The sequence below is a fragment of the Microtus pennsylvanicus genome, chromosome 2 (genome assembly GCF_037038515.1).
Source record: "Microtus pennsylvanicus isolate mMicPen1 chromosome 2, mMicPen1.hap1, whole genome shotgun sequence".
Taxonomy (NCBI): domain Eukaryota; kingdom Metazoa; phylum Chordata; class Mammalia; order Rodentia; family Cricetidae; genus Microtus; species Microtus pennsylvanicus.
In genome coordinates, this window is record NC_134580.1 from 67,058,098 (window position 1) to 67,130,186 (window position 72,089).

At 41.2% G+C, this 72,089-nt stretch overlaps 1 protein-coding gene and 1 long non-coding RNA gene across 13 annotated transcripts; both read right to left on the reverse strand.

Annotated features, from left to right (window-relative positions):
• Window positions 1-15,113: 15,113 nt before the first annotated feature.
• Window positions 15,114-45,243, reverse strand: LOC142843614 (uncharacterized). 12 transcript variants are annotated; one of them, XM_075961244.1, is made up of 11 exons: window positions 45,128-45,243; window positions 43,050-43,175; window positions 40,952-41,077; window positions 38,851-38,967; window positions 37,905-38,030; window positions 36,221-36,289; window positions 32,358-32,536; window positions 27,574-27,727; window positions 18,038-18,123; window positions 15,464-15,569; window positions 15,114-15,241 (listed from the first exon to the last, which is right to left on the reverse strand). In XM_075961244.1, the coding sequence occupies exons 1-11, from the start codon at window positions 45,230-45,232 to the stop codon at window positions 15,194-15,196; spliced, it is 1,242 nt and encodes a 413-aa protein (XP_075817359.1). In that variant the 5' UTR covers window positions 45,233-45,243; the 3' UTR covers window positions 15,114-15,193. The 12 variants fall into 12 exon arrangements, with proteins under 12 accessions (XP_075817359.1, XP_075817358.1, XP_075817357.1 ...); XM_075961243.1 differs by having other exon boundaries at window positions 36,221-36,325; XM_075961242.1 differs by having other exon boundaries at window positions 36,221-36,343.
• Window positions 45,244-47,328: 2,085 nt separating this feature from the next.
• Window positions 47,329-49,516, reverse strand: LOC142843616 (uncharacterized). The gene is made up of 2 exons (XR_012909668.1): window positions 49,399-49,516; window positions 47,329-47,437 (listed from the first exon to the last, which is right to left on the reverse strand). It is a non-coding gene; the product is annotated as an uncharacterized LOC142843616 (long non-coding RNA).
• Window positions 49,517-72,089: the final 22,573 nt, after the last annotated feature.

The window sequence follows — 72,089 nt, forward strand, 5'->3', positions numbered from 1 at the left end:
TTTTAATGTCTAGTTTTTTGAGTTCTTTATATATTTTGGAGATCAGACCTTTGTCTGATGCAGGGTTGGTGAAGATCTTCCCCCCTTCAGTAGGTTGCCTTTTTGTCTTAATGACAGTGTCCTTTGCATTACAGAAGCTTCTCAGTTTCAGGAGGTCCCATTTATTCATTGTTGTTTTTATTGTCAGTTTAAATCTTGATAGTACAATAATTTGGTCACATGCTTTTCTAGATTCATTTGTGCTTTTGTTGCTGAGGCTTCTGACCCTCAAATAAATTTCAGGAACATAAAAGAAATGCAGCCTGGTTTCTGAAATGGAAGGGATCCTACTCTATTGCAAAAAAATTCTCAGAATCAATGAATCAGATTATGTATACAAACATATATGTTTTCTTTTTAAAAAATATTTATTTATTTGTTATGTATACAATATTCTGTCTGTGTATATGTCTGCAGGCCAGAAGAGGGCACCAGACCTCATTACCCATGGTTGTGAGCCCCCATGTGGTTGCTGGGAATTGAACTCAGGACCTTTGGAAGAGCAGGCAATGCTCTTAACCACTGAGCCATCTCTTCAGCCCAACATATATGTTTTTACATCATATGTACATGTATATACACACACTTTTATTAGCTGAGGTGTTTACAGAATGGAAGTTTGGAAGATATAAGACAAAAGCTAATGAAGGAGGGTCATCTGTCTATCTGTTGCTTTCTTTGGTTAATTAATAAAGAAACTGCTTGGCCTGATAGGTCAGAACATAGGTGGGTGGAGTAACCAGAACTGGATCCTGGGTAGAAGGCAGTGAGGCAGACGTGATGGAGCTCCAGCCCAAGATGGATGTAGGTTAGAATCTTCCCGGTAAGCCACCACTTTGTGGTGCTACACACATTAATAGAAATGGGTTAAGCAAGATATGAGAGTTAGCCAAGAAGAGGCTAGATATAATAGGACAGGCAGTGTTTAAATGAATACAGGTCATGTGTTGTTATTTCAGGTGTTAAGCTAGTTGTGTGGGAGCCAGGCAGGATGAAAAGCAGGCCTGCCAGCAGCTCTGTCTACAAAAAGCCTTTATGAATCCTCTTGGTGCACTTTTAAATTGATGCATATGAAGTGTCCTTCCCCATCTCTTTTTATTAATCTTGGTTGGAATTTTATTTTGTTAGATATTAGAATAGCTACACTAGCTTGGTTCTTGGGGCTGTTTTCATTTCTTTTTTTTTATTGAAAAAAGGAAAAAAAAACAAGTTTCCACCTCCTCCCAGCCTCCCATTTCCCTCCCCCTCCTCCCACCCTTCTCCACCTCCCCCCACTCCTTTCCCCCTTCCTCTCCAGTCCAAAGAGCAGTCAGGGTTCCCTGCCCTGTGGTAAGTCCTAGGTCCTCCTCCCTCCATCCATATCTAGGAAGGTGAACATCCAAACTGGCTAGGCTCCCACCAAGCCAGCACATTACGAAGGATCAAAACCCCGTGCCGTTGTCCTTGGCGTCTCATCAGCCCTCATTGTTTGCCATGTTCAGAGAGTCCAGTTTTATCCCATGCTTTTTCAGTCACTGTCCAGCTGGCCTTGGTGAGCTCCCAATAGATCAGCTCCACTGTCTCAGTGGGTGGGTGCACCCCTCGTGGTCCCAACTTCTTTGCTCATGTTCTCCCTCGTTCTGCTCCTCATTGGGACCTTGGGAGCTCAGTCCAGTGCTCCAGTGTGGGTCTCTGTCTCTATCTCCATCCATCTCCAGATGAAGGTTCTATGATGATATGCAAGATATTCGTCAGTATTGCTATAGGATAGGATCATTTCAGGTCCCCTATCCTCAGCTACCCAAGGAACTAACTGGGGACCACGGCTTGGGCACCTGGGAGCCACTCTAGGTTCTAGTCTCTTGCCAACCCTAAGGTGGCTCCCTTAACTAAGAATTGTGCTTCTGTGCTCCCCTATTCAACCTTTCTTTATCCCAATCCTCCTTTTTCCCCAAGTTTCCCCCATCCTCCCCTACTCCCTTTCCTCTCCCCATCTCCCCTTACCCCTATCCCACCCCACCCCCAAGATCTCAATTTTCTCCCCGGCAACTTTGTCTATTTCCCATAGACAAGAGGATAAATATATGTTTTTCCTTTGGTTCACCTTCTTACTTAGCTTCTTTAGGATCACCAATTGCAGACTCCGTATCCCTTTATCTATGGCTAGAAACCAATTATGAGTGAGTACATCCCATATTCATATTTTTGGGTCTAGGTTACCTCACTCAGGATAGTGTTTTCTATTTCCATCCATTTGCATGCAAAATTCGAGAAGTCATTGTTTTTTACCGCAGCGTAGTACTCTAATGTGTAGATATTCCACAGTTTCTTCATCCATTCTTCCATTGAAGGGCATCTAGGTTGTTTCCAGGTTCTGGCTATTACAAATAATACTTCTATGAACATAGTTGAACAAATGCGTTTGTCATATGGTAGGGCATCTCTTGGGTATATTCCCAAGAGTGGTATTGCTGGGTCCAGGGGTAGGTTGATCCTGAATTTCCTGAGAAACCGAAACACTGATTTCCAAAGTGGTTGCACAAGATTGCATTCCCACCAGCAATGGATGAGGGTATCCCTTCCTCCACAGCCTCTCCAGCAAAGGCTATCATTGGAGTTTTTTATTTTAGCCATTCTGACAGGTGTAAGATGATATCTCAAAGTTGTTTTGATTTGCATTTCCCTGATCGCTAAGGAGGTTGAGCATGACCTTAAGTATCTTTTGGCCATTTGAACTTCCTCTGCTGAGAATTCTCTGTTCAATTCAGTGCCCCATTTTTTAATTGGGTTAATTAGCATTTTAAAGTCTGGTTTCCTGAGTTCTCTATATATTTTGGAGATCAGACCTTTGTCTGTTGTGGGGTTGGTGAAGATCTTCTCCGAGTCAGTAGGTTGCCTTTTTGTCTTGGTGACAGTGTCCTTTGCTTTACAGAAGCTTCTCAGTTTTAGTAGGTCCCATTTATTCAATGTTGCCCTTAATGTCTGTGCTGTTGGGGTTACACATAAAAAGCGATCTCCTGTGCCCATCTGATGTAGGGTATTTCCCACTTTCTCTTCTATCAGGTTCAGTGTTATCGGGCTGATATTGAGGTCTTTAATCCATTTGGACTTGAGTTTTGTGCACGGTGATAGATATGGGTCTATTTTCATTCTTCTACAGGTTGACATCCAGTTATGCCAGCACCATTTGCTGAAGATGCATTCTTTCTTCCATTGTATACTTTTAGCTCCTTTATCGAAAATGAGGTGTTCATAGGTTTGTGGGATAAAATCCGGGTCTTCTATACGATTCCATTGGTCGACTTCTCTGTTTTTATGCCAGTACCACCCTGTTTTCATTACTGTAGCTCTGTAATAGAGTTTGAAGCCAGGGATGGTAATGCCTCCAGAAGATCCTTTATTGTATAGGATTGTTTTGGCTATCCTGGTTTTTTTGTTTTTCCATATAAAGTTGATTATTGTCCTCTCAAGATCTGTGAAGAATTTTGATGGGATCTTGATGGGGATTGCATTGAATCTATAAATTGCCTTTGGTAGAATTGCCATTTTTACTATGTTGATCCTCCCAATCCAAGAGCAAGGGATGTCCATCCATTTTTTGATATCCTCTTCAATTTCTTTCTTCAATGCCTTAAAGTTCTTGTCAAATAGATCTTTCACTTCCTTGGTTAGATTTACCCCAAGATATTTTATGCTGTTTGTGGCTATTGTGAATGGAGAAGCTTCTCTAATTTCCCTCTCTGCTTCCATATCCTTTGTGTATAAGAGGGCGACTGATTTTTTTGAAGTTGATCTTGTATCCTGCCACATTACTAAAGCTGTTTATCAGCTGTAAAAGTTCTTTGGTGGAGTTTTTGGGGTCGCTTATGTACACTATCATATCATCTGCAAATAAAGAAAGTTTAACTTCCTCCTTTCCAATTCGAATCCCCTTGATCCCATTATGTTGCTATTGCTAGAACTTCAAGCACTATATTGAAGAGGTATGGCGAGAGTGGACAGCCTTGTCGTGTTCCTGAGTTAAGTGGGATGGCTTTGAGTTTCTCTCCGTTTGAGTTTCTCTCCATTTGAGTTTCTCTCCATTTGAGTTTCTCTCAAATTGATGTTAGCTGTCGGCTTGCTGTATATAGCTTTTATTATATTTAGGTATACCCTTGTATCCCTAATCTCTCCAATACTTTTATCATAAAGGGATGTTGAATTTTGTCAAATGCTTTTTCAGCATCTAATGAGATGATCATATGGTTTTTTTCATTCAGTTTATTTATATGATAAATTACATTGATAGATTTTCGTATGTTGAACCAGCCCTGCATCTCAGGAATGAAGCCTACTTGATCATAATGGATAATTTTTCTAATGTGTTCTTGGATTCAGTTTGCCAGTATTTTGTTGAGGATTTTTGCGTCGATATTCATGAGTGAGATTGGTCTATAATTCTCTTTCTTAGTTGAGTCTTTGTGCGTTTTTGGTATCAGAGTAACTGTAGCTTCATAAAAGGAATTTGGTAATGACCCTTCTGTTTCTATATTGTGAAATACATTGAGGAGTATAGGTATTAGGTCTTCTTGGAAGTTCTGGTAGAATTCCGCATTGAAACCATCTGGCCCTGGGCTTTTTTTGGTAGGGAGGTTTTTGATAACAGCTTCTAATTCTTCGCGACTAACAGGTCTGTTTAGATTGTTCACCTGGTCCTGGTTTAATTTTGATAAATGGTATTTATCTTAAAAAGTGTCCATTTCTTTTACATTTTCCAGTTTTGTGGCATACAGGCTTTTGTAGTAAGATCTAATGATTCTCTGAATTTCCTCTGTTTGTGGTTATGTCCCTCTTTTCATTTCTGATCTTATTAATTTGCAAATTTTCTCTCTGCGTTTGACTAGTTTGGTTAGGGGTTTGTCAATCTTGTTGATTTTCTCCAGGAACCAGCTTTTTGATTCATTGATTCTTTGGATTGTTTTCTGTGTTTCTATTTTGTTGATTTCAGCCCTCAGTTTGATTATTTCCAGTCTTCTACTCCTCCTAGGTGAGTCTGCTTCTTTTTTTTCTAGAGCTTTCAGGTGGGCTGTTAAGTCTCCAATGTGAGCTTTCTCTGTTTTCTTTAAGTGGGCACTTAGTGCGATGAACTTTCCTCTTAGGACTGATTTCATAGTGTCCCATAAGTTTGAGTATGTTGCTTCTTTATTTTCATTGAATTCCAGGAAGACTTTAATTTCTTTCTTTATTTCTTCCTTAATCCAGGTATGGTTCAGTAGTTGACTGTTCTGTTTCCATGACTTTGTAGGCTTTCTGGGGGTAGCATTGTTGTTGAATTCTAACTTTAATCCATGGTGATCTGATAAGACACAGGTGGTTACTAATATTTTTTTGTAACTGTGGAAGTTTGCTTTGCTACCGACTATGTGGTCGATTTTCGAGAAGGTTCCATGAGCTGCAGAGAAGAAGGTATATTCTTTCCTCTTTGGGTGGAATGTTCTATAGATGTCTGTTAAGTCCATTTGCTTCATTACCTCCATTAATTCTCTAATTTCTCTGTTAGGTTTCTGTCTGATTGACCTGTCCATTGGTGAGAGAGGAGTGTTGAAGTCTCCTACTATTAGTGTGTGCAGTTTGATGGCTGCCTTGAATTTTAGCAGTGTTTCTTTTACGTACGTGGGTGCTTTTTATTAGGGGCATAGATATTCAGGATTGAGACTTCTTCCTGATGAATCGTTCCTGTTATGAGTATAAAATGTCCCTTTCCATCTCTTCTGATTGATTTAAGTTTGAAGTCAACTTTGTTAGAAATTAGTATGGCCACACCTGCTTGTTTCTTAGGTCCATTTGCTTGATAAGCCTTTTCCCAGCCCTTTACTCTGAGTAGGTGCCTGTCTTTGTGGTTGAGGTGTGTTTCTTGTAGACAGCAGAATGTTGGATCCTGTTTTCGTATCCAATCTCTTAGCCTGTGCCTTTTTATAGGTGAGTTGAGCCCATTGACATTAAGTGATATTAATGACCAGTGGTTATTAACTCCAGTCACTTTTTTAGTAGTAGGGTTTGTGTGTTTCCCTTCTTTGAGTTGCGCTGGTGAAGGGTCTCTAGATGTCTGAGTTATTGTGGTCATTGTTGGACTCCTTGGTTAGTGATTTTCCTTCTATTATTTTCTGTAAGGCTGGATTTGTGGCTACGTATTGTTTAAATTTGTTTTTATCCTGGAAAATTTTGTTTTCTCCATTGATAGTGAACGAAAGCTTGGCTGGATATAGTAGTCTGGGCTTGCATCCATGGTCTCTTAGTTTTTGAAGTACATCTATCCAGGACCTTCTGGCTTTCATGGTTTCCATAGAGAAGTCAGGTGTAAGTCTGATAGGTTTACCTTTATAAGTAAGTTGGCCTTTTTCCTTTGCGGCTCTTAATATTCTTACTTTATTCTGTATATTTTGTGTTTTGATTATTATATGGCGAGGGGATGTTTTTTTTTTTTTTTGATCCAGCCTATTTGGTGTTCTGTATGCTTCTTGAACCTTCATAGGTACATCCTTCTTCAGGTTGGGAAAGTTTTCTTCTATAATTTTATTAAGTATATTTTCTGGACCGTTGAGCTGCACTTCTCCTTCTTCTACTCCAATTATTCTTAGTTTGGTCTTTTTATTGTGTCCCATATTTCCTGAATGTTTTGTGATGAGAGTTTGTTGGAATTGCTGTTTTCTTTGATCAGTGCGTTTATTTTCTCTATGTTATCCTCAGAATCTGAGAGTCTTTCTTCTGTCTCTCGTATTCTGCTGGTTATGCTCGTTTCTGTAGTCTCTATTCGTTTACCTAGATTTTCCATGTCCAGCCGGCCCTCTGTTTGTGTTTTCTTCTTTGCCTTCATTTCAGTTTTCAAGTCATGAACTGTTTCCATTATCTGCTTGATTGTCTTTCCTTGGTTTCCTAGGGTATCATTCACTGATTTACTCAATTCCTCGAACTTTCTGTTATACTTCTCATACATTTCTATAAGGGCGTTTTTTTATATGCTGTTTAAGGGTGTCAATCCCTGTCATGAAGTCAGTTTTTTCTACTTCTTCTTGATTAAGGTGATCATGTCCTCCTTTTGCGAGGTTGCTGGCTTCTGGTGGTTTTGTGTTGTTTTTCAGATTGTTGGGTGAATTCCTGCCTTGGTGTCACCCCATCTCTTCCTCCCAATACTCTCCTATGGATCTTCTTTTACAGGATCAGGTCTTCTTGCCCACTGATGTACCTTTCCAGTGATGTCACTCCCCAGTGATGTTTCTCCTGGTGTCCAGATCGGATCTCCTTGCTGCTTCGTTAGCTCGCAAACAAAGGGCCCACCCTGCTTGCTGCAGGCAGGCTATGGGGACAAAGGAGCTACCGCCCTCCCCTTTCCCCTAAGCTTCGGGTTTGGTTCCAGTGCCCAAGCAGGCTGAGCTGGGAGGCGCTCTGCAGCCAAAGAGGGGAGGGAAGGAGGGAGACGGGGGGGGGGGGGGATCTGGATGTAAGCTGGGTGGGATAGGAAGAGAGAGGAGGTATTGGGCAGTATAGCCCCTGTAGGATGACCAGGAAGGGTAGGCGGGCTGTTCCCGGGTGCCGCAGCACTCACTCACCACAATGGTGTTTCACTCGGTCGAGAAGGAAAATCTTAAACTGAATATATTGTATGAAGAAGATTTTCATATACTTAAAAAGGATAGAATCATAATACATTGTGTATATTTTGGAATATGCTTTTGAAACTTAGAATGTTACTGCAGGATCATTGTTATCAAGTCATGTTGTGATGATTTATGGAAGATTATGAGTTTTCAGGGTATCTTCTACCAGTATTAAATACAGATTTTTTTTTCTACTATCTTAGCACATTCTAGTGGTTTGTAGAAGCTTTTGAAAGCAAGTGTGTAGGACACAGAGAGCAACGGCTTTAGAGGAGTCTGTGGGAGGAGACTGATGTTCTTTTTTTTTCAAAAGATTTATTTATTATGTATTCAGTATTCTGCCTGCATGTATCCCTGCAGGCCAGAAGAGGGCACTAAATCTCATTACAGATGGTTGTGAACACATGTGGTTGCTGGAATTGAACTCAGGACCTTTGGAAGAGCAGGCAAAGCTCTTAACCACTGAGCCATCTCTCCAGCCCCGAGACTGATGTTCTTACCCTGCTTTGTTGCTGTGTGCACAATCTATTGTGAAGCATTTATGACTTTAAAGGCAGTGTTATGAATTAATGTGCTCTTCTTGAAACTAAAATTCATGCTTGGACAAATGTATCATGAGTTATTGTTCTCTTATTTTTATAATCCGAGTTTAAACTATTTTAATTATTTCTTTTTTAAAAAAATATTTATTTATTTATTTTTTATGTATACAATATTCTGTGTGTGTGTATGTCTGCAGGCCAGAAGAGGGCACTAGACCTCATTCCAGATGGTTGTGAGCCACCATGTGGTTGCCAGGGATTGAACTCAGGACCTTTGGAAGAGCAGGCAATGCTCTTAACCACTGAGCCATCTCTCCAGTCCTTAATTATTTCTTTACACCTGATTTTAGGACTAATTTTTCAGTAGTTATGCAGTTTTGTTTTGTCAAACAGGTATTCATTGGATGTTTAAATCTTGACAGAAACTTGTGGATGTATAGTTATATAAGGCAATGTTCCTTCCCTGGAAAATTTTCTATTATTTAGAGCAATAAAGTAAGAAACAGAGTTCCAGTGTTAGTAGTTTAGCGTGGCAGAGAAGCATATACAAAAAGTCAAGAGACCACAGAGTGGAAGACAGCAGAACACACCTGTGTATCACATTACCTGAGGGACTTGCAAAAATACAGAGAAAACATTTAACATTTTTCAAGAAAATAAAATGTTCAATATATGAGAGTTTTAATTTCCAGAGACAAAAGGTATGAGTTAGCTTAAACAATCCTGAAAACTAAATGACAAACTCTCAAGTAGATCACAGAACTTATCAACCACAGGAAACTACAAAGGAAAACAGAATAAGAGAGTAGGAAGGGATATGACATTGAAGATGGGAGACTTTTGTGCAGTTTCCTCCTCCTAGCATTTTCAAATGGTTAAAATTCTACTTCTAATTCATATCCATCTCAGATTCTTTTATAAACAGTTAATTTCATTTTTAGATATGATATGGATAATTTAAAAACAAAAGAATATCTAAAGTTCCGTGGATTTATATTTATTTTTTGATTTTCTCCTATCAGTTATAGGTTATGTTTGTACTAATTTTATTTTTGAACAGCAACTAGAAAAAATACTGGTAAAGAATTTTGAAAAATAGAAAGTTTTAAAGTGTGGTGTAAAGTGAGAAAGAAAATGAGAAATCATGAAAAGGATTTTTAAGCTATTTGGGCATGTTGGTACACAGCTTAGTTGACTGAGGCAGGAGGATTGCCAGGAGGCCAACCTGGAATACACAAAAGGACATTGTATCAAAAGAACAACTAAACATTTAGTTTATTGAGTCCAGAAAATTTGAGGCTACAAAGTCATTTTCTTTTATTTGTGTATGTATTTATTTGAAAAGGACACAATCATTTAAATTTCCCACAATAATAATTAAAAATAGAGATTTTCCAAACAAATTGAGAAGTTTCAAATATGAAGTATTTCAATTGAGTGTGTGAGTAAGCTTGCAATATTTCTAGACTGAAAAAGAAATAAACATGGAGGATGGTTTACATGAGCACTGCTCAGTGAAGATATTGAACTTGATGACTCTGTATTAGGAACGTCAATACCAAACACCTTGTCCATCATTAAGGACTGAATGTCTTGGAATATGTATTCCTTGGTTCATACTTTTGTATAGGCCAAGGAAAAGCATTAATTACTACACTAGGCAAAGACATGGGATGGTCTTTCTCATCCTGGATATTTCAATAGTTATGAGTGTAAAGAATGTGTTTATGAAACAGCACTTTCAAGTAGGGCTAATGTGTAAGTGAAGACAATTCCAAACACCAGTCTTAGGAGTTTTCTCTGTGGGTAAGTATGGATTCCAAGTAAATGAACATCTTGTCCTTGTGTACAATCTAGAAACTTTTTTAATGTTTGTATTTCATACCTATATTTATTCATTGAAAAGATTCTTCTCTCATACAACACATCCCAACTACAATCTTCTGCCTCCACTCCTCATACCTCTCCCTACCTCCCCTCTCACCTAGAGCCACTCCCTCTCTGTTTCCTCTTCAGAAAGAATAGGTCTCTAAGAGATGAGAGATGACAGCCCAAATCGGACAAAGCAAAATACAATAGGACAAGGCAAAAGCCCTCAGATGAGGCAGGACAAGGCAACTCAACAGAAGGAAAAGCACTGAAGGAGCAGGTAAGAAGAGCCAGAGACCCCCACTCCTGTTAGGTGTCTCACAGAACACGGAGCTGACAGTCATGACATATGCAGAGGACCTCCTGCAGACACATGCAGGCCCAGTGCCTACTGTTTCAGTCTCTATGAGCTCATGTGAGCCCCGCATAATTGATTCAGTGAGCCATGTTCTCCTGGTGTATTCCATCCCCTTTAACTCCTACAGTTTTTACTCCCCCTCTTTGTTGGAGGTCCCCGATCTCTGAGGGGAGGGAGCAGACAGAGACCTCCAATTTACACATTCTCTCCACATAATGTCTGGCTGTGGATCTCTTCACCCACTCACATCTGCTGCCAGAGATGACTGGACAAGACACTGATCTATGACTATAGCAGAATATTATTAGGAATCACTTCATTGATCTTTTTTCCAATTGTGTTTGCTTCTATCCCAAGTCTTTGGGTTATCCAGGCCATCCAGGCACTGTAGGGAATGAGGCTCCCTCTTGTTGCATGGACCTCAAGTTAAACAGGTCTAGACATATTTATATAACTTTCCCTGTACTAAAAATTTAGCTGTTGGCACTGTTGTCTTTTAATTCTAATCTTCCTAATTTATCATATATGATATCTTCTGGTATTTTTGCTGTACTTATATCTCACTCTTCTCTAATTATGAGTTATCATTTTAGGCTAAATTCACTTTCGGTAAATTTTTAGTTCTTACTAGATGAAGGGCATTGCAAATAAAAAAGATAGTCAAATTCACAACTGATAAATTGAGAATGTCTTCAAAGAGTTTTAGAACGTAAAACCCAAAAATACCGTAATAATAATTGTTATCTTATACACATTCAAAAGAATCAAAAAAGAGAATGGATTTATGAAATTTATCACTGTGCAATGAATATATGCAAAATACTTATATATAACATACCTGAAATTATTGTATTTTTATTGTTCTAATTTTATGGTTTCTGAAGGATAGCTCTGAAAATCACTGCTTATCATTCCTCATAAAATATCCATTATTTTGCTACAGGAAACTGCTTTCTTTTTCTCTTTCTAATTGCACAAATGCTGTTCAATTTTCTTAGTTCTTTTAAAGATTTTTTCTTTATTCTTATTTATTTCTACTTTTTCTCCAAATCTTTAATTCTATAATCTTTTATTTTCTAATCCTCTATCACTTTATAATTCTGGTCAGTCTCTTTGCATACCTTCTTTGGCTATATAATAACATTTTAATGTGGTCTTTTGTAGGCTCATACTTTTATATGCTGTGGCAGCCAGGCTCTAAAGCCATAGGCCCCACTTGAGGTAGTCAGGTAGCCTTCCAGACAAGCTGCCCCTGCCCTAACAAAGGGTTAGGATGTTGTTTTGCTCCTTGCTTTGCAATTTGGAGGATGCCTGATAGAGATGCTGAGTCAAGCCTACATGCCAGCTAGCATAGAGAGCACACAGGGAGTTGTGGACATGACTAAAATCCATTCACCTGGATACCTAGGAAACAGAATGCTAATATATTTCCCACTCAGTTTATGTTTTGGAATAAAAAGCTGTTTGGAAAATAAATGAGAGGAATTCTTCAGGATGTGAACTCGGGAATTCATGGGGGATCACTGAGAATCTCCTTCCCAACAAAACCATGTGAGTTGTGTCTTTATTTCTGCACCTCCACGCCAGTCCAGAGAGAGATAGTTTATATTGGAGTCTGGTTCAGAGAAATAATTGAAGGTCCGGGCTAGCATCAGTCTCTGACATAATGGCACCCAATGTGGGGCTGATCTGCAAAATCCAAAAAAAAAAAAAAAAAAAACAAGGAATAAGCGACCAGATGTGAGGAACCAATGAGAAAAAAGTTGGTGGATATGTGAATATTGAGCACTCAAAAATAGAGATCAGAATTTAAAAAAGTGTAGACAAACGGGACAAAATTTAGATCTGGAGCAAAAATTTGTAAATAATAGAAAAGAGTATTCAGTTACATATGTTGATAGCTAAAGGGAGTTATAAGAGTAGAAGAAAAACAATGGCAAAGATACTTAAAATCTGTAAGTGTGATAGATGCAGAATTGCAACTTTTATCACTTGTTAAAGAGGTAGGAAAACAGCTTTTGGCCCAAGAATCACCTAGGTTACCACTGAGACTGAGACACGATGTGAGCACAGTAGTCACCTGATTCTAACCCACCTTTGGGTATAAGGCAAGCAGGAGCAAAAGTAAGTTTAGAGAGCAAATTTAACCTCCCACAGTCAGTACCCCAGAGTCAATCAATAAAACAAAGGAGAGAATTCAAAAATTCTCCTAATTTTATGATTTACAAGTTAAAATAAAAAAAAGATATTTAAAAATCTGCCCGCCAGAGCTTAGAAAGACAGGTTGGCAGACCGAGAGAGATTGTGTTCTTCCCCCTGCCATGCAGTGCAATTTCAACTGAAAGCTGCAATACAGGTTTAAAATAAGAAGCCTCTGAGAACTACAACTTCAGGTGAATTAAAAGTAAATAATAAGGTTAAATATGTTTCTTTTCCATTTCACAATTTTGCTTCTTTGTCAAAAGTCAGCACTCATTGTCAGCCACATTCAGAGAGTCGGGTTTGATCACATGCTCATTCAGTCCCAGTCCAGCTGGCCTTGGTGAGCTTCCATTAGATCAGTCACACCATCTCCGTCGGTAGACGCACCCCTCGTGGTCGTGACTTCCTTGCTCATGTTCTCCCTCCTTCTGCTCTTCATCTGGACCTTGGGAACTCAGTCCAGTGCTCCAATGTGTTTCTCTGTCTCTATCTCCATCCATCGCCGGACGAAGGTTCTATGGTGATATGCAAGATATCCATAAGTGTGGCTATGGGAGAAGGCCAGTTCAGGCACCCTCTCCTCTGCTGCCAAAGGACCTAGCTGGAGAAATCCCCTTGGACACTTGGGAACCCCTCTAGAGCCAAGACTCTTGCCAACCCTAAAATGGCTCCCTTAGTTAAGATATCTTCTTCCCTGCTCCCATATCCACCCTTCCTCCATCTCAACAATCCCATTTCCCTAAGCTCTCCCCATCCTCCACTTCTCCCTCCCCATCTCCCCTTCCCCCAAACACACCTGACTCCTCTGGCAGCCTGAGGTCCTCAGTGACAAACAGACAGCAAAGAAGTCCCAAGATAATCATAAGAATTTGTTATTGAATCTGACCCAGGCTCTTCTGACCTTGGTGGGCTATGGAATTGTGACCTGATTGGCTTAGAGATAATGAACCCAGAAAGGGTCCCAGACCGGTTTCTCTAATCTTGGACTGAAGAGGCATTTCTACAGAAGAACAGAGCTTTTCTGCAGGAGAACAGACAGCTCCTAAGGTCCCTTCCAGATGGACACTGGACTCGGGACATTTCATTTGTTCTGTTAAAGCTGTTTTAAAGTAGAGACAATGTAGAAAGGGGAAATCTTCTAGCTAACCTGGAATTCTAATCCAATGTCAGAATTAGAAGTATCAGAGCAGACGTTATAACACATCATATGGCAATGCTGTTCTCTGGAGAAACCATAGGACTTTAGAGATGAGACAGAGAAAACTCATTTCCCCTTTACAGATATCCACCGTTCGTCCCTTGAGTGGAGTGTGACATGCAGGAATAGCTTTGAAACCAAAAAGATTTGGTCTGAAATCCACTTGTACAATGAGATAGCCAGCCACCTTTTCCCAAGCAGCAATTTCGTACAAAAGCATAATTATACCCACCCAACCTGCATGAGGTATGAAACTCCTGCACTGCGTGTCCTAGGTGACTGATTTGCTGTTGTGCTGTTTTCTTCTTTGACAGTCTTGCTATGTACCACACGCTATCTTGAACTTAACTAAATGGACAAGACTGACCCCGAACTTATGATCTCCTGTCTCGGCCTTCTGAGTGCTGGAGTTGCAGGCAAGTGCCCAACATTTTCCAGTGTTCTCTCAGAACAATACACAAGGCTTCAGGACTTCACCCCGGCACTCTGCTTCTTTAACTCAGTCTCGGGGTGGATTTCTTCCCCCCACCTCCTCTGCTTTGGCTTCAGCAGCTGAGGCTAGAAGGATGCTCACAGCCCTCTGAGGCTGGTCAGTGAGAAGGGAGGCTTTTCAGAACTTTAGTACTCTGGGAACCATCCCTCCTCCACTCTCCAGAGAGCAGACACAGGTACGTAACAACTGTGCTGACAGACAACCTCACACAAATCTTCATTCCGAAAATAACGCTTTATTATTTTACAATAGTTCAGGAAAGTCCTTGGGAGGTTGTGACTAAAATGGAATCACCATAGAACATAGAGCTGATCGGTGAGCCCATCAGTCTCCCTCTTCAGGTGATGAGCACAGAAGGGAAGATGTGATGTCGGCAATGAGAAAGCCGGCGGCTAGCAAGGGGGGGGGGGCACAGGCACAGTGGTGTCACTCGAGACCACTGCTCTCAGGTCTGGATCAGGAGTTTCGTCTTCTCTTCCCATTGTCTCAGCCCTGTTCACAGAGCCGGGTGACAATGGCATTGAAGACAGAATAACTTACAACCATGAGCCGTAGCTCAGGGGTTCTTGAGCTAGAAGTTGTGATGCTCCGGCTCCTGAGTGGCTTCAGGACACGCACACATGCCCCAGCCCCAGTGGAGGGACATCCAGAAAACAGGATGCACCAGGCCTTGAGTCCCAACCTGTCCTCTGTTGTTATGGGAACTTTCTAAGATACGGAAGGGTTGGAAGTGGGAAGGCTGTTCTAAAAACTAAAATTCTGACATTAGAGATGAAGGAATTACAAGTTCTGAGAGCTGTTTATATATATAAAGTGAAAAGTTTATTTATAACTTGTGAAAAACAGGATGAGGAGCACATGAGCCATCAGGAATAGATGTTACAGTGAACGCGGAAGAATCCTCTTCCAAAGAGCAGTACTGGGGGTCTGAAACAAACAAAACAAAACAACAACATGAGGAAGTCAGCTCCACCTGAGGCTCTTTCTCTTCACCAGTAATTCTGCATCTTAGCCAGCTGATCCCATCCTCACAGCAGAGGGGCACTCCAGGAGAATGTTTCCTCAGGGGCTGAACACCAATAACATTGCCCATCTCCATACCTCAGCCTGTTCCCACAGCCGAGTTCTCCCTGCGTCCTTCCCTCTTACCCTTCCGCAGCTGCTGTCTGAGACATCTATCAGTATAGATGTTTCGGGAGAGCCACCGGTACCAATCGTAGAAGTCCGGGGTGGATTGACTTCACTGTGCCCCAGCCTGTGTGGAGAGAAAGATACAGCACACATCCCCTGCATGAGCATCTTCCCAGCCATCCTGGGAAGGTGGCTTGGGGACTGGCAGCAGAAATTTCTCCCATAGGCCAGGCCCACACAGTAGTAAAGGAACTGCTTATTGAGGATGCTGGCTTGGGTGCTTCCGGCTGGGAAGCTGGTTAGTGTCTGACCCATGGAAGCACGACTAACAAGGGAACGAGAACCCAATGCCCGTTTGTCTTTATGCCTCATGTTCTCCCCCCCCCCACACACACACTACATTTCATTCAGAAACTCACTCATTTCTCTCTCCCCTTCCGTCTCCACCCCACCCTGGTTTTTTCTTTGTTTTTGAGCAAGGGGCTTACTATGCAGCCCAAACTGGCTTTGAACTTACGATTGTCCTGGCTCTGCTCCCCAGGGCTGGGATTACAGGCATGCTCCATCACGCTCAACATTTTTTTTTTTCAATTTATAATAGGCAAAGAACTCAAGAAATTTTGTAGGACTCTTAGCATGAGGCTGAGCTGCAGCCACTGCAGCGCCTGCAGCTTCTGCTCTGATTTCTGCTGATGTACTTATTACTTCATTCTGGAAATTCTCCATTTAAGGAGAAGCTGCCATTACTCAGTGGCCTCTGTGAACAACAGGGCAAGGCCTGTCTCGTCACTCAGGGCAGACATTTTAACTGGAGTGGGGGGCATGCGAAGCCCCTTCCTCTTCATGTTTCTTCCCCACACAGGGAATCTCCATCAACTGGACACTTCTCTATGGGTTGCTGTCTTCTTCAGCAGAGAGGAAATACCTTAATCTGAACCTGGTTCAGGTGGGCCATATTTAGTGGCCCTGCTCTCCATTCTGGGTTTGTTGTTATCATTGTTTTGTTTTCTGAGACAGGGTTTCTCTATGCACCTAGGGAGTCTGCCCTGGAACTTGCTCAGTAGACCAGGCTGGCTTCAAACTCACAGAGATCCACCTGCCTCTGCCTCCCAAGTGCTGGGATTAAAGGTGTGCATCACCAACACCTGGCCTTCATTCTGCTCTCAGTCCGAAGGAAAGGGGGGAGGGGCTAACCTTAGGTTAACGTGGTCCAGACACAGGCTCCAGACTCATCCTGACTAAGCTGTCTCAAGTGGTCCTGAGCCTCCCCACGGACCAGGTTTCTCATAAGTGGCAGAGAAACGGCCATGAACAAATGTGTCTGAAAGTCTCTGCAAGGCCACTACACAAGCTGCACTGTGTTCCCGTAGAGCCTACCCTCAAGGCTACCTAGACGGCGTTGAGAACAAAAGCTGTATGGAAGCTGGATGGGAAAGAAGGAAATCTCAGCTAAGACCTGCTCCCTGGGGAAGGCATTGCAAGAAGGCACAAACACCCCTAGTGCCGTTCATTCTGAGGGAAGAGACGGCAGACACAGTGACTCGCCCTTACACACATAATGGAGGTGTCTGCTGTTTCTTTCCACGTAAAGGGGATCTCAGCAACAGAACGCTTGCAGCCACACCACCTTCTCACACACAGTGATCTCCAGTTTCCTTGATGTGGAATAAGTAATGAGCAGGACACAGCTGTGTCTTTCCAGTCACATTTGTGGTAGAGTACCCACAATATCACACACATTCATGCCCTCCTAGATGGCCAAAAGCCGGTGACTGGCAAAGGGAAGTTCAGGGTTAGGTAGTGCATTTGCCAATAAATCAAGCCACACTCCTTCTTAAGTGCTCTTCTATTTCCCCTAGGTTACAATCTTTAAAATTTCAATTGGCTAGCTAGGTGCGGTGACATATAGTTTTAATCACAGCACTTGGGAGGCAGAGGCAGGGCATTGCTGTGACTTCAAGGCCAGCCTGGTCTACAAATCAAGTTTCAGGCCAGCCAGAGCTACTCAGAAAGAACTTGTCTCAAAAACAAACAAACAAAATCTGGGAGTCAGACAGGTGATGAGAATGCGTTCATTTGGCCCTTTAAAAGCTCTGACGCTGGGGTCCTGGAGATGGCTCAGTTGGGAAGAGCGCTGGCTTTGCAAGCATGAGGATCTGCATCCCCACCCCCGGCAGCCATGTGAGAGCTGCCTGATTGTGTGCACCTGCAGTCCCCAGGGCTAGGGAGAAGACAGAGGCAGGAGGATGGCTAATGACCCCTGGTCACTGAAAAATGGCAAGTGCCAGGTTCAATGAGAAACTCTGTCTCAGGGGACAATGTTAGAAAGGGTTACACAAAGACACCCAACATTGTCCTCTGACCTTGCCCCCTGCCACACTAAGAGCATATGGCGAACTCTACTCCACCAAGATTACAACCCAATTTCATTAAAATAACATACACTGGCCATACACAACAATAGGTTTCATTACGATGTTTTCATACACGTAGATAATATAGTTTTATCATATTCACCCATCACCCTCTCTTGTCTACCACCCAATTTCTTTGCACACAGTGTATGATGGAGGGCGAATCACGCTCCTGTACCTTGGCTGTGTCTCCCCTGTGGCCTCCGGATCCCTCTTTTCATTGCTTTCCTGGGGCACGCCTGGATTGAGTCCATTTGGTGGCCCCTAGAAACAACAACAGTTGTGAGGGAAGCTCTTCAGACACCATGTGTGTGCAAACTGAGAGCCTTCCACCGTGTAGGGAAGCGACAGTCCCTAGCTATCACTCTGAGCACTTCCCGCCGCTGCCTTACCACCTGCAGCTCCTGCACCTGCTTCTCCAGGACAGCACAGTACTTGAAGAGGTCATTACAGGGGTGCTGTCTCTTGAGGAGACTCTGGCTGGCATTGCTGAGGTGGATGGAGAGGGTATTCTCCTCCTCTAGCAGCTGAGAGAATCGCAGCAGGGGTGAGGATAAGTGCCAGCCCAGACCACATCACTGGAAGCAGTGCTTAGGCAACTGGCCTGAACTTGCAGGACCTACCTGATTTGCAGTGCAGAATCTACCTTAGAGTCCTACCACGGTCTGCTTCTATAAAGGGAAAAATACCTAAGTGTTTCAGCCATGAAAGGAAACTAATTCTGGAAGAAGAGCAGGAAACTGGTTTATTTTTACTGGTTCCAAGGACTATGAACTGAATAACGATTAAAGAGAACCAACCCCCTAACAAAAATTCCAGTAGAACAGGCTATTCCAGGAATGTATGCAAAGCGCAGAAGGTTGGTTCCATGCTAAAATTACTAATAAATAACAAGCCCTAGAACTCAGTATAGACAGAGAGCAAGCTCACACTTAAAAATGTGTGTCATAGTATTACTGGGTGTGCATGTTTCCAAGGGAGCAGACAGAAGTTATATGTCTCTATGTGTACTTGTGAAGCGGAAGTGAGAGCCCAGATGCTCACCAAGTAGAAACAGTATGCCAACCTTTTCTCTAGGTCCCGAGGGATAAGCCACAGTCAGATATGTCCCTGCACAAGTTCAGTCAGGGTACCCACTACCTGGCAAAGCAATCTAACTGCTGGTTTCTAAACCAGAAAACATTTTTACTATGAGTGAAAACATTTAGCTGACTGGGATGGACTCCTCTTGAACCAGAATTGGGCTTCTTCACTTGTGGACTGTCATTTTAAACTTCAGTCACGATTAACACCCAGATACATTGGTAGCCATGGAGACGTCCTCCTGAGTACCCACCACGGAGACACGGGAAGGCTTGGGTCACAGGAAATGGATGGATCTGGCTATGAGTCTTGTGTTCTCTTGATTCTCTTCTACGTGTTTGTTAAGAAAGTTCATCAATGTTTCAGAGAAAACAGTTTTCTAGAGACATCTGGGAAAACGCATTGAATGCACACAGATAGCACACATGATCACAACGTGCTCTGTAACTGAACGTGGCTCCAGATGACTGTGTGTGGTTGTTACTCTAAAGATCAAGTTTCAGTTTATAAAACATTTGGACAAATTCCATCTTCATTGAAAGAAGCAGAGAAAGCACCTCCCTCCTTTTTTACAGATGGAAAAAGGAAGTAAGTTTACACTACTCAAGGCCATGGCAGCAGCAGCTCCCAGAGCAAGGCTTACAGGTGTGGATCTCAGTCTTGAGTCCCACCTACTTTATGATGCTCCCCAATCTAAACTACAGTAAGGGCACTGGAAAGGCATGGGTGTGGGAAGAAAGGCTGTTACTGGAGAAAAGGGTGCGAATTTTGGGGGAGCTAAAGTTATTTGAGGGTGGTGGGCTGAGTACAATAGAACTCCAGGGTGAGGACTAACCCCATGCTCTCCCACCACAGGAGAAGCAATCCTAGCTGGAATGAACAGCCCCCAGGTACACCAAACACAAGTAAACGCAAGCAAAACAAATCTCCCCATTTTAAAATTGTTTCTCCCAAGGTCCCAATGAGGAGCAGAAGGAGTGAGAACATGAGCAAAGATGTCGGGACCACGAGGAGTGCACCCACCCACTGAGACAGTGGAGATGATCTACTGGGAGCTCACCAAGGCCAGCTGAACTGTTACCACAAAAAGCATGGGATAAAACTGGACTCTCGGAACATGGCGAACAATGAGGGCTGATGAGACGCCAAGGACATTGGCACGCGGTTTTGATCCTACGCAATGTGCTGGCTTGGTGGGAGCCTAGCCAGGCTGGATGTTCACCTTCCTAGATATGGATGGAGGGGGGAGGACCTAGGACTTACCACAGGGCAGGGAACCCTGACAGCTCTTTGGAGTGGAAAGGGAGGGGGAGAGGAGTAGGGGGAAGGCGAGAGGGGTGGGAGGAGGGGGAGAAGAGTGGGAGGAGGGGGAGAAGAGTGGGAGGAGGGGGAGGGAAATGGGAGGCTGGGAGGAGGTGGAAATTTGTTTTTCTTTTTTTTCTTTTCTTTATTCTCCTTTTATCAATAAAAAAAATTTAAAAAAAAGTAAATAAAATTGTTTCTCATTTTGTCTCTAGTAAATCTAGAAACAGAAGTCAGACCCATAAACTTGTTGGAAGCAAAGGCTTATGAACTACAAAGACAAATAGTCGATCACTAATCAGCCACTCGTAACCCGTCTTGGCTGTCTGCATTCTGTCTAGGTTTCTGGGGTTAGGAGCAGGCATAGGATCCAGGGGCACGGCCCTCCCAGTGTACATGGAGTCTCACTGGAGCAACCACTGCTCATAGGAACGGCTGCTGTGGGGCTGCCACTACAGAGATGTGCAGTGCACAGACCACTTAGGCTCCTCAGTTTCTGCCGCTACTTTACTCACAGGCTAACTGAATTCAGTCCACTAAGGCTAGACTAACATTATACCATTAGTCACGTTTTAAGGTTTCTATCACATTCCTACACTGCACAGAGACATTGAGCTAAGCAGGTAGAACTGTGTAGAACACCTTAGCATTTAGCAAAGGAGCGAGGGCAGACAGGGTTAGAGAGAAACACGTGTGGCGGCCCCTCAACTTCATCTCAAGTGAGAAGCTGGGACCCACAGGGAGTGAGACTAAGCTCACATGACTTAAGGTTTTATGTGTGTCCTCAGTGCCTACCACATGACCAGACTCTCAGCCGGCAAATGACAGTTACTTGTTAACGAGTGGATGAGTGAGGCTAGGGAGGTGCCTTCCTTGTAGCCAGATTCCAAAGAGAACTATTTCTTATCCAGAGTGATGATGGACTATAGCAGTATGTTCATACTGCAAACGGCTCCACTTAGTTCTAAGCCTGTGATTAGAAGAGGAATGACGGACTTGCCGGGGTGTGAGACATCCTGGTTCTTTATCTTGACTGCTTGTAACACATCTCTTTGTGAACACGTAGCCTTCTATGCCAATGATCTGTTACTTTTGTGTGTTAACTGTTGTAGAATATTACTTTAATGTGTGTGACTTTAGTTTATGTTGCATTTGTTTAACTCCGTGAAGCTGTGATTCTTGGCCTGTCTAAAACAACTGATGGTCTAATCAAGAGATGAATGGCCAGTAGCAAGGCAGACGAAAGGACAGGCGGGGCTGGCAGGCAGGCCGAGAGAATACATAGAAGGAGAAATCTGAGGGAGGATCAAGAGAGAATAAGGAGAGGAGGATGGCAGAGGCCACCCCCCACCCCTACATAGCAAGACGCAGAGTAAGAGGGAAAGTACGGTACACGGAAGTGAGAAAAGTAAAAAGCCCAGAGGCAAAGTTAGTCAGAATAATATAAGTTAAAGAAAAGCTGGATACACCCAAATAGGGAAGAATATACCTTCTTCTCTGCAGCTCATGGAACCTTCTCAAAAATTGACCACATACTCGGTAACAAAGCAAACCTTCACAGTTACAAAAAAATATTAGTAACCACCTGTGTCTTATCAGATCACCATGGATTAAAGTTAGAATTCAACAACAATGCTACCCCCAGAAAGCCTACAAACTCATGGAAACTGAACAGTCAACTACTGAACCACATCTGGATCAAAGAAGAAATAAAGAAAGAAATTAAAGTCTTCCTGGAATTCAGTGATAATAAAGAAACAACATACTCAAACCTATGGGACACTATGAAAGCAGTCCTAAGAGGAAAGCTCATAGCACTAAGTGCCCACTTAAAGAAGACGGAGAAAGCACATATTGGAGACTTAACAGCCCACCTGAAAGCTTTAGAAAAAAAAAAAGAAGCAGACTCACCTAGGAGGAGTAGAAGACTGGAAATAATCAAACTGAGGACTGAAATCAGTAAAATAGAAACACAGAAAACAATCCAAAGAATCAATGAAACAAAAAGCTGGTTTCTGGAAAAAATCAACAAGATTGACAAACCCCTATCCAAACTAATCAAACGGCAGAGAGAGAATATGCAAATTAATAAGATCAGAAATGAAAAGGGGGACATAACCACAGACACAGAGGAAATTCAGAGAATCATTAGATCTTACTACAAAAGCCTGTATGCCACAAAACTGGAAAATGTAAAAGAAATAGACACTTTTTTAGATAAATACCATATACCAAAGTTAAACCAGGAGCAGGGGAACAATCTAAATAGACCTGTTAGTCGCGAAGAATTAGAAGCTGTTATCAAAAACCTCCCTACCAAAAAAAGCCCAGTACCAGATGGTTTCAATGCAGAATACTACCAGAACTTCCAAGAAGACCTAATACCTATACTCCTTAATGTATTTCACAATATAGAAACAGAAGAGGCATTGCCAAATTCCTTTTATGAAGCTACAGTTACTCTGATACCAAAACCACAAAAGACTCAACCAAGAAAGAGAATTACAGGCTAATCTCGCTCATGAACACCGATGCAAAAAATCCTCAACAAAATACTGGCAAACTGAATCCAAGAACACATTAGAAAAATTATCCATTATGATCAAGTAGGCTTCATTCCAGAGATGCAGGGCTGGTTCAACATAGGAAAATCTATCAATGTAATTTATCATATAAATAAACTGAAAGAAAAAAACCATATGATCATTTCATTAGATGCTGCAAAAGCTTTTGACATAATTCAACATCCATTTATGATAAAAGTCTTGGAGAGATCAGGGCTACAAGGGTCATACCTAAATGTATAAAAGCTATTTACAGCAGGCCGACAGCTAACATCAAATTAAACGGAGAGAAACTCAAAGCCATCCCACTAAAATCAGGAACAGGACAGGGCTGTCCACACTCTCCATACCTCTTCAATATAGTGCTTGAGGTTCTAGCAACAGCAATAAGACAACATAAGGGGATCAAGGGGATACGAATTGGAAAGGAAGAAGTTAAACTTTTGTTATTTGCAGATGATATGATAGTATACATAAGCGACCCCCAAAACTCCACCAAAGAACTCCTACATCTGATAAACACCTTTAGTAATGTGGCAGGATACAAGATCAACTTCAAAAAAATCAGTCGCCCTCCTATACACAAAGGATAGGGAAGCAGAGAGGGAAATCAGAGAGCCTTCTCTATTCATGATAGCCACAAACAGCATAAAATATCTTGGGGTAAATCTAACCAAGGAAGTGAAAGATCTATTTGACAAGAACTTTAAGGCATTGAAGAAAGAAATTGAAGAGGATACCAAAAAATGGATGGACATCCCTTGCTCTTGGATTGGGAGGATCAACATAGTAAAAATGGCAATTCTACCAAAGGCAATTTATAGATTCAATGCAATCCCCATCAAGGTCCCATCAAAATTCTTCACAGATCTTGAGAGGACAATAATCAACTTTATATGGAAAAACAAAAAACCCAGGATAGCCAAAACAATCTTATACAATAAAGGATCATCTGGAGGCATTACTATCCCTGACTTCAAACTATATTACAGAGCTACAGTAATGAAAACAGTGTGGTATTGGCATAAAAAGAGAAAAGTCGACCAATGGAATCATATAGAAGACCTGGATTTTAACCCACAAACCTATGAACACCTCATTTTTGATAAAGGAGCTAAACGCATACAATGGAAGAAAGCATCTTCAATAAATGGTGCTAGCAGAACTGGATGTCAACCTGTAAAAGAATGAAAATAGACCCATATCTATCACCATGCACAAAACTCAAGTCCAAATGGATCAGAGACCTCAATATCAACCTGAACACACTGAACTTGATAGAAGAGAAAGTGGGAAGTACACTACAACAGATGGGGACAGGAGATCGCTTCTTATGTATAACACCAGCAGCACAGACATTAAGGGCAACATTGAATAAATGGGACCTCCTGAAACTGAGAAGCTTCTGTAAAGCAAACACACTGTCACTAAGACAAAAAGGCAACCTACTGACTCGGAGAAGATTGTCACCAACCCTGCAACAGACAAAGGTCTGATCTCCAAAATATATAAAGAACTCAAGAAGCTAGACTTTAAAATGCTAATTAACCCAATTAAAAAATGGGGCACGGAACTGAACAGAGAATTCTCAACAGAAGAAGTTCAAATGGCCAAAAGACACTTAAGATCATGCTCTACCTCCTTAGCAATCAGGGAAATGCAAATCCAAACAACTTTGAGATATCATCTTACACCTGTCAGAATGGCTAAAATCAAAAACACCAATGATAGCCTTTGCTGGAGAGGCTGTGGAGGAAGGGATACCCTCATCCATTGCTGGTGGGAATGCAAACTTGTGCAACCACTTTGGAAAGCAGTGTGGCGGTTTCTCAGGAAATTCGGGATCAACCTACCCCTGGACCCAACAATACCACTCTTGGGAATATACCCAAGAGATACCCTATCATATGACAATAGCATTTGTTCAACTATGCTCATAGCAGCATTATTTGTTATAGCCAAAACCTGGAAAAAAACCTAGATATCCTTCAATAGAAGAATAGATGAAGAAAGTGTGGAATATATACACATTAGAGTACTACTCAGCGGTAAAAAACAATGACTTCTCGAATTTTGCATGCAAATGGATGGAAATAGAAAACACTATCCTGAGTGAGGTATCCCAGACCCAAAAAGAGGAACAAGGGATATACTGACTCTTAATTGGTTTCTAGCCACAAATAATGGTCATTGAGTCTATAATCTGTGATCCTAAAGAAGCTAAGTAAGAAGGTGAACCCAAAGAAAAACATATAGTTGTTATCCTGCGTATGGGAAGTAGACAAGATTGCCGGGCAAAAAATTGGGAACTTGGGAGTGGGTTGGGAGGGGAGTAAGGGGAGATGGGGAGAGAAAAGTAAGAAGGGGATAATGGGGGGGGGGAACTTGGGGAAACGGGATGATTGGGAGAAAGGAAGGTTGGATAGAGGAGCAGGGAATCACATAACTTAATTAAGGGAGCCATCTTAGGGTTGGCAAGAGACTTGAACCTAGAGGGGCTCCCAGGTGCCCAGGGTGATGTCCCCAGTTAGCTCCTTGGGCAGCTGAGGATAGGGAACCTGAAATGACCCTATCCTATAGCCATACTGGTGAATATCTTGCATATCACCATAGAACCTTCATCTGGCGATGGATGGAGATAGAGACAGAGACCCACACTGGAGCATCGGACTGAGCTCCCAAGGTCCCAATGAAGAGCAGAAGGAGGGAGAACATGAGCAAGGAAGTCAGGACCACGAGAGGTGCACCCACTCACTGAGACAGTGGGGCTGATCTATTGGGAGCTCACCAAGGCCAGCTGGACAGTGACCGAAAAAGCATGGGATGAAACCGGACTCTTTGAACATGGCAGACAATGAGGGCTGAAGAGAAGCCAAAGACAATGGCACTGGGTTTTGATCCTACTTCATGTTCTGGCTTTGTGGGAGCCTAGCCAGTATGGATGTTCACCTTCCTAGACCTGCATGGAGGGGGAAGGACCTTGGACTTTCCACAGAGCAGGGAATCCTGACTGCTCTTCGGACTGGAGAGGGAGGGGGAGAGGAGTGGGGGGAGGAGGAGAGGAGTGGGAGGAGGGGGAGGGAAATGGGAGGCTGGGAGGAGGCGGAAATTTCTTTTTTTTTCTTTCAATAAAAAAAAGAAAAGCTGGATAGAGACAAGATAAGGTTGGGATTTTATAAGTAATAATAAGCCTCTGTGTGTGTATTTATTTGGGAGCTGGATGGTGGGCTCCCAAAAGAGCTAGCATAAAAAGAGTAGAAGACAACCAATTACATTTTACTTTGATAAATCATTAAAAAATTTCAGCTGTTATTATCTACCAAAATAATTTATTTCATCATCTATAAACACCTGTTTCTGTTTATATGTCATATAAATATGACATATAAATATGTCATAGGAGGAAAAGCCCCGACAGAGCTACAGACTAGCATTTAGAGAGGGACAAGAGCTGAGGTGTGACCGGAAGGAGTCACTGGGTCTTCACAGCCACAGAGCTACAAAGGTCAGAACCTCTGTAATAGGTAGGTGAGAGGAGACCCCTCCCCACCAAACAAAACTAAGCCATTTAGTTTATCAGTTCATTTGAATCCAAAGCCTATGGAGTCTGACATTCTAGTGATGGTTGAATTTATCCCTCTAACAAGTCCCTTGTATGTGTGGTAAACACACTAGTCACACACATGACCACTGACTTCAGAATGACTGCAGCCTTGAGCAAGTGGGCTTTTCTCCTCATCAGGGAAAATCATCTCCTGATTTTTATGATTTTTGAATCACAATGTAATTAGTATTTGCGTGTGTTTGTGTGCATGTGTGAAATACACATGCATGAGTGTAGGAATGTTCATTCTACAGCACACATGTAGAGAACACAGAAGAGCGGCGCTCAGGAGCTGATGCTATCTTTCCACTGTGGGATCCAGAGATGAAACGGAAGTCATCAGGATTGTGAGGTAAGCACTTTCACCCGTGTTCTGTGACTTCCTGTGAGAAGATGCACGCACCCACCCCACACTGTGCAGACATTTGCGGGCATTCACAACTTTTCTCACAGACCCCTGGACTCACTAACCACTAGCTTCATGCATGACGTCTAATTTTGGCAGACCCTACCTATCTATGTTTCTCTGAAGAGGGCAGGACTGGGAGGAGCCATTGAGAACACTTGGACCAGTCAAAGCAGCAGGAAGACAGTGACTGATGGAGATGCATGAGGAGATGCTGACACATTACTAACACGTGATAAGATGGGGTGAAGTTTCTGCATTGGTTTCCCCAAGTCACTCTCAAAGACCGGCCAAGGGCGAGGGGAATGTGGCCTGTGTCCTCTGCTCTGGAATAAACACTCGCTCTTATAACTTTTGTTCCTAAGTTCTGCTGGAGCTGGTGCCTGTGCTGAATCTTACCACCAGGAAGAGAAAAAAAGAAACTGAATTTCAGTCTAGCACAAAACACGTACCTTGCTGTTCAGCTGCTCAGTTCTTGATTCTTTCTGGTGAATTTCGTCTAAGCTGTTATTAAGCTGAGCCCTGAGAAGTTCTGTCTCAAAGTTTTGTGAGCCATCGACGGAGACTGATGTTTCTGGGGATGCTTGCCAGGAAACAAACGTCCGTGGCATTGTCTCCTCAGACAGTTCATACTTAACTCCTCCCCCTAGAAGAAATCATGCCCACTGTAGAAGTTGAGAGATGGGCAGTTACTTATAGGAGGAGGATGTTTTTCTGGATCGTGGCACCCTGCGCAAACTACATGATCTCCTCACCTGTCTCTGGTACTGTGCAGAGAGAATAGGGATTTGTGAGGAAGACCGCAGGAGACTCTGCAGATGACCGAGCTTCTCATCTTTATCTGCGATTGCCATAATGTACTGCTCCTTCATCCACTTCTCATGAAGTTCCCAGGTATTTTTTTCCATTCTACACCATGAAAAAAATGGCTCAAATATACTCATGGTGCAAAGAAGAAAAATTCTATATTCCAAACATTCTTAGGCAATGTTAGCAATGTAGCAAAACTAATACATATCAGAGTAAAATTTATTTTGCAAGTGGAAGCACCCAGTAAGGGGTGAGAGCGGGCTGTGACAGAACTGGAGGAGGAGCTCCTATTGGCAGGACTGGAGGACCTTCATAGGAAAGAGCTAGGTTTCCAAACGGGAAACACAATTCAAAATTGGCAAGAAAACTCAGCAGAATGAATGCAGAGTGATGTCCAGAACTGCAGGAGTCAGTGTGTACAACAGTGAGTACGGATGTGGATGGCGAGACCAGGGAGTCAGTGTGTACAACAGTGAGTACTGAATGTGGATGGCGAGACCAGGGAGTCAGTGTGTACAACAGTGAGTACGGATGTGGATGGTGAGACCAGGGAGTCAGTGTGTACAACAGTGAGTACGGATGTGGATGGCGAGACCAGGGAGTCAGTGTGTACAACAGTGAGTACTGAATGTGGATGGCGAGACCAGGGAGTCAGTGTGTACAACAGAGAGTACTGAATGTGGATGGCGAGACCAGGGAGTCAGTGTGTACAACAGTGAGTACGGATGTGGATGGGGAGACCAGGGAGTCAGTGTGTACAACAGTGAGTACGGATGTGGATGGTGAGACCAGGGAGTCAGTGTGTACAACAGTGAGTACTGAATGTGGATGGCGAGACCAGGGAGTCAGTGTGTACAACAGTGAGTACGGATGTGGATGGCGGGACCAGGGAGTCAGTGTGTACAACAGTGAGTACGGATGTGGATGGCGGGACCAGGGAGTCAGTGTGTACAACAGTACTGAATGTGGATGGCGAGACCAGGGAGTCAGTGTGTACAACAGTACTGAATGTGGATGGCGAGACCAGGGAGTCAGTGTGTACAACAGTGAGTACTGAATGTGGATGGCGAGACCAGGGAGTCAGTGTGTACAACAGTGAGTACTGAATGTGGATGGCGAGACCAGGGAGTCAGTGTGTACAACAGTGAGTACTGAATGTGGATGGCGAGACCAGGGAGTCAGTGTGTACAACAGTGAGTACGGATGTGGATGGGGAGACCAGGGAGTCAGTGTGTACAACAGTGAGTACGGATGTGGATGGTGAGACCAGGGAGTCAGTGTGTACAACAGTGAGTACTGAATGTGGATGGTGAGACCAGGGAGTCAGTGTGTACAACAGTGAGTACGGATGTGGATGGCGAGACCAGGGAGTCAGTGTGTACAACAGTGAGTACTGAATGTGGATGGCGAGACCAGGGAGTCAGTGTGTACAACAGTGAGTACGGATGTGGATGGCGAGACCAGGGAGTCAGTGTGTACAACAGTGAGTACGGATGTGGATGGCGAGACCAGGGAGTCAGTGTGTACAACAGTGAGTACGGATGTGGATGGCGGGACCAGGGAGTCAGTGTGTACAACAGTGAGTACGGATGTGGATGGCGGGACCAGGGAGTCAGTGTGTACAACAGTACTGAATGTGGATGGCGAGACCAGGGAGTCAGTGTGTACAACAGTACTGAATGTGGATGGCGAGACCAGGGAGTCAGTGTGTACAACAGTGAGTACTGAATGTGGATGGCGAGACCAGGGAGTCAGTGTGTACAACAGTGAGTACGGATGTGGATGGCGAGACCAGGGAGTCAGTGTGTACAACAGTGAGTACTGAATGTGGATGGCGAGACCAGGGAGTCAGTGTGTACAACAGTGAGTACGGATGTGGATGGGGAGACCAGGGAGTCAGTGTGTACAACAGTGAGTACTGAATGTGGATGGCGAGACCAGGGAGTCAGTGTGTACAACAGTGAGTACTGAATGTGGATGGCGAGACCAGGGAGTCAGTGTGTACAACAGTGAGTACTGAATGTGGATGGCGAGACCAGGGAGTCAGTGTGTACAACAGTGAGTACGGATGTGGATGGCGGGACCAGGGAGTCAGTGTGTACAACAGTGAGTACGGATGTGGATGGCGGGACCAGGGAGTCAGTGTGTACAACAGTGAGTACGGATGTGGATGGCGAGACCAGGGAGTCAGTGTGTACAACAGTGAGTACTGAATGTGGATGGCGAGACCAGGGAGTCAGTGTGTACAACAGTGAGTACTGAATGTGGATGGCGAGACCAGGGAGTCAGTGTGTACAACAGTGAGTACGGATGTGGATGGCGAGACCAGGGAGTCAGTGTGTACAACAGTACTGAATGTGGATGGTGAGACCAGGGAGTCAGTGTGTACAACAGTGAGTACTGAATGTGGATGGCGAGACCAGGGAGTCAGTGTGTACAACAGTGAGTACGGATGTGGATGGCGAGACCAGGGAGTCAGTGTGTACAACAGTGAGTACTGAATGTGGATGGCGAGACCAGGGAGTCAGTGTGTACAACAGTGAGTACTGAATGTGGATGGCGAGACCAGGGAGTCAGTGTGTACAACAGTGAGTACGGATGTGGATGGGGAGACCAGGGAGTCAGTGTGTACAACAGTGAGTACTGAATGTGGATGGTGAGACCAGGGAGTCAGTGTGTACAACAGTGAGTACGGATGTGGATGGGGAGACCAGGGAGTCAGTGTGTACAACAGTGAGTACTGAATGTGGATGGCGAGACCAGGGAGTCAGTGTGTACAACAGTGAGTACTGAATGTGGATGGCGAGACCAGGGAGTCAGTGTGTACAACAGTGAGTACTGAATGTGGATGGCGAGACCAGGGAGTCAGTGTGTACAACAGTGAGTACTGAATGTGGATGGCGAGACCAGGGAGTCAGTGTGTACAACAGTGAGTACTGAATGTGGATGGCGAGACCAGGGAGTCAGTGTGTACAACAGTGAGTACTGAATGTGGATGGCGAGACCAGGGAGTCAGTGTGTACAACAGTGAGTACGGATGTGGATGGCGGGACCAGGGAGTCAGTGTGTACAACAGTGAGTACGGATGTGGATGGCGGGACCAGGGAGTCAGTGTGTACAACAGTACTGAATGTGGATGGCGAGACCAGGGAGTCAGTGTGTACAACAGTGAGTACGGATGTGGATGGTGAGACCAGGGAGTCAGTGTGTACAACAGTGAGTACGGATGTGGATGGTGAGACCAGGGAGTCAGTGTGTACAACAGTGAGTACTGAATGTGGATGGTGAGACCAGGGAGTCAGTGTGTACAACAGTGAGTACTGAATGTGGATGGCGAGACCAGGGAGTCAGTGTGTACAACAGTGAGTACGGATGTGGATGGGGAGACCAGGGAGTCAGTGTGTACAACAGTGAGTACGGATGTGGATGGTGAGACCAGGGAGTCAGTGTGTACAACAGTGAGTACTGAATGTGGATGGTGAGACCAGGGAGTCAGTGTGTACAACAGTGAGTACGGATGTGGATGGCGAGACCAGGGAGTCAGTGTGTACAACAGTGAGTACTGAATGTGGATGGTGAGACCAGGGAGTCAGTGTGTACAACAGTACTGAATGTGGATGCGAGACCAGGGAGTCAGTGTGTACAACAGTGAGTACGGATGTGGATGGCGAGACCAGGGAGTCAGTGTGTACAACAGTGAGTACGGATGTGGATGGCGAGACCAGGGAGTCAGTGTGTACAGCAACACATACGGAATGTTGATGGCAGGACTAGGTAGGGCACTGGAAACCACCACAGTCCTTCATCGGCATCATGCCCCATTGCAGAATCAACACCAGGGTTGACTCTCAAGGACTTAGAACTTTGGTTCTTGCATATATTAGGTATGAGAACTGAGCAAATGGTAGTCTTGCCAAGTTCCTTCAATAAACTAGGAATAAGCTAGTTATTTCTTAGGACTATTGAAAGATTAAATGAGACACCACACATCACTCATCAAACACGAAGCCTGGCACATGTAAAATATCAAATAATAGGCATTAGTTGTTATTTTATTTACTTATTTTCTTGAATTTGGTAAAGAGTGGAGTTTCTAATGAACACCAGCTATTTTTTTGGTATGCATAAAAGAAGCTGCGTGTGACATGTATCACATCACATAGGATGCTGGGTGTGACAGGTACATGTCACATAGGATGCTGAGTGTGAAAGGTACATATCACATAGGATGCTGGGTGTGACGGGTACACGTCACATAGGAAGCTGGGTGTGACGGGTACATGTCACATAGGATGCTGGGTGTGACGGGTACATGTCACATAGGATGCTGGGTGTGACATGTTCATGTCACATAGGATGCTGGGTGTGACGGGTACATGTCACATAGGATGCTGGGTGTGGCATATTCATGTCACATAGGATGCTGGGTGTGACAGGTACATGTCACATAGGAAGCTGGGTGTGACAGGTACACATCACATAGGATGCTGGGTGTGACGGGTACATGTCACACAGGATGCTAGGTGTGGCATGTAACATGTCACATAGGATGCTGGGTGTGACGGGTACATGTCATATAGGATGCTTTCACTGAAGGAAGCTAAGTGAAGTGTACATACATGCTCTCTCACTGTTTCCTCAGTATTCTATAAAGCAGCAACTATTTCAAAATAAAGTGTTAAAATAATAATAGTAAAGGGTCAAAATGCAGATGCAGGAATCATCCTACCTGAGCTGATGTAGCTCTTGCTGCCAGGCCAGGCTTTCCCGCCTAAGTTCCTCCTGCATCATCTGCATGGCTTCTGCCTGCTCTTGATACTCCTGGAGCTGAGCCTTCAGTGGCAGTAGCTCAATGACCTCCTGATTCCTCAGTAAGTACTGCTGCTGCAGGGTCTTCAGTTCCTCCAGCTTTAACCAGAGGGAACAAAGGGTGACTTCCCATTCCTTACTGACCAGTCGCTCTTGTCACACAGGCACCACAGACTGTGAGCACCTTCCCACAGTCCACAGACAGCCAAGGAGCTGCCATCAAGGCTCCAGGGCCTAACCATCCCTTCCATTCTACCCCATAGCCCCACCTCTGAGGTCCAGAGCTCCGACTTTGACCTGAGACAGACTTAAGGGACCTACAGGTTATTGTGAAGGGGGATGTAAAGAGTGGCTTCCCACTTACACATGTGCCCGCCATAAACTTCTGTATTTATACATGAACACCAGCCATTTTCCTTGTTGGTGCTGTTGTTGTTGTTGACTTGTTTATCTTGTCTTTGTTTCTCAATTCTCGGGCAGAACTCAGGCACATAGGCAAGGGCTCTATCACTAAGCCAATCTCAGCTGGACTCCAGCCTTAACTCAAGCTGAGCTGATGTCCACTATTATAAAGAAGGTGCACACCCTACCGTTAAGGACACTTGGGCTCTAGAATTGGATACCCTGTTTCTTGGATGAGAGTTGATCTAAGTCTTTGTTTCCCTCACCTATTAAATGAAGATAATCAGCACTTTTCCTCATACAAACATGAGAATTAAATAAGAAAACAATGCGTCTCACACACAAGGTTAATGGATGTTAGGATGGACTCACCTTTAGAAAACTGCGATCCGTTTAAAACTCTTTCCCAATACCCACTAAGAGCTTGATGCAGAAATGATGTCAGGACACCTGGGTAGACAACAGCCTTCAACACACACCTTTCACCCAATCACAAATATTAATGCTACCGTACCAGTAGCTCTTTAAAAAGCAGCAAACACAAGAGCGGGAAGACAACAAAGGACAGCAGCAACACACACTTGAGGCCCAGAAGCAGATGACACATTAGCCGGGGAAACCACAGGCGCTGAGACAGGTGAGAATGCAGGCAATCAGATCATTATAGCATCAATAAAGAGTTACCAAGAGAAACTCACCAAAAGAAGCAACCAGTCAGGTGTGGAGGCACATACCTGTAACCCTGGCCTTTGCGAGACTGGTGCATGAGGATGTGAATTTGGGGGCAGCCTGGCCCACACTGAACGCTCTAGGCAAGCTTCAGTTATATAATAAGACCTTGTCTCAATAGCAAAATGGGAGGTGGAGAAGTAGTTCAGCAGTTAAGAGCCCTCACTGCTCTTCCAGAGGACCCCAGTTCAATCCCCATGTTGGGCAATTCAAAATTGCCTGTAATTCCAGCACCCTCTCCTGGCCTCCACAGGCACCTGCACATGTCATACACTCACAGTAGAATTAACAACAAAGCAAAATACCACCATTCTTGGAAAGGTAAGTTAGAAAATTTACCCGTGAAACAAGAAAAAAAATACATAAAACAACGAGAAAAGAGAAATTTCTTTCAAATTAAGAAGCAGGGCTGGAAAGATGGCTCAGTGGTTAAGAGTACTGTCTGCTCTTCCAGAGGAATTCGGCTGGGGTCAATTCTAGCACCCACATGATGGTAATAACTGTTACCACAGTCTGAGGACATCCAAGACCACCAGGTATGCATGTGTTACAGACCAAATAGCTAACTATACATCGTTAACAACACCAAGAACAAAGAACACCAACAACAAGGTGACAAAAACAAAATTATCAAATGGGGTCAAAAGATAGGGCCGAGAGCATAGGCACTTGTGTGCAGGCAGCGCGAGTCAAACGGGATGACAAGCACTTTGGAAGTAAGAAGGCAAAACAGAAGCAAGCAACTGGGAAGTGTGGCAGGAGAATCTGAGATCTGGAGTGGCCCCCAAAAGGAAGCAACGAGGAATACATTCCCACCAATAAGATGGTGATGTGGGTAGAAGGTCCTCAAGGCCATCACTGTTTGCTGAAGAGCTGGGTCTGATGACCTGCAGGCTTAAGATCAAGTAAAGGGCTGAAAAGATGAGGACAAATAATCAGGCCTTGCATGGCAGATCAAGGGAGGGATCCTAAGCTTCTCCCAGACAATCGTGTACCTTTTAAAGGTTCCTAAGCAGGCAGTTATACGAACGGGAGAGTTTGGGAATGACTTGTACACAAGCACATTTATTCTCTGCTGGAGAGGTTATGCGATGGGAGCACTGGTGTCAGAACTGCTGAAGGGAAAGAAGCTTCTCGTGGGTGTGAGAAGAAGGTGAAAGGATGGACATTTGAGCACATTCAGAACAGAATAAAATACCTTGCTCATTAGGTGATAAAAACCAGAGTGACAGCTTTAAGAAACACTATCACAGCACGTTACAGAAGCAGAGGAAGGGCTTCTTAAAAGACTTGTCTCATCAATATTCAGTGGACAGAAAGTGTGCAATAGTGCCGAGAGAACAAAGCAGTGCCAGGGTTTCCAATGCATAAACTCAGAGTGCATGGTCCCTGGATGAAGCAGAGCTAACTTGGAATCGGCTGGAACAACCCAGGACAAGGATTCTGACTCAGAACAGAGTGAATCCCAGCATGACATAAGCTACTGCTTTTAGGCATAAACATGTATAGGCATATGCATGTTCATGTGGGTGCAGGCACATGTGTGTATAAGGGCCTGAGTCAGCCTGGGTGCCAGGGGACAACTTTGGGTCTATTCCTCTGGTGCCATATAGCTTTCCCCCCAATTGTGTCTTCTTTCAGCAAACAGCGCCAAGCCTGACACTAGTGAGACTTTGGGCTCCCACAATGACATCAGTGACCACCTCCAGCAGCCTGAGCAACTCAAGGGAAGAATTGCTGAGTTAGAGATGGAGAAACAGAGTGACAGGGGGCTCAGCCAGACACTAGAAAACGAGAAAAATGCCCTCCTGAGTCAAATCTCGGCAAAGGATGGCGAACTAAAACTACGTGAGGAATCTTCAAGTTTAACGCTCACACTCTGAGTATCTTGCTCTTGCGATTTGCCTGCCAGAGCTTGTGTTTCTTGTTCAGTGATGCCATCCGTTTGTTGAGGGAATTTCTCAGTGGCCTCTAGGCTAGCTTGTTTTAGTACACTATCTTCTCCTTGAAGCTCCAGATCTTCTCTCAGAAGGTTTTTCTTTGCCATTAAAGCCTCAAACTCCTTAGAAAGGGTTTTATTCTCTAACTTTACCCTTTCTAGTTCTTTCTTCAGGCTGGAATTCTTTTGGAATTCCTCCAAAAGAAGGAATGACATTCAAAGTTGTCCTCTGGCCATCATACACATTCTAAGTACACACAATGTGAGTTAGTACAGGGTAAGCTCAAATACAAGAAAGTCAATTTTCAATACACCTTAAAAATACAGATTTAATAAAAGAATGTGCCTTTGAAATCTCTTTTTACCTCTTTTATTTTTTTTAAATACAAAACTGACTTCATCTATTTGAAGTTTTAGATCAGGGTTAGGACATGAATGGTCGCAGTAAATCTGCAAATGAGAAAGAAACCAGCCCATTGCTGACTCCCACAAGTCCTCAAGAAGTTCCGACCTGATGAGATAAGGAAAAAGGGAAAGTATGGACAAGACAGAAAATGATGTGCAACGAAAGAGAGGACACCAATAAGAAGCCAAGGAATACATGGAGGATGTGTGGAGCGCAGCAGGGAAGGGCAGGGCATGGAAAGTGGCTGAGAGGTCTGGATTAAATGTTAACAAAACAAGAGTCATTCCATGGAGTGTGAGCAACACACCTGCTGCATCTCTGTCTCCACATCTGCCTGGGTTACTAACGGAAGCAGCTCATCTTCATGGAGGCGGACCTGGGTTTCAAAGCGGGCGTCTTTTTCATGGACCATCTGCTGCATGGAACTCAACTGAAGACACATGCCAGAGAAACTAGACAAGGTACACTCCAGAGTAGCTCAGAGACAATTCTTTCAGCCTAACCTCCAAAGATGGGCACACAGCACCGACGGACAGTGCTTCTCTAAACCTCAGCTCTGAGGGGCAAGGGTGAGAATGTCAGAAGAACAAGAGGCCCAGCAGTAACTTCCAGACAAGAACGAAAGCCTACTATCAAACTCCAATCAATTCATATATAACTTTAATTAAAAAAATCTTCATCGATACTAAAAATGTTATAAATATGGGAGAAGATATTTTTTAATTCTGAAATGATTAGAAAATTAAACATACAAGTGAAGTTAAATTTCTGTTAGCTCCTTCAGTACCAGACTCATGCTCAAAAATGGTCCTGGACCCTCACTCCTATAAATTAGCAGTTCAAGCCATGGACATTATTCGAAATGTTCTACAAATAGAAATACAAGGCTAGTCTATTTTGTGTGCTTATCTGTTTGTGTTTTCAAGGGCACACCACCTCCCCAGAGAGCCATGACCAGCTGTCACTCCTGCAGGCTGTTCTCTTTAATGCGTTCTGTCTTTCCCAACTCTTCCCCACAAGAACGCAGCTTGTCTAGAGTGTTGCTTAGCTCCCAGGATTCCTCTCTGTCTTCCCCACAAGAACATGGCTTATCTGGAGTGTTACCAAGCTCTCAGGGTTCTGTTTAAATCCCATCTTTTTTTCCTCTATGTTTCTATAATTACCATGTTCACAAAATACTTTAAAGCTGAGGCTACTTTTATCAATTTTACTTTTTGAGATAGGTCTTCCTGTATAGCTTGGGCTAGCTTGGAACTTGTCATGCAGCCAACACTGGTGTCAAACCCATAATCTGTACACATCAGTCTCCTGCATGCTAGGGCAATGACTTTTGTTAACACATTTAGCCTTTGGTATTGTGTTTGGAGTGACTTGCTCCACAACGGAACTGTTACCATATTCATATGTCTTCGCTGCCTTTGTTTTAAGTACGTAAAAGAATAAAAAATGTGTAAAATTTCCCTAGTCTACACTATATATGAAGCATGAAAGCTTCAATAAAAGCTAATAGGATAAGATTATCAATTTCTGGGTATAAAACTCTCTGTGTTCAACTGTCAGCCATCAATACATGGAAGACACCTCTGTTACCAATATGTCTGATGGCTAAGATCAGCTGCATGTTGTGTGCAAAGGTCTCCAGGGATGAAAATGCGGCATGGCACAAAAGCATCCTCAAAGGAGAACAACGAGAAACTGAGAAAAACAGAGTTGAGGGAGCCCGCGCAAACAGGGTGGCACTGGATTGAGAATGACCAAAAAGAAGAACGCTGCATACTAGAGTCATTAGCAATGAGCTTCATACCCTCCACTTCTTTAGTCTATGTTCAGAAAGTAGCTTCTTCAGCCACACCCTCCTAGGCTTGGCTTTAATATCCTAGCTAACATACTTTCATCTACCAAGCTTTTCAAGTGACTGCCGGGATTGACTTGCCACCTGCACCATTCTGGACCCCATGGATACTATCCTAATGGAGGCGCCATCATCCTACCTGTGCATCTTGCTCTTCCTGTGTCTGCCTGAGATCAGTCCTCAAAGTACAAATAAGTTCTTCCTTTTCTTGAAGCTGCTTCTTCATCAGGCTGAAATCCTCGATCTCAAACAAATTCTTATGCAACTGAAGGAGGAAAATATTTAGTTAAGCAATGGGATTGGCAACTTTTAGTTCTTTTGACTTTCTCATTTGCCTTGAATACCTACCCTATTTTTTTCTAATTTCCACTTTAATAAAGCAAAAAGAATTTTATTTGCTAATTTATAAAGCAATAAAAAAATACACTGAATATGTGCAAATATCAAGACCGTCACACACACACATGCAAACTCTAATAAATGAGTAGACCAGGAAGCAAGTGGGGGGGCAGGCAGGGAGGGACAGACTGACAGGAGAGCACTAATGGTCTGGCTCTGGCTTCAGAATGACCATGAAGAAGAACGCTGCATACTAGAGTCATTAGCAATGAGCCTCATACCCTCTCCACTTCTTTAGTCTATGTTCAGTAAGTGGCTTTAAGGCTAAGATATATCTTCCTAACAAGATTTTAATCAGAAAAGAATGGAGGCAATGATTTGATTTCTTTTGTTGTATCTATCCGTTTCCTTTGAGTTCCGCCATGAGCCCGTTCCTGAGATACAGATTCTCTGTGTGCGTTTAAATTGGAGTATCTTGACTCAAGGAATAAAAACAGTCATCATAAAGCTATGGCAAGTTCACCAACCTAAGGCATTTTTGAGGGGTTCTGATGTTTCCTACTAAGATATGAACCACTTACCATACTTGTGGCTTCTTCTGCCACACCCTCCTAGGCTTGGCTTTAATATCCTAGCTACTATACTTTCATCTACCAAGCTTTTCAAGTGACTGCCGGGATTGACTTGCCACCTGCACCATTCTGGACCCCATGGATTCTATCCTAATGGAGGCGCCATCATCCTACCTGTGCAGCTTGCTCTTCCTGTTTCTGCCTGAGCTCAGTCTGCAAAGTACTAACGACTTCTTCCTTTTCTTGAAGCTGCTGCTTCATCAAGACAATCTCCTCCATCGCAGTCAATTTCTTATTCAACGGAAGGGGAAAAATATTTAGTTAAGCAATGGGATTGGCAACTTTTAGTTCTTTTGACTTTCTCATTTGCCTTGAATACCTACCCTATTTTTTTCTAATTTCCACTTTAATAATGCAAAAAGAATTTTACTTGCTAATTTATAAAGTATCATGGAATTGCCAAAACTTTTCAGAAGAAGACAGAAGCAATAGCAATACGCTTTTCAATTTCTTTGAAAGCTAACATAGCAAAGAGACAGACCAAATAGACAGTGAGCAGAAAAACATGGAAAACAGTAACAATATGTAAAAACTATCCTAAAAACCTTGCACTAAACAAGTTAAGGGCAAACAATAAAAATTGGGATTTTCTTGGCATTAGAGACTATAAAATAATAATGATGAAAAAAAGACAGCAATAGAGCTACATCTGATGTTCCTTTGGAATAGGGAAAAATCCAAGGTAACCAAGAAGTATTTGCAGGATTAGGTGGCAACTAGTATTAGAAGAGATGCAACACTTCCCGTTCTTTGATCATGGCTAAATGCAGGCCATCCACAGGAAAAAAAAACCCAAATGCGATCTGTATAGAGGTTTAGCAATGGTTCAGTGGCAACTAGCATTTGCTGCTCTTGTGAAAAGATCCAGGTTCCATCACAGCACCCACGCTATCTGTAACTCCAGTTGCAGGGGATCTGATGTCCTCGTCTGACCTCTGGGGTTATGTAGTGCATATACATACATGTAAGCAAAAACATTCACACAAAAGATGCATAAACAATTACATAATACCATTCAAAAGTCAGGCATGGTGGCTCATGCCTATAATTCCAGCACTCAAGAGGCTGAGACAGGAGGACTGCCACAAGTTCAAGGTAAAACTGGGCTACATTGTGAGACCTTCCTTCAAAAACAACAACAAAAATCACGAGGAATAAGGAGCAGAAAAATATGCTGAAAAACACTGTAACTTATTTCATCGTTAAACATGTTTAAGAAAAATGAAGAGGACATGAAAAGAACGATAGAGTTAGAAAAGTTTGGAAAATTAATAAAATTCATGAAGTTGATAGAAAAGAAAACTCGTTTCAGAAGAAAAAGCCCAACACAAAACAGAATGCCTTGAGTTAAATAAGAAAAATAATGAATCAAAACAATATTAATCAAAATTGGTAAAAAAAATACACAACCAAAAATAAAGGTCAAGAGAAACTTGCAAGGAAAAAAATGAAAGCATCGGAGCTGACCGAATGCTATGCATCATGTAATTCAAGAGTTTCTGTAAACACACGCTCCATACATGAAGAATACACTGAGTATGTGCAAATAACAACCAAGAACGCCACACACACACACACATACACACACATGCAGACTCTAATAAATGAGTAGACCAGGAAGCAAGGGAGTGGGGGGGGGCAGGCAGGGACGGACAGACTGACAGGAGAGCACTACTGATCTGGCTCTGGCTTCAGAATGACCATGAAGAAGAACGCTGCATACTAGAGTCATTAGCAAAGAGCCTCATACCCTCCACTTCTTTAGTCTATATTCAGTAAGTGGCTTTAAGGCTAAGATATATCTTCCTAACAAGATTTTAATCAGAAAAGAATGGAGGCAATGATTTGATTTCTTTTGTTGTATCTATCCGTTTCCTTTGAGTTCCGCCATGAGCCCGTTCCTGAGATACAGAATCTCTGTGTGCGTTTAAATTGGAGTATCTTGACTCAAGGAATAAAAACAGCCACCATAAAGCTATGGCAACTTCACCAACCTTAATGGCATTTTTGAGGGGTTCTGGTGTTTCCTACTGAAATATGAACCACTTACCATACTTGTAGCTTCTTCTGCCACACCCTCCTAAGTTTGGCTTTAATATCCTAGGTACCATACTTTCATCTACCATGCTTTTCAAGTGACTGCCGGGATTGACTTGACCCCTGCACCATTGTGGGCCTCATGGATTCTATCCTAATGGAGGCGCCATCATCCTACCTGTGCAGCTTGCTCTTCCTCCTTCTGCCTGAGCTCAGTCTGCAAAGTGCTAATGAGTGCTTTATTTTCTTGAAGCTGCTGCTTCATCAGGTTGTTCTCCTCTATCTCAACCAAATTCTTATGCAACTGAAGGGGAAAAATATTTACTTAAGCAATGGGATTGGCAACTTTTAGTTCTTTTGACTTTCTCATTTGCCTTGAATACCTACCCTATTTTTGTCTAATTTCCACTTTAATAATGCAAAAAGAATTTTACTTGCTAATTTATAAAGTATCATGGAATTGCCAAAACTTTTCAGAAGAAGACAGAAGCAATAGCAATACGCTTTTCAATTTCTTTGAAAGCTAACATAGCAAAGAGACAGACCAAATAGACAGTGAGCAGAAAAACATGGAAAACAGTAACAATATGTAAAAACTATCCTAAAAACCTTGCACTAAACAAGTTAAGGGCAAACAATAAAAATTGGGATTTTCTTGGCATTAGAGACTATAAAATAATAATGATGAAAAAAAGACAGCAACAGAGCTACATCTGATGTTCCTTTGGAATAGGGAAAAATCCAAGGTAACCAAGAAGAATTTGTAGGAATAGGTGGCAACTAGTATTAGAAGAGATGCAACACTTCCCGGTCTTTGATCATGGCTAAATGCAGGCCATCCACAGGAAAAAAAAACCCAAATGCGATCTGTATAGAGGTTTAGCAATGGTTCAGTGGCAACTAGCACTTGTTACTCTTGTGAAAAGATCCAGGTTCCATCACAGCACCCACGCTATCTGTAACTCCAGTTCCAGGGGATCTGATGTCCTCGTCTGACCTCTTGGGGTTATGTAGTGCATATACATACATGTAAGCAAAAACATTCACACAAAAGATGCATAAACAATTACATAATACCATTCAAAAGTCAGGCATGGTGGCTCATGCCTATAATTCCAGCACTAAAGAGGCTGAGACAGGAGGACTGCCACAAGTTCAAGGTAAAACTGGGCTACATTGTGAGACCTTCCTTCAAAAACAACAACAAAAATCACGAGGAATAAGGAGCAGAAAAATATGCTGAAAAACACTGTAACTTATTTCATCGTTAAACATGTTTAAGAAAAATGAAGAGGACATGAAAGGAACGATAGAGTTAGAAAAGTTTGGAAAATTAATAAAATTCAGGAAGTTGATAGAAAAGAAAACTCGTTTCAGAAGAAAAAGCCCAACACAAAACAGAATGCCTTGAGTTAAATAAGAAAAATAATGAATCAAAACAATATTAATCAAAATTGGTAAAAAAAAATACACAACCAAAAATAAAGGTCAAGAGAAACTTGCAAGAAAAAAAATGAAAGCATCGGAGCTGACCGAATGCTATGCATCATGTAATTCAAGAGTTTCTGTAAACACACGCTCCGTACATGAAGAATACACTGAGTATGTGCAAATAACAACCAAGAACGCCACACACACACACACATACACACACATGCAGACTCTAATAAATGAGTAGACCAGGAAGCAAGTGGGGGGGGCAGGCAGGGAGGGACAGACTGACAGGAGAGCACTAATGGTCTGGCTCTGGCTTCAGAATGACCATGAAGAAGAACGCTGCATACTAGAGTCATTAGCAATGAGCCTCATACCCTCCACTTCTTTAGTCTATATTCAGTAAGTGGCTTTAAGGCTAAGATATATCTTCCTAACAAGATTTCAATCAGAAAAGAATGGAGGCAATGATTTGATTTCTTTTGTTGTATCTATCCGTTTCCTTTGAGTTCCGCCATGAGCCCGTTCCTGAGATACAGAATCTCTGTGTGCTATTAAAATGGAGTATCTTGACCTAAGGAATAAAAACAGCCACCATAAAGCTATGGCAAGTTCACCAACCTTAATGGCATTTTTGAGGGGTTCTGGTGTTTCCTACTGAAATATGAACCACTTACCATACTTGTAGCTTCTACTGCCACACCCTCCTAAGCTTGGCTTTAATATCCTAGGTACCATACTTTCATCTACCATGCTTTTCAAGTGACTGCCGGGATTGACTTGACCCCTGCACCATTGTGGGCCTCATGGATTCTATCCTAATGGAGGCGCCATCATCCTACCTGTGCAGCTTGCTTTTCCTGTGTCTGCCTGAGATCAATCCGCAAAGTACTAATAAGTTCTTGCTTTTCTTGAAGAAGCTTCTTCATCAGGCTGAAATCCTCGATCTCAAACAAATTCTTATGCAACTGAAGGAGGAAAATATTTACTTAAGCAATGGGATTGGCAACTTTTAGTTCTTTTGACTTTCTCATTTGCCTTGAATACCTACCCTATTTTTTTCTAATTTCCACTTTAATAATGCAAAAAGAATTTTACTTGCTAATTTATAAAGTATCATTGAATTGCCAAAACTTTTCAGAAGAAGACAGAAGCAATAGCAATACGCTTTTCAATTTCTTTGAAAGCTAACAAAGCAAAGAGACAGACCAAATAGACAGTGAGCAGAAAAACATGGAAAACAGTAACAATATGTAAAAACTATCCTAAAAACCTTGCAAAAAACAAGTTAAGGGCAAACCATAAAACCTGGGATTTTCTTGACATTAGAGACTATAAAATAATAATGATGAAAAAAAGACAGCAATAGAGCTATATCTGATGTTCCTGTGGAATAAGGAAAAATCCAAGGTAACCAAGAAGTATTTGCAGGAATAGGTGGCAGCTAGTATTAGAAGAGATGCAACACTTCCCGGTCTTTGTTCATGGCTAAATGCAGGCCATCCACAGGAAAAAAAAACCCAAATGCGATCTGTATAGAGGTTTAGCAATGGTTCAGTGGCAACTAGCACTTGCTACTCTTGTGAAAAGATCCAGGTTCCATCACAGCACCCACGCTATCTGTAACTCCAGTTGCAGGGGATCTGATGTCCTCGTCTGAACTCTGGGGTTATGTAGTGCATATACATACATGTAAGCAAAAACATTCACACAAAAGATGCATAAACAATTACATAATACCATTCAAAAGTCAGGCATGGTGGCTCATGCCTATAATTCCAGCACTCAAGAGGCTGAGACAGGAGGACTGCCACAAGTTCAAGGTAAAACTGGGCTACATTGTGAGACCTTCCTTCAAAAACAACAACAAAAATCACGAGGAATAAGGAGCAGAAAAATATGCTGAAAAACACTGTAACTTATTTCATCGTTAAACATGTTTAAGAAAAATGAAGAGGACATGAAGGAACGATAGAGTTAGAAAAGTTTGGAAAATTAATAAAATTCATGAAGTTGATGAAAAAGAAAACTCGTTTCAGAAGAAAAAGCCCAACACAAAACAGAATGCCTTGAGTTAAATAAGAAAAATAATAAATCAAAAAAATATTAATCAAAATTGGGAAAAAAAATACACAACCAAAAATAAAGGTCAAGAGAAACTTGCAAGGAAAAAAATGAAAGCATCGGAGCTGACCGAATGCTATGCATCATGTAATTCAAGAGTTTCTGAAAACACACGGTCCATACAGGAAAAATACACTGAATATGTGCAAATATCAAGACCGTCACACACACACATGCAAACTCTAATAAATGAGTAGACCAGGAAGCAAGTGGGGGGGCAGGCAGGGAGGGACAGACTGACAGGAGAGCACTAATGGTCTGGCTCTGGCTTCAGAATGACCATGAAGAAGAACGCTGCATACTAGAGTCATTAGCAATGAGCCTCATACCCTCTCCACTTCTTTAGTCTATGTTCAGTAAGTGGCTTTAAGGCTAAGATATATCTTCCTAACAAGATTTCAATCAGAAAAGAATGGAGGCAATGATTTGATTTCTTTTGTTGTATCTATCCGTTTCCTTTGAGTTCCGCCATGAGCCCGTTCCTGAGATACAGAATCTCTGTGTGCGTTTAAATTGGAGTATCTTGACTCAAGGAATAAAAACAGTCATCATAAAGCTATGGCAAGTTCACCAACCTAAAAGGCATTTTTGAGGGGTTCTGATGTTTCCTACTAAGATATGAACCACTTACCATACTTGTGGCTTCTTCTGCCACACCCTCCTAGGCTTGGCTTTAATATCCTAGCTACTATACTTTCATCTACCAAGCTTTTCAAGTGACTGCCGGGATTGACTTGCCACCTGCACCATTCTGGACCCCATGGATTCTATCCTAATGGAGGCGCCATCATCCTACCTGTGCAGCTTGCTCTTCCTGTTTCTGCCTGAGCTCAGTCTGCAAAGTACTAACGACTTCTTCCTTTTCTTGAAGCTGCTGCTTCATCAAGACAATCTCCTCCATCGCAGTCGATTTCTTATTCAACGGAAGGGGAAAATATTTACTTAAGCAATGGGATTGGCAACTTTTAGTTCTTTTGACTTTCTCATTTGCCTTGAATACCTACCCTATTTTTTTCTAATTTCCACTTTAATAATGCAAAAAGAATTTTACTTGCTAATTTATAAAGTATCATTGAATTGCCAAAACTTTTCAGAAGAAGACAGAAGCAATAGCAATACGCTTTTCAATTTCTTTGAAAGCTAACATAGCAAAGAGACAGACCAAATAGACAGTGAGCAGAAAAACATGGAAAACAGTAACAATATGTAAAAACTATCCTAAAAACCTTGCACTAAACAAGTTAAGGGCAAACAATAAAAATTGGGATTTTCTTGGCATTAGAGACTATAAAATAATAATGATAAAAAAAAAGACAGCAATAGAGCTACATCTGATGTTCCTGTGGAATAGGGAAAAATCCAAGGTAACCAAGAAGAATTTGTAGGAATAGGTGGCAGCTAGTATTAGAAGAGATGCAACACTTCCCGGTCTTTGATCATGGCTAAATGCAGGCCATCCACAGGAAAAAAAAACCCAAATGCGATCTGTATAGAGGTTTAGCAATGGTTCAGTGGCAACTAGCACTTGCTACTCTTGTGAAAAGATCCAGGTTCCATCACAGCACCCACGCTATCTGTAACTCCAGTTGCAGGGGATCTGATGTCCTCGTCTGACCTCTGGGGTTATGTAGTGCATATACATACATGTAAGCAAAAACATTCACACAAAAGATGCATGAACAATTACATAATACCATTCAAAAGTCAGGCATGGTGGCTCATGCCTATAATTCCAGCACTCAAGAGGCTGAGACAGGAGGACTGCCACAAGTTCAAGGTAAAACTGGGCTACATTGTGAGACCTTCCTTCAAAAACAACAACAAAAATCACGAGGAATAAGGAGCAGAAAAATATGCTGAAAAACACTGTAACTTATTTCATCGTTAAACATGTTTAAGAAAAATGAAGAGCCTGTCCTGGAAGTAGCTCTGTAGACCAGGCTGGTCTCGAACTCAAAGCCACAGCGAAACTCTGTCTCGAAAAACCAAAAAAAAAAAAAAAAAAAAAAAAAAAAGAAAAATGAAGAGGACATGAAGGAACGATAGAGTTAGAAAAGTTTGGAAAATTAATAAAATTCATGAAGTTGATGAAAAAGAAAACTCGTTTCAGAAGAAAAAGCCCAACACAAAACAGAATGCCTTGAGTTAAATAAGAAAAATAATAAATCAAAAAAATATTAATCAAAATTGGGAAAAAAAATACACAACCAAAAATAAAGGTCAAGAGGAACTTGCAAGGAAAAAAATGAAAGCATCGGAGCTGACCGAATGCTATGCATCATGTAATTCAAGAGTTTCTGAAAACACACGGTCCATACAGGAAAAATACACTGAATATGTGCAAATATCAAGACCGTCACACACACACATGCAAACTCTAATAAATGAGTAGACCAGGAAGCAAGTGGGGGGGCAGGCAGGGAGGGACAGACTGACAGGAGAGCACTAATGGTCTGGCTCTGGCTTCAGAATGACCATGAAGAAGAACGCTGCATACTAGAGTCATTAGCAATGAGCCTCATACCCTCTCCACTTCTTTAGTCTATGTTCAGTAAGTGGCTTTAAGGCTAAGATATATCTTCCTAACAAGATTTTAATCAGAAAAGAATGGAGGCAATGATTTGATTTCTTTTGTTGTATCTATCCGTTTCCTTTGAGTTCCGCCATGAGCCCGTTCCTGAGATACAGAATCTCTGTGTGCGTTTAAATTGGAGTATCTTGACTCAAGGAATAAAAACAGTCATCATAAAGCTATGGCAAGTTCACCAACCTAAGGCATTTTTGAGGGGTTCTGATGTTTCCTACTAAGATATGAACCACTTACCATACTTGTGGCTTCTTCTGCCACACCCTCCTAGGCTTGGCTTTAATATCCTAGCTACTATACTTTCATCTACCAAGCTTTTCAAGTGACTGCCGGGATTGACTTGCCACCTGCACCATTCTGGACCCCATGGATTCTATCCTAATGGAGGCGCCATCATCCTACCTGTGCAGCTTGCTCTTCCTGTTTCTGCCTGAGCTCAGTCTGCAAAGTACTAACGACTTCTTCCTTTTCTTGAAGCTGCTGCTTCATCAAGACAATCTCCTCCATTGCAGTCGATTTCTTATTCAACGGAAGGGGAAAATATTTAGTTAAGCAATGGGATTGGCAACTTTTAGTTCTTTTGACTTTCTCATTTACCTTGAATACCTACCATATTTTCTTCTAATTTCCACTTTAATAATGCAAAAAGAATTTTACTTGCTAATTTATAAAGTATCATTGAATTGCCAAAACTTTTCAGAAGAAGACAGAAGCAACAGCAATACGCTTTTCAATTTCTTTGAAAGCTAACATAGCAAAGAGACAGACCAAATAGACAGTGAGCAGAAAAACATGGAAAACAGTAACAATATGTAAAAACTATCCTAAAAACCTTGCACTAAACAAGTTAAGGGCAAACAATAAAAATTGGGATTTTCTTGGCATTAGAGACTATAAAATAATAATGATAAAAAAAAAGACAGCAATAGAGCTACATCTGATGTTCCTGTGGAATAGGGAAAAATCCAAGGTAACCAAGAAGAATTTGTAGGAATAGGTGGCAGCTAGTATTAGAAGAGATGCAACACTTCCCGGTCTTTGATCATGGCTAAATGCAGGCCATCCACAGGAAAAAAAAACCCAAATGCGATCTGTATAGAGGTTTAGCAATGGTTCAGTGGCAACTAGCACTTGCTACTCTTGTGAAAAGATCCAGGTTCCATCACAGCACCCACGCTATCTGTAACTCCAGTTGCAGGGGATCTGATGTCCTCGTCTGACCTCTGGGGTTATGTAGTGCATATACATACATGTAAGCAAAAACATTCACACAAAAGATGCATGAACAATTACATAATACCATTCAAAAGTCAGGCATGGTGGCTCATGCCTATAATTCCAGCACTCAAGAGGCTGAGACAGGAGGACTGCCACAAGTTCAAGGTAAAACTGGGCTACATTGTGAAACCTTCCTTCAAAAACAACAACAAAAATCACGAGGAATAAGGAGCAGAAAAATATGCTGAAAAACACTGTAACTTATTTCATCGTTAAACATGTTTAAGAAAAATGAAGAGGACATGAAGGAACGATAGAGTTAGAAAAGTTTGGAAAATTAATAAAATTCATGAAGTTGATGAAAAAGAAAACTCGTTTCAGAAGAAAAAGCCCAACACAAAACAGAATGCCTTGAGTTAAATAAGAAAAATAATAAATCAAAAAAATATTAATCAAAATTGGGAAAAAAAAATACACAACCAAAAATAAAGGTCAAGAGAAACTTGCAAGGAAAAAAATGAAAGCATCGGAGCTGACCGAATGCTATGCATCATGTAATTCAAGAGTTTCTGAAAACACACGGTCCATACAGGAAAAATACACTGAATATGTGCAAATATCAAGACCGTCACACACACACATGCAAACTCTAATAAATGAGTAGACCAGGAAGCAAGTGGGGGGGGCAGGCAGGGAGGGACAGACTGACAGGAGAGCACTAATGGTCTGGCTCTGGCTTCAGAATGACCATGAAGAAGAACGCTGCATACTAGAGTCATTAGCAATGAGCCTCATACCCTCTCCACTTCTTTAGTCTATGTTCAGTAAGTGGCTTTAAGGCTAAGATATATCTTCCTAACAAGATTTTAATCAGAAAAGAATGGAGGCAATGATTTGATTTCTTTTGTTGTATCTATCCGTTTCCTTTGAGTTCCGCCATGAGCCCGTTCCTGAGATACAGAATCTCTGTGTGCGTTTAAATTGGAGTATCTTGACTCAAGGAATAAAAACAGTCATCATAAAGCTATGGCAAGTTCACCAACCTAAGGCATTTTTGAGGGGTTCTGATGTTTCCTACTAAGATATGAACCACTTACCATACTTGTGGCTTCTTCTGCCACACCCTCCTAGGCTTGGCTTTAATATCCTAGCTACTATACTTTCATCTACCAAGCTTTTCAAGTGACTGCCGGGATTGACTTGCCACCTGCACCATTCTGGACCCCATGGATTCTATCCTAATGGAGGCGCCATCATCCTACCTGTGCAGCTTGCTCTTCCTGTTTCTGCCTGAGCTCAGTCTGCAAAGTACTAACGACTTCTTCCTTTTCTTGAAGCTGCTGCTTCATCAAGACAATCTCCTCCATCGCAGTCGATTTCTTATTCAACGGAAGGGGAAAATATTTACTTAAGCAATGGGATTGGCAACTTTTAGTTCTTTTGACTTTCTCATTTGCCTTGAATACCTACCCTATTTTCTTCTAATTTCCACTTTAATAATGCAAAAAGAATTTTACTTGCTAATTTATAAAGTATCATTGAATTGCCAAAACTTTTCAGAAGAAGACAGAAGCAACAGCAATACGCTTTTCAATTTCTTTGAAAGCTAACATAGCAAAGAGACAGACCAAATAGACAGTGAGCAGAAAAACATGGAAAACAGTAACAATATGTAAAATCTATCCTAAAAACCTTGCACTAAACAAGTTAAGGGCAAACAATAAAAATTGGGATTTTCTTGGCATTAGAGACTATAAAATAATAATGATAAAAAAAAAGACAGCAATAGAGCTACATCTGATGTTCCTGTGGAATAGGGAAAAATCCAAGGTAACCAAGAAGAATTTGTAGGAATAGGTGGCAGCTAGTATTAGAAGAGATGCAACACTTCCCGGTCTTTGATCATGGCTAAATGCAGGCCATCCACAGGAAAAAAAAACCCAAATGCGATCTGTATAGAGGTTTAGCAATGGTTCAGTGGCAACTAGCACTTGCTACTCTTGTGAAAAGATCCAGGTTCCATCACAGCACCCACGCTATCTGTAACTCCAGTTGCAGGGGATCTGATGTCCTCGTCTGACCTCTGGGGTTATGTAGTGCATATACATACATGTAAGCAAAAACATTCACACAAAAGATGCATGAACAATTACATAATACCATTCAAAAGTCAGGCATGGTGGCTCATGCCTATAATTCCAGCACTCAAGAGGCTGAGACAGGAGGACTGCCACAAGTTCAAGGTAAAACTGGGCTACATTGTGAGACCTTCCTTCAAAAACAACAACAAAAATCACGAGGAATAAGGAGCAGAAAAATATGCTGAAAAACACTGTAACTTATTTCATCGTTAAACATGTTTAAGAAAAATGAAGAGGACATGAAAGGAACGATAGAGTTAGAAAAGTTCGGAAAATTAATAAAATTCATGAAGTTGATGAAAAAGAAAACTCGTTTCAGAAGAAAAAGCCCAACACAAAACAGAATGCCTTGAGTTAAATAAGAAAAATAATAAATCAAAAAAATATTAATCAAAATTGGGAAAAAAAATACACAACCAAAAATAAAGGTCAAGAGGAACTTGCAAGGAAAAAAATGAAAGCATCGGAGCTGACCGAATGCTATGCATCATGTAATTCAAGAGTTTCTGAAAACACACGGTCCATACAGGAAAAATACACTGAATATGTGCAAATATCAAGACCGTCACACACACACATGCAAACTCTAATAAATGAGTAGACCAGGAAGCAAGTGGGGGGGGCAGGCAGGGAGGGACAGACTGACAGGAGAGCACTAATGGTCTGGCTCTGGCTTCAGAATGACCATGAAGAAGAACGTTGCATACTAGAGTCATTAGCAATGAGCCTCATACCCTCTCCACTTCTTTAGTCTATGTTCAGTAAGTGGCTTTAAGGCTAAGATATATCTTCCTAACAAGATTTTAATCAGAAAAGAATGGAGGCAATGATTTGATTTCTTTTGTTGTATCTATCCGTTTCCTTTGAGTTCCGCCATGAGCCCGTTCCTGAGATACAGAATCTCTGTGTGCGTTTAAATTGGAGTATCTTGACTCAAGGAATAAAAACAGTCATCATAAAGCTATGGCAAGTTCACCAACCTAAGGCATTTTTGAGGGGTTCTGATGTTTCCTACTAAGATATGAACCACTTACCATACTTGTGGCTTCTTCTGCCACACCCTCCTAGGCTTGGCTTTAATATCCTAGCTACTATACTTTCATCTACCAAGCTTTTCAAGTGACTGCCGGGATTGACTTGCCACCTGCACCATTCTGGACCCCATGGATTCTATCCTAATGGAGGCGCCATCATCCTACCTGTGCAGCTTGCTCTTCCTGTTTCTGCCTGAGCTCAGTCTGCAAAGTACTAACGACTTCTTCCTTTTCTTGAAGCTGCTGCTTCATCAAGACAATCTCCTCCATCGCAGTCGATTTCTTATTCAACGGAAGGGGAAAAATATTTAGTTAAGCAATGGGAATTGGCAACTTTTAGTTCTTTTGACTTTCTCATTTGCCTTGAATACCTACCCTATTTTTTTCTAATTTCCACTTTAATAATGCAAAAAGAATTTTACTTGCTAATTTATAAAGTATCATTGAATTGCCAAAACTTTTCAGAAGAAGACAGAAGCAATAGCAATACGCTTTTCAATTTCTTTGAAAGCTAACATAGCAAAGAGACAGACCAAATAGACAGTGAGCAGAAAAACATGGAAAACAGTAACAATATGTAAAATCTATCCTAAAAACCTTGCACTAAACAAGTTAAGGGCAAACAATAAAAATTGGGATTTTCTTGGCATTAGAGACTATAAAATAATAATGATAAAAAAAAAGACAGCAATAGAGCTACATCTGATGTTCCTGTGGAATAGGGAAAAATCCAAGGTAACCAAGAAGAATTTGTAGGAATAGGTGGCAGCTAGTATTAGAAGAGATGCAACACTTCCCGGTCTTTGATCATGGCTAAATGCAGGCCATCCACAGGAAAAAAAAACCCAAATGCGATCTGTATAGAGGTTTAGCAATGGTTCAGTGGCAACTAGCACTTGCTACTCTTGTGAAAAGATGCAGGTTCCATCACAGCACCCACGCTATCTGTAACTCCAGTTGCAGGGGATCTGATGTCCTCGTCTGACCTCTGGGGTTATGTAGTGCATATACATACATGTAAGCAAAAACATTCACACAAAAGATGCATGAACAATTACATAATACCATTCAAAAGTCAGGCATGGTGGCTCATGCCTATAATTCCAGCACTCAAGAGGCTGAGACAGGAGGACTGCCACAAGTTCAAGGTAAAACTAGGCTACATTGTGAGACCTTCCTTCAAAAACAACAACAAAAATCATGAGGAATAAGGAGCAGAAAAATATGCTGAAAAACACTGTAACTTATTTCAACCTTAATCATGTTTAAGAAAAATGAAGAGGACATGAAAGGAACGATAGAGTTAGAAAAGTTTGGAAAATTAATAAAATTCATGAAGTAGATAAAAAGAAAACTCGTTTCAGAAGAAAAAGCCCATTGTCCTTGGCGTCTCATCAGCCCTCATTGTTTGGACTGGAAAGGGAGGGGGAGAGGAGTGGGGGGAAGGAGAGAGCGGTGGGAGGAGGGGGAGAAGAGTGGGAGGAGGGGGAGGGAAATGGGAGGCTGGTGGGAGGAGGTGAAAATTTGTTTTTTTTTTTTCTTCTTTTCTTTATCCTCTTTTTATCAATAAAAAAAAAGAAAAAAAAAAAAAAAAAAAAAAAAAAAAAGAAGAAAAAGCCCAACACAAAACAGAATGCCTTGAGTTAAATAAGAAAAATAATAAATCAAAAAAATATTAATCAAAATTGGGAAAAAAAAATACACAACCAAAAATAAAGGTCAAGAGAAACTTGCAAGGAAAAAAATGAAAGCATCGGAGCTGACCGAATGCTATGCATCATGTAATTCAAGAGTTTCTGAAAACACACGGTCCATACAGGAAAAATACACTGAATATGTGCAAATATCAAGACCGTCACACACACACATGCAAACTCTAATAAATGAGTAGACCAGGAAGCAAGTGGGGGGGGGCAGGCAGGGAGGGACAGACTGACAGGAGAGCACTAATGGTCTGGCTCTGGCTTCAGAATGACCATGAAGAAGAACGCTGCATACTAGAGTCATTAGCAATGAGCCTCATACCCTCTCCACTTCTTTAGTCTATGTTCAGTAAGTGGCTTTAAGGCTAAGATATATCTTCCTAACAAGATTTTAATCAGAAAAGAATGGAGGCAATGATTTGATTTCTTTTGTTGTATCTATCCGTTTCCTTTGAGTTCCGCCATGAGCCCGTTCCTGAGATACAGAATCTCTGTGTGCGTTTAAATTGGAGTATCTTGACTCAAGGAATAAAAACAGTCATCATAAAGCTATGGCAAGTTCACCAACCTAAAAGGCATTTTTGAGGGGTTCTGATGTTTCCTACTAAGATATGAACCACTTACCATACTTGTGGCTTCTTCTGCCACACCCTCCTAGGCTTGGCTTTAATATCCTAGCTACTATACTTTCATCTACCAAGCTTTTCAAGTGACTGCCGGGATTGACTTGCCACCTGCACCATTCTGGACCCCATGGATTCTATCCTAATGGAGGCGCCATCATCCTACCTGTGCAGCTTGCTCTTCCTGTTTCTGCCTGAGCTCAGTCTGCAAAGTACTAACGACTTCTTCCTTTTCTTGAAGCTGCTGCTTCATCAAGACAATCTCCTCCATCGCAGTCGATTTCTTATTCAACGGAAGGGGAAAAATATTTAGTTAAGCAATGGGAATTGGCAACTTTTAGTTCTTTTGACTTTCTCATTTGCCTTGAATACCTACCCTATTTTTTTCTAATTTCCACTTTAATAATGCAAAAAGAATTTTACTTGCTAATTTATAAAGTATCATTGAATTGCCAAAACTTTTCAGAAGAAGACAGAAGCAATAGCAATACGCTTTTCAATTTCTTTGAAAGCTAACATAGCAAAGAGACAGACCAAATAGACAGTGAGCAGAAAAACATGGAAAACAGTAACAATATGTAAAATCTATCCTAAAAACCTTGCACTAAACAAGTTAAGGGCAAACAATAAAAATTGGGATTTTCTTGGCATTAGAGACTATAAAATAATAATGATAAAAAAAAAGACAGCAATAGAGCTACATCTGATGTTCCTGTGGAATAGGGAAAAATCCAAGGTAACCAAGAAGAATTTGTAGGAATAGGTGGCAGCTAGTATTAGAAGAGATGCAACACTTCCCGGTCTTTGATCATGGCTAAATGCAGGCCATCCACAGGAAAAAAAAACCCAAATGCGATCTGTATAGAGGTTTAGCAATGGTTCAGTGGCAACTAGCACTTGCTACTCTTGTGAAAAGATGCAGGTTCCATCACAGCACCCACGCTATCTGTAACTCCAGTTGCAGGGGATCTGATGTCCTCGTCTGACCTCTGGGGTTATGTAGTGCATATACATACATGTAAGCAAAAACATTCACACAAAAGATGCATGAACAATTACATAATACCATTCAAAAGTCAGGCATGGTGGCTCATGCCTATAATTCCAGCACTCAAGAGGCTGAGACAGGAGGACTGACACAAGTTCAAGGTAAAACTAGGCTACATTGTGAGACCTTCCTTCAAAAACAACAACAAAAATCATGAGGAATAAGGAGCAGAAAAATATGCTGAAAAACACTGTAACTTATTTCAACCTTAATCATGTTTAAGAAAAATGAAGAGGACATGAAAGGAACGATAGAGTTAGAAAAGTTTGGAAAATTAATAAAATTCATGAAGTAGATAAAAAGAAAACTCGTTTCAGAAGAAAAAGCCCATTGTCCTTGGCTTCTCATCAGCCCTCATTGTTTGGACTGGAAAGGGAGGGGGAGAGGAGTGGGGGGAAGGAGAGAGGGGTGGGAGGAGGGGGAGAAGAGTGGGAGGAGGAAGAGGGAAATGGGAGGCTGGTGGGAGGAGGTGAAAATTTGTTTTTTTTTTTTCTTCTTTTCTTTATCCTCTTTTTATCAATAAAAAAAAAGAAAAAAAAAACAAAAAAAAACAAAAAAAAAAAAAAGAAGAAAAAGCCCAACACAAAACAGAATGCCTTGAGTTAAATAAGAAAAATAATAAATCAAAAAAATATTAATCAAAATTGGGAAAAAAAAATACACAACCAAAAATAAAGGTCAAGAGAAACTTGCAAGGAAAAAAATGAAAGCATCGGAGCTGACCGAATGCTATGCATCATGTAATTCAAGAGTTTCTGAAAACACACGGTCCATACAGGAAAAATACACTGAATATGTGCAAATATCAAGACCGTCACACACACACATGCAAACTCTAATAAATGAGTAGACCAGGAAGCAAGTGGGGGGGGGCAGGCAGGGAGGGACAGACTGACAGGAGAGCACTAATGGTCTGGCTCTGGCTTCAGAATGACCATGAAGAAGAACGCTGCATACTAGAGTCATTAGCAATGAGCCTCATACCCTCTCCACTTCTTTAGTCTATGTTCAGTAAGTGGCTTTAAGGCTAAGATATATCTTCCTAACAAGATTTTAATCAGAAAAGAATGGAGGCAATGATTTGATTTCTTTTGTTGTATCTATCCGTTTCCTTTGAGTTCCGCCATGAGCCCGTTCCTGAGATACAGAATCTCTGTGTGCGTTTAAATTGGAGTATCTTGACTCAAGGAATAAAAACAGTCATCATAAAGCTATGGCAAGTTCACCAACCTAAGGCATTTTTGAGGGGTTCTGATGTTTCCTACTAAGATATGAACCACTTACCATACTTGTGGCTTCTTCTGCCACACCCTCCTAGGCTTGGATTTAATATCCTAGCTACTATACTTTCATCTACCAAGCTTTTCAAGTGACTGCCGGGATTGACTTGCCACCTGCACCATTCTGGACCCCATGGATTCTATCCTAATGGAGGCGCCATCATCCTACCTGTGCAGCTTGCTCTTCCTGTTTCTGCCTGAGCTCAGTCTGCAAAGTACTAACGACTTCTTCCTTTTCTTGAAGCTGCTGCTTCATCAAGACAATCTCCTCCATCGCAGTCGATTTCTTATTCAACGGAAGGGGAAAAATATTTAGTTAAGCAATGGGATTGGCAACTTTTAGTTCTTTTGACTTTCTCATTTGCCTTGAATACCTACCCTATTTTTTTCTAATTTCCACTTTAATAATGCAAAAAGAATTTTACTTGCTAATTTATAAAGTATCATTGAATTGCCAAAACTTTTCAGAAGAAGACAGAAGCAATAGCAATACGCTTTTCAATTTCTTTGAAAGCTAACATAGCAAAGAGACAGACCAAATAGACAGTGAGCAGAAAAACATGGAAAACAGTAACAATATGTAAAATCTATCCTAAAAACCTTGCACTAAACAAGTTAAGGGCAAACAATAAAAATTGGGATTTTCTTGGCATTAGAGACTATAAAATAATAATGATAAAAAAAAAGACAGCAATAGAGCTACATCTGATGTTCCTGTGGAATAGGGAAAAATCCAAGGTAACCAAGAAGAATTTGTAGGAATAGGTGGCAGCTAGTATTAGAAGAGATGCAACACTTCCCGGTCTTTGATCATGGCTAAATGCAGGCCATCCACAGGAAAAAAAAACCCAAATGCGATCTGTATAGAGGTTTAGCAATGGTTCAGTGGCAACTAGCACTTGCTACTCTTGTGAAAAGATCCAGGTTCCATCACAGCACCCACGCTATCTGTAACTCCAGTTGCAGGGGATCTGATGTCCTCGTCTGACCTCTGGGGTTATGTAGTGCATATACATACATGTAAGCAAAAACATTCACACAAAAGATGCATGAACAATTACATAATACCATTCAAAAGTCAGGCATGGTGGCTCATGCCTATAATTCCAGCACTCAAGAGGCTGAGACAGGAGGACTGACACAAGTTCAAGGTAAAACTAGGCTACATTGTGAGACCTTCCTTCAAAAACAACAACAAAAATCATGAGGAATAAGGAGCAGAAAAATATGCTGAAAAACACTGTAACTTATTTCAACCTTAATCATGTTTAAGAAAAATGAAGAGGACATGAAAGGAACGATAGAGTTAGAAAAGTTTGGAAAATTAATAAAATTCATGAAGTAGATAAAAAGAAAACTCGTTTCAGAAGAAAAAGCCCATTGTCCTTGGCTTCTCATCAGCCCTCATTGTTTGGACTGGAAAGGGAGGGGGAGAGGAGTGGGGGGAAGGAGAGAGGGGTGGGAGGAGGGGGAGAAGAGTGGGAGGAGGGAGAGGGAAATGGGAGGCTGGTGGGAGGAGGTGAAAATTTGTTTTTTTTTTTTCTTCTTTTCTTTATCCTCTTTTTATCAATAAAAAAAAAGAAAAAAAAAACAAAAAAAAACAAAAAAAAAAAAAGAAGAAAAAGCCCAACACAAAACAGAATGCCTTGAGTTAAATAAGAAAAATAATAAATCAAAAAAATATTAATCAAAATTGGGAAAAAAAAATACACAACCAAAAATAAAGGTCAAGAGAAACTTGCAAGGAAAAAAATGAAAGCATCGGAGCTGACCGAATGCTATGCATCATGTAATTCAAGAGTTTCTGAAAACACACGGTCCATACAGGAAAAATACACTGAATATGTGCAAATATCAAGACCGTCACACACACACATGCAAACTCTAATAAATGAGTAGACCAGGAAGCAAGTGGGGGGGGGCAGGCAGGGAGGGACAGACTGACAGGAGAGCACTAATGGTCTGGCTCTGGCTTCAGAATGACCATGAAGAAGAACGCTGCATACTAGAGTCATTAGCAATGAGCCTCATACCCTCTCCACTTCTTTAGTCTATGTTCAGTAAGTGGCTTTAAGGCTAAGATATATCTTCCTAACAAGATTTTAATCAGAAAAGAATGGAGGCAATGATTTGATTTCTTTTGTTGTATCTATCCGTTTCCTTTGAGTTCCGCCATGAGCCCGTTCCTGAGATACAGAATCTCTGTGTGCGTTTAAATTGGAGTATCTTGACTCAAGGAATAAAAACAGTCATCATAAAGCTATGGCAAGTTCACCAACCTAAGGCATTTTTGAGGGGTTCTGATGTTTCCTACTAAGATATGAACCACTTACCATACTTGTGGCTTCTTCTGCCACACCCTCCTAGGCTTGGATTTAATATCCTAGCTACTATACTTTCATCTACCAAGCTTTTCAAGTGACTGCCGGGATTGACTTGCCACCTGCACCATTCTGGACCCCATGGATTCTATCCTAATGGAGGCGCCATCATCCTACCTGTGCAGCTTGCTCTTCCTGTTTCTGCCTGAGCTCAGTCTGCAAAGTACTAACGACTTCTTCCTTTTCTTGAAGCTGCTGCTTCATCAAGACAATCTCCTCCATCGCAGTCGATTTCTTATTCAACGGAAGGGGAAAAATATTTAGTTAAGCAATGGGATTGGCAACTTTTAGTTCTTTTGACTTTCTCATTTGCCTTGAATACCTACCCTATTTTTTTCTAATTTCCACTTTAATAATGCAAAAAGAATTTTACTTGCTAATTTATAAAGTATCATTGAATTGCCAAAACTTTTCAGAAGAAGACAGAAGCAATAGCAATACGCTTTTCAATTTCTTTGAAAGCTAACATAGCAAAGAGACAGACCAAATAGACAGTGAGCAGAAAAACATGGAAAACAGTAACAATATGTAAAATCTATCCTAAAAACCTTGCACTAAACAAGTTAAGGGCAAACAATAAAAATTGGGATTTTCTTGGCATTAGAGACTATAAAATAATAATGATAAAAAAAAAGACAGCAATAGAGCTACATCTGATGTTCCTGTGGAATAGGGAAAAATCCAAGGTAACCAAGAAGAATTTGTAGGAATAGGTGGCAGCTAGTATTAGAAGAGATGCAACACTTCCCGGTCTTTGATCATGGCTAAATGCAGGCCATCCACAGGAAAAAAAAACCCAAATGCGATCTGTATAGAGGTTTAGCAATGGTTCAGTGGCAACTAGCACTTGCTACTCTTGTGAAAAGATCCAGGTTCCATCACAGCACCCACGCTATCTGTAACTCCAGTTGCAGGGGATCTGATGTCCTCGTCTGACCTCTGGGGTTATGTAGTGCATATACATACATGTAAGCAAAAACATTCACACAAAAGATGCATGAACAATTACATAATACCATTCAAAAGTCAGGCATGGTGGCTCATGCCTATAATTCCAGCACTCAAGAGGCTGAGACAGGAGGACTGCCACAAGTTCAAGGTAAAACTGGGCTACATTGTGAGACCTTCCTTCAAAAACAACAACAAAAATCACGAGGAATAAGGAGCAGAAAAATATGCTGAAAAACACTGTAACTTATTTCATCGTTAAACATGTTTAAGAAAAATGAAGAGGACATGAAGGAACGATAGAGTTAGAAAAGTTTGGAAAATTAATAAAATTCATGAAGTTGATGAAAAAGAAAACTCGTTTCAGAAGAAAAAGCCCAACACAAAACAGAATGCCTTGAGTTAAATAAGAAAAATAATAAATCAAAAAAATATTAATCAAAATTGGGAAAAAAAATACACAACCAAAAATAAAGGTCAAGAGGAACTTGCAAGGAAAAAAATGAAAGCATCGGAGCTGACCGAATGCTATGCATCATGTAATTCAAGAGTTTCTGAAAACACACGGTCCATACAGGAAAAATACACTGAATATGTGCAAATATCAAGACCGTCACACACACACATGCAAACTCTAATAAATGAGTAGACCAGGAAGCAAGTGGGGGGGGGCAGGCAGGGAGGGACAGACTGACAGGAGAGCACTAATGGTCTGGCTCTGGCTTCAGAATGACCATGAAGAAGAACGCTGCATACTAGAGTCATTAGCAATGAGCCTCATACCCTCTCCACTTCTTTAGTCTATGTTCAGTAAGTGGCTTTAAGGCTAAGATATATCTTCCTAACAAGATTTTAATCAGAAAAGAATGGAGGCAATGATTTGATTTCTTTTGTTGTATCTATCCGTTTCCTTTGAGTTCCGCCATGAGCCCGTTCCTGAGATACAGAATCTCTGTGTGCGTTTAAATTGGAGTATCTTGACTCAAGGAATAAAAACAGTCATCATAAAGCTATGGCAAGTTCACCAACCTAAAAGGCATTTTTGAGGGGTTCTGATGTTTCCTACTAAGATATGAACCACTTACCATACTTGTGGCTTCTTCTGCCACACCCTCCTAGGCTTGGCTTTAATATCCTAGCTACTATACTTTCATCTACCAAGCTTTTCAAGTGACTGCCGGGATTGACTTGCCACCTGCACCATTCTGGACCCCATGGATTCTATCCTAATGGAGGCGCCATCATCATACCTGTGCAGCTTGCTCTTCCTGTTTCTGCCTGAGCTCAGTCTGCAAAGTACTAACGACTTCTTCCTTTTCTTGAAGCTGCTGCTTCATCAAGACAATCTCCTCCATCGCAGTCGATTTCTTATTCAACGGAAGGGGAAAAATATTTAGTTAAGCAATGGGATTGGCAACTTTTAGTTCTTTTGACTTTCTCATTTGCCTTGAATACCTACCCTATTTTTTTCTAATTTCCACTTTAATAATGCAAAAAGAATTTTACTTGCTAATTTATAAAGTATCATTGAATTGCCAAAACTTTTCAGAAGAAGACAGAAGCAATAGCAATACGCTTTTCAATTTCTTTGAAAGCTAACATAGCAAAGAGACAGACCAAATAGACAGTGAGCAGAAAAACATGGAAAACAGTAACAATATGTAAAATCTATCCTAAAAACCTTGCACTAAACAAGTTAAGGGCAAACAATAAAAATTGGGATTTTCTTGGCATTAGAGACTATAAAATAATAATGATAAAAAAAAAGACAGCAATAGAGCTACATCTGATGTTCCTGTGGAATAGGGAAAAATCCAAGGTAACCAAGAAGAATTTGTAGGAATAGGTGGCAGCTAGTATTAGAAGAGATGCAACACTTCCCGGTCTTTGATCATGGCTAAATGCAGGCCATCCACAGGAAAAAAAAACCCAAATGCGATCTGTATAGAGGTTTAGCAATGGTTCAGTGGCAACTAGCACTTGCTACTCTTGTGAAAAGATCCAGGTTCCATCACAGCACCCACGCTATCTGTAACTCCAGTTGCAGGGGATCTGATGTCCTCGTCTGACCTCTGGGGTTATGTAGTGCATATACATACATGTAAGCAAAAACATTCACACAAAAGATGCATGAACAATTACATAATACCATTCAAAAGTCAGGCATGGTGGCTCATGCCTATAATTCCAGCACTCAAGAGGCTGAGACAGGAGGACTGCCACAAGTTCAAGGTAAAACTGGGCTACATTGTGAGACCTTCCTTCAAAAACAACAACAAAAATCACGAGGAATAAGGAGCAGAAAAATATGCTGAAAAACACTGTAACTTATTTCATCGTTAAACATGTTTAAGAAAAATGAAGAGGACATGAAGGAACGATAGAGTTAGAAAAGTTTGGAAAATTAATAAAATTCATGAAGTTGATGAAAAAGAAAACTCGTTTCAGAAGAAAAAGCCCAACACAAAACAGAATGCCTTGAGTTAAATAAGAAAAATAATAAATCAAAAAAATATTAATCAAAATTGGGAAAAAAAATACACAACCAAAAATAAAGGTCAAGAGGAACTTGCAAGGAAAAAAATGAAAGCATCGGAGCTGACCGAATGCTATGCATCATGTAATTCAAGAGTTTCTGAAAACACACGGTCCATACAGGAAAAATACACTGAATATGTGCAAATATCAAGACCGTCACACACACACATGCAAACTCTAATAAATGAGTAGACCAGGAAGCAAGTGGGGGGGGCAGGCAGGGAGGGACAGACTGACAGGAGAGCACTAATGGTCTGGCTCTGGCTTCAGAATGACCATGAAGAAGAACGCTGCATACTAGAGTCATTAGCAATGAGCCTCATACCCTCTCCACTTCTTTAGTCTATGTTCAGTAAGTGGCTTTAAGGCTAAGATATATCTTCCTAACAAGATTTTAATCAGAAAAGAATGGAGGCAATGATTTGATTTCTTTTGTTGTATCTATCCGTTTCCTTTGAGTTCCGCCATGAGCCCGTTCCTGAGATACAGAATCTCTGTGTGCGTTTAAATTGGAGTATCTTGACTCAAGGAATAAAAACAGTCATCATAAAGCTATGGCAAGTTCACCAACCTAAGGCATTTTTGAGGGGTTCTGATGTTTCCTACTAAGATATGAACCACTTACCATACTTGTGGCTTCTTCTGCCACACCCTCCTAGGCTTGGCTTTAATATCCTAGCTACTATACTTTCATCTACCAAGCTTTTCAAGTGACTGCCGGGATTGACTTGCCACCTGCACCATTCTGGACCCCATGGATTCTATCCTAATGGAGGCGCCATCATCCTACCTGTGCAGCTTGCTCTTCCTGTTTCTGCCTGAGCTCAGTCTGCAAAGTACTAACGACTTCTTCCTTTTCTTGAAGCTGCTGCTTCATCAAGACAATCTCCTCCATCGCAGTCGATTTCTTATTCAACGGAAGGGGAAAAATATTTAGTTAAGCAATGGGAATTGGCAACTTTTAGTTCTTTTGACTTTCTCATTTGCCTTGAATACCTACCCTATTTTTTTCTAATTTCCACTTTAATAATGCAAAAAGAATTTTACTTGCTAATTTATAAAGTATCATTGAATTGCCAAAACTTTTCAGAAGAAGACAGAAGCAATAGCAATACGCTTTTCAATTTCTTTGAAAGCTAACATAGCAAAGAGACAGACCAAATAGACAGTGAGCAGAAAAACATGGAAAACAGTAACAATATGTAAAATCTATCCTAAAAACCTTGCACTAAACAAGTTAAGGGCAAACAATAAAAATTGGGATTTTCTTGGCATTAGAGACTATAAAATAATAATGATAAAAAAAAAAGACAGCAATAGAGCTACATCTGATGTTCCTGTGGAATAGGGAAAAATCCAAGGTAACCAAGAAGAATTTGTAGGAATAGGTGGCAGCTAGTATTAGAAGAGATGCAACACTTCCCGGTCTTTGATCATGGCTAAATGCAGGCCATCCACAGGAAAAAAAACCCAAATGCGATCTGTATAGAGGTTTAGCAATGGTTCAGTGGCAACTAGCACTTGCTACTCTTGTGAAAAGATGCAGGTTCCATCACAGCACCCACGCTATCTGTAACTCCAGTTGCAGGGGATCTGATGTCCTCGTCTGACCTCTGGGGTTATGTAGTGCATATACATACATGTAAGCAAAAACATTCACACAAAAGATGCATGAACAATTACATAATACCATTCAAAAGTCAGGCATGGTGGCTCATGCCTATAATTCCAGCACTCAAGAGGCTGAGACAGGAGGACTGCCACAAGTTCAAGGTAAAACTAGGCTACATTGTGAGACCTTCCTTCAAAAACAACAACAAAAATCATGAGGAATAAGGAGCAGAAAAATATGCTGAAAAACACTGTAACTTATTTCAACCTTAATCATGTTTAAGAAAAATGAAGAGGACATGAAAGGAACGATAGAGTTAGAAAAGTTTGGAAAATTAATAAAATTCATGAAGTAGATAAAAAGAAAACTCGTTTCAGAAGAAAAAGCCCAACACAAAACAGAATGCCTTGAGTTAAATAAGAAAAATAATAAATCAAAAAAATATTAATCAAAATTGGGAAAAAAAAATACACAACCAAAAATAAAGGTCAAGAGAAACTTGCAAGGAAAAAAATGAAAGCATCGGAGCTGACCGAATGCTATGCATCATGTAATTCAAGAGTTTCTGAAAACACACGGTCCATACAGGAAAAATACACTGAATATGTGCAAATATCAAGACCGTCACACACACACATGCAAACTCTAATAAATGAGTAGACCAGGAAGCAAGTGGGGGGGCAGGCAGGGAGGGACAGACTGACAGGAGAGCACTAATGGTCTGGCTCTGGCTTCAGAATGACCATGAAGAAGAACGCTGCATACTAGAGTCATTAGCAATGAGCCTCATACCCTCTCCACTTCTTTAGTCTATGTTCAGTAAGTGGCTTTAAGGCTAAGATATATCTTCCTAACAAGATTTTAATCAGAAAAGAATGGAGGCAATGATTTGATTTCTTTTGTTGTATCTATCCGTTTCCTTTGAGTTCCGCCATGAGCCCGTTCCTGAGATACAGAATCTCTGTGTGCGTTTAAATTGGAGTATCTTGACTCAAGGAATAAAAACAGTCATCATAAAGCTATGGCAAGTTCACCAACCTAAGGCATTTTTGAGGGGTTCTGATGTTTCCTACTAAGATATGAACCACTTACCATACTTGTGGCTTCTTCTGCCACACCCTCCTAGGCTTGGCTTTAATATCCTAGCTACTATACTTTCATCTACCAAGCTTTTCAAGTGACTGCCGGGATTGACTTGCCACCTGCACCATTCTGGACCCCATGGATTCTATCCTAATGGAGGCGCCATCATCCTACCTGTGCAGCTTGCTCTTCCTGTTTCTGCCTGAGCTCAGTCTGCAAAGTACTAACGACTTCTTCCTTTTCTTGAAGCTGCTGCTTCATCAAGACAATCTCCTCCATCGCAGTCGATTTCTTATTCAACGGAAGGGGAAAAATATTTAGTTAAGCAATGGGATTGGCAACTTTTAGTTCTTTTGACTTTCTCATTTGCCTTGAATACCTACCCTATTTTTTTCTAATTTCCACTTTAATAATGCAAAAAGAATTTTACTTGCTAATTTATAAAGTATCATTGAATTGCCAAAACTTTTCAGAAGAAGACAGAAGCAATAGCAATACGCTTTTCAATTTCTTTGAAAGCTAACATAGCAAAGAGACAGACCAAATAGACAGTGAGCAGAAAAACATGGAAAACAGTAACAATATGTAAAATCTATCCTAAAAACCTTGCACTAAACAAGTTAAGGGCAAACAATAAAAATTGGGATTTTCTTGGCATTAGAGACTATAAAATAATAATGATAAAAAAAAAGACAGCAATAGAGCTACATCTGATGTTCCTGTGGAATAGGGAAAAATCCAAGGTAACCAAGAAGAATTTGTAGGAATAGGTGGCAGCTAGTATTAGAAGAGATGCAACACTTCCCGGTCTTTGATCATGGCTAAATGCAGGCCATCCACAGGAAAAAAAAACCCAAATGCGATCTGTATAGAGGTTTAGCAATGGTTCAGTGGCAACTAGCACTTGCTACTCTTGTGAAAAGATCCAGGTTCCATCACAGCACCCACGCTATCTGTAACTCCAGTTGCAGGGGATCTGATGTCCTCGTCTGACCTCTGGGGTTATGTAGTGCATATACATACATGTAAGCAAAAACATTCACACAAAAGATGCATGAACAATTACATAATACCATTCAAAAGTCAGGCATGGTGGCTCATGCCTATAATTCCAGCACTCAAGAGGCTGAGACAGGAGGACTGCCACAAGTTCAAGGTAAAACTGGGCTACATTGTGAGACCTTCCTTCAAAAACAACAACAAAAATCACGAGGAATAAGGAGCAGAAAAATATGCTGAAAAACACTGTAACTTATTTCATCGTTAAACATGTTTAAGAAAAATGAAGAGGACATGAAGGAACGATAGAGTTAGAAAAGTTTGGAAAATTAATAAAATTCATGAAGTTGATGAAAAAGAAAACTCGTTTCAGAAGAAAAAGCCCAACACAAAACAGAATGCCTTGAGTTAAATAAGAAAAATAATAAATCAAAAAAATATTAATCAAAATTGGGAAAAAAAATACACAACCAAAAATAAAGGTCAAGAGGAACTTGCAAGGAAAAAAATGAAAGCATCGGAGCTGACCGAATGCTATGCATCATGTAATTCAAGAGTTTCTGAAAACACACGGTCCATACAGGAAAAATACACTGAATATGTGCAAATATCAAGACCGTCACACACACACATGCAAACTCTAATAAATGAGTAGACCAGGAAGCAAGTGGGGGGGGCAGGCAGGGAGGGACAGACTGACAGGAGAGCACTAATGGTCTGGCTCTGGCTTCAGAATGACCATGAAGAAGAACGCTGCATACTAGAGTCATTAGCAATGAGCCTCATACCCTCTCCACTTCTTTAGTCTATGTTCAGTAAGTGGCTTTAAGGCTAAGATATATCTTCCTAACAAGATTTTAATCAGAAAAGAATGGAGGCAATGATTTGATTTCTTTTGTTGTATCTATCCGTTTCCTTTGAGTTCCGCCATGAGCCCGTTCCTGAGATACAGAATCTCTGTGTGCGTTTAAATTGGAGTATCTTGACTCAAGGAATAAAAACAGTCATCATAAAGCTATGGCAAGTTCACCAACCTAAAAGGCATTTTTGAGGGGTTCTGATGTTTCCTACTAAGATATGAACCACTTACCATACTTGTGGCTTCTTCTGCCACACCCTCCTAGGCTTGGCTTTAATATCCTAGCTACTATACTTTCATCTACCAAGCTTTTCAAGTGACTGCCGGGATTGACTTGCCACCTGCACCATTCTGGACCCCATGGATTCTATCCTAATGGAGGCGCCATCATCATACCTGTGCAGCTTGCTCTTCCTGTTTCTGCCTGAGCTCAGTCTGCAAAGTACTAACGACTTCTTCCTTTTCTTGAAGCTGCTGCTTCATCAAGACAATCTCCTCCATCGCAGTCGATTTCTTATTCAACGGAAGGGGAAAAATATTTAGTTAAGCAATGGGATTGGCAACTTTTAGTTCTTTTGACTTTCTCATTTGCCTTGAATACCTACCCTATTTTTTTCTAATTTCCACTTTAATAATGCAAAAAGAATTTTACTTGCTAATTTATAAAGTATCATTGAATTGCCAAAACTTTTCAGAAGAAGACAGAAGCAATAGCAATACGCTTTTCAATTTCTTTGAAAGCTAACATAGCAAAGAGACAGACCAAATAGACAGTGAGCAGAAAAACATGGAAAACAGTAACAATATGTAAAATCTATCCTAAAAACCTTGCACTAAACAAGTTAAGGGCAAACAATAAAAATTGGGATTTTCTTGGCATTAGAGACTATAAAATAATAATGATAAAAAAAAAGACAGCAATAGAGCTACATCTGATGTTCCTGTGGAATAGGGAAAAATCCAAGGTAACCAAGAAGAATTTGTAGGAATAGGTGGCAGCTAGTATTAGAAGAGATGCAACACTTCCCGGTCTTTGATCATGGCTAAATGCAGGCCATCCACAGGAAAAAAAAACCCAAATGCGATCTGTATAGAGGTTTAGCAATGGTTCAGTGGCAACTAGCACTTGCTACTCTTGTGAAAAGATGCAGGTTCCATCACAGCACCCACGCTATCTGTAACTCCAGTTGCAGGGGATCTGATGTCCTCGTCTGACCTCTGGGGTTATGTAGTGCATATACATACATGTAAGCAAAAACATTCACACAAAAGATGCATGAACAATTACATAATACCATTCAAAAGTCAGGCATGGTGGCTCATGCCTATAATTCCAGCACTCAAGAGGCTGAGACAGGAGGACTGCCACAAGTTCAAGGTAAAACTGGGCTACATTGTGAGACCTTCCTTCAAAAACAACAACAAAAATCACGAGGAATAAGGAGCAGAAAAATATGCTGAAAAACACTGTAACTTATTTCATCGTTAAACATGTTTAAGAAAAATGAAGAGGACATGAAGGAACGATAGAGTTAGAAAAGTTTGGAAAATTAATAAAATTCATGAAGTTGATGAAAAAGAAAACTCGTTTCAGAAGAAAAAGCCCAACACAAAACAGAATGCCTTGAGTTAAATAAGAAAAATAATAAATCAAAAAAATATTAATCAAAATTGGGAAAAAAAATACACAACCAAAAATAAAGGTCAAGAGGAACTTGCAAGGAAAAAAATGAAAGCATCGGAGCTGACCGAATGCTATGCATCATGTAATTCAAGAGTTTCTGAAAACACACGGTCCATACAGGAAAAATACACTGAATATGTGCAAATATCAAGACCGTCACACACACACATGCAAACTCTAATAAATGAGTAGACCAGGAAGCAAGTGGGGGGGGCAGGCAGGGAGGGACAGACTGACAGGAGAGCACTAATGGTCTGGCTCTGGCTTCAGAATGACCATGAAGAAGAACGCTGCATACTAGAGTCATTAGCAATGAGCCTCATACCCTCTCCACTTCTTTAGTCTATGTTCAGTAAGTGGCTTTAAGGCTAAGATATATCTTCCTAACAAGATTTTAATCAGAAAAGAATGGAGGCAATGATTTGATTTCTTTTGTTGTATCTATCCGTTTCCTTTGAGTTCCGCCATGAGCCCGTTCCTGAGATACAGAATCTCTGTGTGCGTTTAAATTGGAGTATCTTGACTCAAGGAATAAAAACAGTCATCATAAAGCTATGGCAAGTTCACCAACCTAAAAGGCATTTTTGAGGGGTTCTGATGTTTCCTACTAAGATATGAACCACTTACCATACTTGTGGCTTCTTCTGCCACACCCTCCTAGGCTTGGCTTTAATATCCTAGCTACTATACTTTCATCTACCAAGCTTTTCAAGTGACTGCCGGGATTGACTTGCCACCTGCACCATTCTGGACCCCATGGATTCTATCCTAATGGAGGCGCCATCATCCTACCTGTGCAGCTTGCTCTTCCTGTTTCTGCCTGAGCTCAGTCTGCAAAGTACTAACGACTTCTTCCTTTTCTTGAAGCTGCTGCTTCATCAAGACAATCTCCTCCATCGCAGTCGATTTCTTATTCAACGGAAGGGGAAAATATTTAGTTAAGCAATGGGATTGGCAACTTTTAGTTCTTTTGACTTTCTCATTTGCCTTGAATACCTACCCTATTTTCTTCTAATTTCCACTTTAATAATGCAAAAAGAATTTTACTTGCTAATTTATAAAGTATCATTGAATTGCCAAAACTTTTCAGAAGAAGACAGAAGCAACAGCAATACGCTTTTCAATTTCTTTGAAAGCTAACATAGCAAAGAGACAGACCAAATAGACAGTGAGCAGAAAAACATGGAAAACAGTAACAATATGTAAAATCTATCCTAAAAACCTTGCACTAAACAAGTTAAGGGCAAACAATAAAAATTGGGATTTTCTTGGCATTAGAGACTATAAAATAATAATGATAAAAAAAAAAGACAGCAATAGAGCTACATCTGATGTTCCTGTGGAATAGGGAAAAATCCAAGGTAACCAAGAAGAATTTGTAGGAATAGGTGGCAGCTAGTATTAGAAGAGATGCAACACTTCCCGGTCTTTGATCATGGCTAAATGCAGGCCATCCACAGGAAAAAAAAACCCAAATGCGATCTGTATAGAGGTTTAGCAATGGTTCAGTGGCAACTAGCACTTGCTACTCTTGTGAAAAGATCCAGGTTCCATCACAGCACCCACGCTATCTGTAACTCCAGTTGCAGGGGATCTGATGTCCTCGTCTGACCTCTGGGGTTATGTAGTGCATATACATACATGTAAGCAAAAACATTCACACAAAAGATGCATGAACAATTACATAATACCATTCAAAAGTCAGGCATGGTGGCTCATGCCTATAATTCCTGCACTCAAGAGGCTGAGACAGGAGGACTGCCACAAGTTCAAGGTAAAACTGGGCTACATTGTGAGACCTTCCTTCAAAAACAACAACAAAAATCACGAGGAATAAGGAGCAGAAAAATATGCTGAAAAACACTGTAACTTATTTCATCGTTAAACATGTTTAAGAAAAATGAAGAGGACATGAAGGAACGATAGAGTTAGAAAAGTTTGGAAAATTAATAAAATTCATGAAGTTGATGAAAAAGAAAACTCGTTTCAGAAGAAAAAGCCCAACACAAAACAGAATGCCTTGAGTTAAATAAGAAAAATAATAAATCAAAAAAATATTAATCAAAATTGGGAAAAAAAATACACAACCAAAAATAAAGGTCAAGAGGAACTTGCAAGGAAAAAAATGAAAGCATCGGAGCTGACCGAATGCTATGCATCATGTAATTCAAGAGTTTCTGAAAACACACGGTCCATACAGGAAAAATACACTGAATATGTGCAAATATCAAGACCGTCACACACACACATGCAAACTCTAATAAATGAGTAGACCAGGAAGCAAGTGGGGGGGGGGCAGGCAGGGAGGGACAGACTGACAGGAGAGCACTAATGGTCTGGCTCTGGCTTCAGAATGACCATGAAGAAGAACGTTGCATACTAGAGTCATTAGCAATGAGCCTCATACCCTCTCCACTTCTTTAGTCTATGTTCAGTAAGTGGCTTTAAGGCTAAGATATATCTTCCTAACAAGATTTTAATCAGAAAAGAATGGAGGCAATGATTTGATTTCTTTTGTTGTATCTATCCGTTTCCTTTGAGTTCCGCCATGAGCCCGTTCCTGAGATACAGAATCTCTGTGTGCGTTTAAATTGGAGTATCTTGACTCAAGGAATAAAAACAGTCATCATAAAGCTATGGCAAGTTCACCAACCTAAGGCATTTTTGAGGGGTTCTGATGTTTCCTACTAAGATATGAACCACTTACCATACTTGTGGCTTCTTCTGCCACACCCTCCTAGGCTTGGCTTTAATATCCTAGCTACTATACTTTCATCTACCAAGCTTTTCAAGTGACTGCCGGGATTGACTTGCCACCTGCACCATTCTGGACCCCATGGATTCTATCCTAATGGAGGCGCCATCATCCTACCTGTGCAGCTTGCTCTTCCTGTTTCTGCCTGAGCTCAGTCTGCAAAGTACTAACGACTTCTTCCTTTTCTTGAAGCTGCTGCTTCATCAAGACAATCTCCTCCATCGCAGTCGATTTCTTATTCAACGGAAGGGGAAAAATATTTAGTTAAGCAATGGGAATTGGCAACTTTTAGTTCTTTTGACTTTCTCATTTGCCTTGAATACCTACCCTATTTTTTTCTAATTTCCACTTTAATAATGCAAAAAGAATTTTACTTGCTAATTTATAAAGTATCATTGAATTGCCAAAACTTTTCAGAAGAAGACAGAAGCAATAGCAATACGCTTTTCAATTTCTTTGAAAGCTAACATAGCAAAGAGACAGACCAAATAGACAGTGAGCAGAAAAACATGGAAAACAGTAACAATATGTAAAATCTATCCTAAAAACCTTGCACTAAACAAGTTAAGGGCAAACAATAAAAATTGGGATTTTCTTGGCATTAGAGACTATAAAATAATAATGATAAAAAAAAAGACAGCAATAGAGCTACATCTGATGTTCCTGTGGAATAGGGAAAAATCCAAGGTAACCAAGAAGAATTTGTAGGAATAGGTGGCAGCTAGTATTAGAAGAGATGCAACACTTCCCGGTCTTTGATCATGGCTAAATGCAGGCCATCCACAGGAAAAAAAAACCCAAATGCGATCTGTATAGAGGTTTAGCAATGGTTCAGTGGCAACTAGCACTTGCTACTCTTGTGAAAAGATGCAGGTTCCATCACAGCACCCACGCTATCTGTAACTCCAGTTGCAGGGGATCTGATGTCCTCGTCTGACCTCTGGGGTTATGTAGTGCATATACATACATGTAAGCAAAAACATTCACACAAAAGATGCATGAACAATTACATAATACCATTCAAAAGTCAGGCATGGTGGCTCATGCCTATAATTCCAGCACTCAAGAGGCTGAGACAGGAGGACTGCCACAAGTTCAAGGTAAAACTAGGCTACATTGTGAGACCTTCCTTCAAAAACAACAACAAAAATCACGAGGAATAAGGAGCAGAAAAATATGCTGAAAAACACTGTAACTTATTTCATCGTTAAACATGTTTAAGAAAAATGAAGAGGACATGAAGGAACGATAGAGTTAGAAAAGTT

Bases quoted from the DNA above. Each gene is read 5' to 3' on its own strand.
- LOC142843614 (XM_075961242.1), bottom strand. From the start codon at position 45,232: ATGGAGGAGATTGTCTTGATGAAGCAGCAGCTTCAAGAAAAGGAAGAA. The intron at 36,344-37,904 runs GTAGGATGATGG...ATGTGTCTTCAG, and splicing joins AGGAAGAGCAAGATGCACAG to TTGAGTTCCATGCAGCAGAT. The intron at 18,124-27,573 runs GTGAGGAGATCA...TGTTGTTTCTAG, and splicing joins CTGCACAGTACCAGAGACAG to GGGCCACCAAATGGACTCAA.